The sequence below is a fragment of the Anguilla anguilla genome, chromosome 8, assembly GCF_013347855.1.
Source record: "Anguilla anguilla isolate fAngAng1 chromosome 8, fAngAng1.pri, whole genome shotgun sequence".
NCBI classification, from domain to species: Eukaryota; Metazoa; Chordata; class Actinopteri; order Anguilliformes; family Anguillidae; genus Anguilla; species Anguilla anguilla.
The window spans coordinates 7,256,470-7,327,048 of record NC_049208.1 but is presented as its reverse complement, the minus strand read 5'-3'; the positions used below and the strand labels follow the sequence as shown (position 1 = coordinate 7,327,048).

Here is a 70,579-nt window from a genome sequence, read left to right as displayed (position 1 = left end):
CTGGCAACCCACGCACTGCGCGAGGGAGGAGTTAACTTCAGAACTCTAGTCCAGCTACACCAGTGTTTCAGCGAGCCGAGAAAGCGGCGCTCACATCGCGTGGGTGAGAAACGCGGAGGACGTACCGTATGAAAATGTCGTGCATTTTGGATGTTCAACTTGCCATGTAACCTATAGCTAAAAGGAACGCAGTCACGTTTAGGCGTAACGACGAGCCTCTCAATATGTTATAGTCACTGAGAGGTGAACTAGAAGGTGCGAAAACTAATTTAATCTCCTCTATTCAACATTTGAAGCTGCTGTTTTCTCTACACCAGGAGAGAATGGGAGTGGATATTACAACCAGTTGGATTATCCATATTTGGATTAGACAGTTGATAGTTTGTGTATGCGCACAGGTAGGTTTGGAAGCTCTTTTTATTAAATATATATGAACGATATATGAACTATATTGGGCTATAACAATATAATACATGTGTTTCTGCAGCAGAGGAACATAATCATCCTCCTGAATGAAATATAAATAACAACCCAACTAAAATAACAAATAGCATTTGATCATGAAGAGTGCTGGTCGCGATTGCGATTTCATGGTTTATGTGAGCTCGGTTAAACTTTTTAATTATCTACAGTTTCACTCTTCTCATGGCAAAAGTGAGATAAACATTCGATTTATGATACTGATTAACTGTGATGGAATGTTATGGTTGTTCAAATGTGGTGAATTGTGAATAATGCTTTACTTGCGGCCAAGACTGATTGCTACAGTGACTAGGTGCATATATATATGTTTTTGGCTTCACCTCACTAACTATATGCTATGCAAACTGGCTAAATCTGATTTGTGTTTTTGAAAGTAATTAACACGTAGGCCTAATCATGGCAATCTTTGATAGACCATTTACGACCAGTACAAAATTTCTGTTAAAAAGGCATAAAAACTTACCAGCAAAGGAATTATATAGAAGAAGAAGAAGAAGAAGAAGAAAGAAAAAAACGCACAAGAGACACATTCAAAGCTCAGGAAATGTTGATTTGTGCTCATAGGATAATTGTATATTCTGTAACATCAGATGTTAAAAAAAAAAAAAATTTAAAGAAAAAGGTCCACAGATGACCGTGTTCTGCTGTGGGTGTAAAGTACGTGGGAGTGAAGTAAAGGGATGGAGCGCTGAAATGTTTCTCTAGTTCATTGGAAAACGAATGCAGCTGGTTTTGCAGCTGGCTGTGATTCAAAGACAAAACGCTGTGTCTTTGTGGTTTGTTTATCGTTTGGTATTCCAGTTAACTCAGTTTCATCGTTATGGATAGGAATAAAGTAGGTTACTCGTAGATGAGTAAATGTAGCGTGCATTTCTCCAAGTGATTGTCCAGTAGTAAACCATATTTAATTTTGGCTCTTCATCTGCGCTGCTTTGCGATCGTTCCTGATAGATACTGCAGAATAAATGAAATGGGTGACCGTCATCACTTCCGCATTTTATGTAAGCCAATCAAAAAATACGTAAATAAATAAATAATGGTAAACAAATATTCATACGTCCACCTATTTACCGCCTATGAAACGTCTGTAACTTTCAGAAACTGACCTTCAGGGTCTTTGCTCAACGTGTTTGTGTATGGAAAGACTTGCCTTCCGTACACACGAGTAGTGCATTGCAATCGACACAAACTGTAATAACTATCCATTTCTGTCGATAGCATTAATTTAAATGTTTTTTTCCCCCCAAAAAAATACTGTGTACGCTCAAAGGGTTAAGAGAACGGGCGATTAGGTTAACTGCTATGAAATCATTTTTTTTTCTTTAAACAGTGTGCTTGGCGTTACAAGAAGTATGGTGGCAGTTATGCAAATATTGTGGTGGATTCACCTGCCTGTGGAGTTGACCCTCTATAACACTGCCTCAGCGTTGCCGTTCCTCGGCTTTGAGCTCTGAGCTCTAGGTGATGAATGGCTGGAGCAATGCCAGTCGATTTTCACAGCTGCACCAACACGAAGTAACTGTCATTCCTATATCAGTATCATTCATACAATAGGCAACATTAAAATTGTATCAAGTAACCGATCAAAATGTCACACATTTTAAAGTATGGTTTTTATTTTCTTCAAAGTTATTGTTGAGTTTTTGAACCTCATGTTTTGCAGTTAAAATGGGAGAAAATGTGTGAAGGCCTGAGGCTTTGGATAACCTATGCTGTGTCCTGTAGAGACTCTGTAACATGCAATTATTTTGGGGCGTCGCGAAACCATACCCATATATATATAGCAAATTAAAGCCTTTTCCTTTGTGTAATTACACGTCGATGACCCAGAGCAGTGAAAATTGTAGTGCTTGAAAATCCCTTTTGGTTTTTAACAAAAGATCTCGGTAATTTTCTAGGAACTTGACTGTTAAAGACAAATACTACTAAACAGAGAACTTTGATTTGTACACTTTGCACAATTTGTACTCCTTTACACTTGATGGATTGGCTTGTTCACAGATACAGCAAAGACTGGCTGTTATGGTACATGGAATTAACATTGCACATTGGCTAGGCTCCCCCAAAGTTCTTTGCATGACGATTATTATTTCAAGCCAGTGACACTATTTACTGCATGTTAATTTCAGTTTTTCTTGTGGTTGCTCACACTTCTTGCTCACACTGTGTGGTTGTTTAGCTTTTGACAAAAGACTTCTTTTGAAACAGTTAAATTTGCCTATTGGCTGATGGGGCTATTCCATCCTACTGCTCGACATTAACTGACCTCAAACAAGGCCCATGATTCACCCATCCATTACTAAATGTTTTCATGAATTTGCATGAAGAAAATCCCTGGCAGGGCTGCTAGTCTGCTTGTACGTCACACCCATATGTGGATGCTGGGACTGTATTTAGTATTTTGCTGTTTTTACATAGGAAGTTTGATCCATTTCAGAAAATGTTAATTATTTTGCATTTCATATACAGTATTCGTTATTATACGTGACTATGCGTAGATCTCCTATCCTGTGCTTGGTTTGTCTGCATACCAGACAAATATGCCATCCATGAAATGGAGTATCAGTTTATCTTAACAAATGTAACCGTGTTTTATTTTTAACAGGACAGGCTGCTGCAGGAATGAAGTCATTTAAAACAAATAAGCAACCAGATGAACCCAATTTGGCTGTTGATTATATGACAAATGTAATTCATTGTGCGTAAAAATAGAACACAAATGTAAGGGAAGGAACACTGTTTACATCTACCCATTTTTTTTTAGGCAGTGTCTGTGGAATCGGGGGTATGAGTTTAGAGAATACATAGCAATCTATGCCTTTTGGAGGCCCGTGCTGCTGTAAATTCAATCAAATCTCCAGTGATAGTTCTGCAGCGCTACTGGTTTTTGAATTAAATCAGAAGAAAATTATACACACCTTTTTTTCCCCAGGTAGTCTTCTCCAAACCAAGCTGTGGCCCGCATCAATATGTACGAGACAAAAGATGCTGCAAAAAATGTGAACCAGGTAAAAACATCAAAAACACACATCTCATTTGTCATTACTTTATGCTTCCTGTTCAAGATTTAGGATGACCCAACAAATCCATGCTGAACAAATTAAGACCCGGAAGTGATTCGGACGTTTGCCTTAAAGGCATGCTATGCAGGATTTTTTTTTGCCTCGCTGTGGTCAGCAGCAACACTAGGGCCAATCGCTCTTTGCTTCTTGGCAACAGTTGATAACCTTGGCAACAGTCGGCACAGGAACAGTCAGTGTTCCATCTCAGTCCACAGGGCAAGTAAATCTATCAAGGGCTAGCGCTGTCACTGGACAACAATACAAGAAGTCTCCTCTGCCATTGCAGTAGCTAGCTACAAATGTTCTGCTGAAAGCTGACCCCACCCTTCAGACTCTGTAGCCACACACCAAAAAGAGCGACATGCCCAGAAACGTCCCGAACACATTTTGGACAAAGAAATACAGGCAGAGGAGCACAGATTCGGCAAATGCGTGCAAAGACAAAGACTGCCATTGCATCATAGCTATGACTGAACATTGTTATTTTATAATATTTCCAAGGTAAAATCCTGCATAGTATGCCTTTAACACTTTCACTGGGTCATGGACTGTGTGTCCCAATCAAATGCTTTAGCTGCCTTTTATCTGTCTTTGCAAGTCAGAACATTTTGCTAGCTGTGCTTGATGCCCTAATGCCCTGCTTGTTACTCTTGTCAGGAAAATACATGCTTGACCTCTGTACCAGTAAAGACGATACCATTTGCCGGTCTTGTGGACCCAATGAATATCAGCCGGATTGGAACAACGAGACCAGGTGCCTCACACAGAAGTTCTGCGACAGAGGTTTGCATTTATATTTATTCCTTTCTAATCATATTGCATTAAAACCTTTTTCAGTAGACCAAGGTCCATGCATTTAAAAGTATGCAACCATTTTTTTTTCAAAATCCAGAGTGTGTTCCAGTGTTCTAGACATTTGCTTTCAGTTACTAGTAGTTACATCAACATTACAGTGCTCAATTAAGGACATTCTGATCACGTATTTGTTAAAATAACCTGGCGTGGGTTAAATCATCCATGGCCACGCTGTTTCGGGACATCGCGTGCGTCCTGCGTGACAGGTCCCGTCTGTGCCCCTCTCCACAGGAAGGGGCTTTGAGCCAGACCGGCCGGAGAACCACACGGCGGCGGTGCCGTGCCGGTGTCGACCCGGTCTCCAGTGCTCCCTCGTCAACTGCGAGTACTGCGAGAAAATGCCCGTCTGCCGGCCCGGATACGGCATCACCGTGGCAGGTGAGGACCAATCGCGGCGCTCGTCTGGGGCCGCGCGGAACTCTCGGGTGCAAACGTTCCAATTGTCGGGTGCATTGGGAACTCAGTGTGGCAGTCGCCGACCAATCACAGAGGTCTGTTGTGGTCCTAGCTGAGTGCGGCAGTTGCCGACCAATCACAAAGGTCTGTTCTGGTCCTTGCTCAGTGTGGCAGTCGTCGACCAATCACAAAGGTCTGTTCTGGTCCTAGCTCAGTGTGGCAGTCAACGACCAATCACAAAAGTCTGTTCTGGTCCTAGCTCAGTTTGGCAGTCACTGACTAATTACAGAGGTCTGTTCTGGTCCTAGCTGAGTGTGGCAGTCACCGACCAATCACAGAGGTCTGTTCTGGTCCTAGCTCAGTTTGGCAGTCACTGACTAATTACAGAGGTCTGTTCTGGTCCTAGCTGAGTGTGGCAGTCACCGACCAATCACAGAGGTCTGTTCTGGTCCTAGCTCAGTGTAGCAGTTACAGTGACTCACAGTGGGAGGTACCGTACAGATCTGTACAGTCACAGCTGCAGCCAGTCAAGCACATGTATTTTATATGAGTAATGCTTTTGTGTTACTCTTGACAAAAATAGAGCAGGCATATATTATGGATACATGAGAAAGCACATAAACTGTATTTAGTGAACATAACATGTAGGAAGAATGCATGAGAATTGCTATTTCAGGACTGACAAAATATTTGGTAAAAGCTTGCTAAATATAATTATGTATGTATTGGCTTATGTCACATTTATTGTATTTGATGTCTGTGTATTTATTGTATTTGTGTGTCAGATATGCATTTTCTTAAAAGATAAAGGCAATTTTACATTTACGTACTGGGTGCATCATCGTGTCTGGCATGAGTGTTCAAAAGCCCTCCAGATTACAATTCCAGTCTAAGAAGCAAAAGAGAAAAAAAAACATGCACATAGTTCTTCTTCTGTGGTTGTTGAGCAAGGCCACTTGACAAAGCCATGGGAGTGTTCCCAGCTCTCAAACCGCCGCCCCACCCTGCTGTACCACAGCTGCGAGAGAGAGAGAGAGAGAGAGAGCTGCAGTGGAGAGGAACAGTCTGCGGCCTGTCTAATTTTGGTCTTTTGGTCTTTTGTGTCGGGGTAATGAAGAAACGACGGGCCGGGGGTCCTGTGCGGAGTGCCGACCGGGGCTCTTCTCCAACGTGTCTTCTGCGATCGAGCCCTGCAGGCCGTGGACCGAGTGAGTGCCCCGTTCGAATCTCTCCTGTGCCCCCCCCCCCCCCCCCCCCGTTTGCGACAAAACATCCTCCGCTTGCCCTGTCTTGTTGTCCAGTTAAAGTGCTAGCCCTTCGACAGACTCACTTACTCCGTGGACTGAGATGGAACACTGACTGTTCCCGTGCCAACTGTTGCCAGGGTTATCAACTGTTGCCAGAGTCCCAGGAAGCAAAGAGCAGTTGGCCCTAGTGTTGCCCCTTGGCCATTCCAGTTTGGGGTGAGGATTAGATAGGCACAGCCCCACGTTAGGTGCCAAAATAATTTTTTAATAAAATGAAATATGTGGGGTTGAAAAGTTGCTTTAAAAAAGAAGCTTGGTGCAGTGTATTGCATATGGGCATATAAAAGACTAAAACAAGTCTACATGAAAACTCAAATGACTGTGCTGTAGGCAACAAGATTTAAACCCAGAAAGATCACATGGAAAGAAATTGCAATTTACAGAAACTACATGTACTGTGCCCAGAATAGTCTTTTTTCATCAGATTAACAGTAATTTGATCAAAATTAGATTATGTCATATATAACCCTGTCCCCACCCATAAATGCATGCACATACTCAAGTTCTGCATGTCTGTCTATGTGGCATTTTAAAACCAGTCGCATTTCATATAGGATGCATGGCAGAGATCGCAGGGGTGTTGTGAGTTGTATCCACCGTACTCAAGACCACAGTGAAATGTCAACAAGTTTAAATGTCCCAACAGTCTGACCACAAATTGCGTCTGCGATTCAGTCCGGCACCGCTTCCTTCGGATAGAAGGAAGACGCGTTCTGTTGCCCCTTCCGTTTCGTGGGTAGTCCTAGCCTGGGGCACCAGAAAAAGACCAATCTCTTCACGATGGAGAAATACACGTGCGCGCTGTGTTTTGTCCCAACAGTTGCAAAGCGCTGGGGAGAGTGGAGAAGGAACCAGGGACCTCGGAAACGGACGCAGTCTGTGGGCCTCACGTTCCCGGTACGTTAGCGACGCTGTCCGGGCTGTTTAGGGAGCAGTGGTGACTCTTACTTGAGGGGACTCGTGCACCTTTTTCCACTGTAGAGCTGGGACCAGGTTAGCGTGAGCTTTAGCCAAGGCTAGACGCCGCGATACCGCATTGTTAGGTCTTCACTGCTTCCACCCCCACAAGCATCTGCAATGAAAGCATAAATTAGAAACTGACTGGGCTCAGCCTGAGATTGTCCTAAAAAGAAGGAGGGATTTTACATTACAGGCATTTAGCAGACGCTCTTATCCACAGCGACGTGCACAACTTTTTACGTAGAATTTTTTACATCGCATCCATTCATGCAGCTGGGACGGAGTGTAGCACAGTGGGTAAGGAACTGGGCTTGTAACCGAAAGGTCGCAGGTTCGATTCCCGGGTAAGGACACTGCCGTTGTACCCTTGAGCAAGGTACTTAACCTGCATTGCTTCAGTATATATCCAGCTGTATAAATGGATACAATGTAAAAAGTTGTGTAAGTCGCTCTGGATAAGAGCGTCTGCTAAATGCCTGTAATGTAATGTAATGTATACTGAAGCAATGCAGGTTAAGTGCCCTCCAAGCTGGTCTTGTACAGTACCTTCAGGTTACAAGACCAGCTCCTTACCACAGCACTGTTGTTGCAGACAGCTCGACAGAAAGGTATTGTAGCAGAACACCTGGAATCTGAACCAGGTGAGCAAGCCTGGTCCCAGCTCCGTAGTGTAAAAAGGATTTGTGGTCACGCCCTAAATTTGCATGCGTTAGGCTGCAGGGCTACTTTTCTTCCTTTCTTTTTTTGGCTGGACTGCAACAGCGGGGCCAGCCCTGCAAGCGCGAACGTCTGTGACTGAGTGACTGTGAGTGATGAAGTTACACCACTGGTCGGCCGAGTTATGAAGTTACACCATTGGTCGGCCGGTCCAGCCATATACTAGCTTTTGACCTGGTCTTGTTTTGGGTATAATATAATTTTGCTGTTGTTAAAATGGAAAAAGATTTTGAGGATCTTCATTGATTTTTAACTTACTTATACGTGATTTTATTATTAAGTATGATGTCCATCCCCTCCCCGAAGAGATAAGATCCCGTAAAATGCATTCTCAGTATTTAGGAAAATAATTATTGTGCGTTTAAATAGCAAGTGCAATGTAGGAACCAAGAAATCGTTTCTCTGGACAGTGTGTGGGTTATTTTCTCTCTTTTTTTTTGTCTGCAGGCAGCACCATATCCTGGGCTATAGTGGCAGTCCTGTCAGTAATCACTGCGATCTCTCTGGTCATCCTGTTCCTGTTCTGCTGCAAAGATAAGCTGAAGTCTCTCACTGGTGAGTTTAAGCACAAAGCATCGCAAAGCGTCATTTCAATGGCGGTAATGGCTCGGATAATAAATTATAAAATAATGCGGAATGGTAAGCACGTCCGCGGAAATAAATTTAGACTGAAGCAAGCGGGTCAGTTGGGTCTGCTGTTCTGTCAGAGGATATGTCTCACGTGGTTTGTTTTTCGGTCGATATAAAAAGTGTGCAAAGTTCCGAGATCGCCATTGCTTTTCCCTCCTCAACCCCTTTCCTCCACTCCCCCACTACCACTCGTCTCCTGCCCGAGAAGTATGTGGAGGAAAGGAGGGGAGTGAAGGAAAGGAGAGAATGAGGAGTCATGAACAAAACTGGGACAGCTTATCCTCTTCTCCGTCATCAAAGTCGATGTTGACTATTGATGAAATAGCCCCATCATAACTGTATATTTTGCAGACCACACAAAGAGTCCCGTATTTTTTTTTTTTTTAAGTATTGGGACATCCCCACAGTGTCATTGATGTGGAGTATCATGAGTGCGAATAGCTCCCTCTTGTGGAGAATCTTCAGTCTGCTGAACATGAGTCAGTGAATTACAGTGCAAGCCAGGAACATGAAGTGCTCCGCATCTAAAAATGAACTTGATGCTTACAAGATTACAAGATTGACATCCAAATCCATCTTCAGTGTGACACCAGGTCATGTGGCTTGGAAGCCTGTGGACAGATGTGTTTAGTGGCGATTCGTGTATTTAGTTCAATGCGTAGCCATTGGCGCCTGACTTGTCTGGAAAGCAGTGCTTAATATGTACGAATTCAGATCCACTGTGCGGCATTTGACAGTTAGCCTGCTGGGTCTCGCATATACGCGTTAGACTTCTTAGAGGAGGCAGGCCTGGCTGGGGCCATGGCTGCTGAGCACAGCTGTAGTAGATTGTGAGAGATCTGGCATTCATTCATTCCAGCGTGGAGACGCAGGAAGTGGTCGTCTAGTCTGCTCCGATCGCGGTAGCGCCTCTTACGCGGCGGCGCTAAAATACAGGGGCGGGAGTGTAGTGTAATGGGTAAGGAGGTGGTCTTGTAACCTAAAGGTCGCAGGTTCGATTCCCAGGTACGACACCGACCCTTGAGCAAGGTACTTAACATGCATTGCTTCAGTATATATCCTGCCGTATAAATGGATGTAATGTAAAATGGTTGTGTTGTGTAATGTAAAAATGTTGTGTAAGTCGCTCTGGATAAGAGCGTCTGCTAAATGCCTGAAATATAACGTTTACTACATTAAAGGCTTAGTGCTCGTTTGGGTACATCGTTTCGGACCCAAATATGCGAAATATTAAATATGTGATGATTCTGTTCATTGCAATAAGACAAGTCTTTCATTTCATTGTCACGCATGGTCTGTGCACCTCTGCCATGTTCTCTACATGACACAGGTTTTATAGAGCTGTGAATCCATTATTGGTCAATTAAGAGTATAATCTAATGTTACCTGTTGCTTTATTTATTTATTTTTTTCAGAAAATGTCCGAACATGCGTGCAGGACCTGAAGCGAAATTCTATGCTCCAGGTAAGGAGTAGTACTAATTTATTATATTACATATATTTATTCAGAGGTATTATAATCCTTATCCTCAGCCAGGGTACACACACAGGGCACACACACAGGCAACCCTAAACACAAACTGATCCAACAAACTAATGATTCCTGCTTCAAATAGCTTTCCTTCATCTCTTACTGTGCTGCACAAATTAATGCTATATTCAAAATGACCTTCAAAAAGAGCCTTTAAAAATGTCATCTTTTTTTAGATGCAATTTGTGTTGCGCAATTTCACACTGACATTTTTCCTGGAAAGAGTCTTTCAAAATGTAATCTTTTTTTAGATGCAATTTGTGTTGCACAATGAGACAACAGAGTAGTCGTCTACTGGGGGTTGAGCTGAGTTCCATGTTCTGGGTTATAATGGGTTGCATTTATATAGCGCTTTTATCCAAAGCGCTTTACAGTTGATGCCTCTCATTCGCCAGAGCAGTTAGGGGTTAGGGGTTAGGTGTCTTGCTCAAGGACGCTTCGACACGCTCAGGGCGGGGTTTGAACCGGCAACCCTCCGACTGCCAGACAATCGGTCTTACCTCCTGAGCTATGTCGCCCCATTATGGTTCCTGTTTAGGGCAGTTTAAGCAGTTCCTAAAAAAATCAATTAACCACATGCTTTGCATTATAAGTCTAACTCTTTCCTCCAAAGTGAAGTTGTCTTACACACAGTAAAAGGTTAAGTGTTAAATCAACTCAGAGTACATATGGTCACTATTGAACTTTGTAATATGTACTCTGTTGGAGTTGAATTAACAATGGACATTTTACTGTGTTATTTGAGGAATATTTCCAAATATATATCTGTGGAGTGGAAGGGGACACATATAAAACAGCAGAACGTTGTGATTCAGGAATAACATTTATTTTTTCCCAAAAAGGAAACGGCGCTGACTCCCTACGACGGTGTCCACGGGACACAGAACCGCACCCTGGAGATCACCTGCCTGATCCGCCAAGAGGGGGACCCCAAGGCCTCCCAGTGCGCCTCTGCGGGGGGGATGCCGGAGCACGCCGCGGCTGTGCAGACCACAGGGGGCGCCGGTGAGCCGTCCGCGGGCGCCTGCAGGGAGAGCTGGGAGCCCGCCCCCGCACCCCCTCCCCCCTCCTCGGGGTCCGGCTCCGGCTCGGGGTCCTGCAGCTGCGCGCTCTCCCTGAAGGAGCCCCTGGAGGTGGGGGAGAACGAGGACTGCAGCCAGGCCGTGGCCCCCCCCTGCTCCTGCCCGGACCGCGCGGCGGAGCGCCCCCTGCTGGAGCCGCCCGTCTGCGATGGGAACTGCTCCGGCGAGAGCCCGGCGGCCTGCCCCCGCTGCGCGCGCCCGCACGGGTCGTGTGACCCGTGCCCGGGCTCGGGCGGCCGGGTGGAGCGGCGGGGGGGCGCGTCGGAGGGCGGGGTCGGCGAGCGGGACTGCGGCGCGGGGGCGGGCCGCCGCAGTACGGACTCCGCTACTAAAGCGCCGCTCTCATTGGTCAGCGACTGCGAGCCGGGCCTCCCTCTTCACCTGTCCACAGGTGACCTCACTCAGGGGCCTGAGCTGGAGGGCGCCAGTCACTCTGTGGCAGCTGGTAAGTGGGGGGGTGGGGGGGGTTGCCAACCTGATTGGGGACCAGTGGGTGAGGGGGGGGTTGAGAGTGCGATGACGGACTCTCTTACAGTACCTGTTGCGTGGATCCCCGGTTGAAAACCCCAGGGCATAGGGGACCACAATATTCCAGCTGTATTAAAGGGCGGTATGTCTGCGGTCATAATCCGTGCCAGACAATCAGCTGTGACGGATGTCGGAAAGAATGTAGCCAGAGTTTTTGCTAGAGGAGGAGGAGTCAGAGACAGGAACAAGGAAATGGGAAGGAAAAATTATCTGAGCGTAAAACTCAACCTCAAAACTGATGTTCAATGCTCTTCAAATAGCGGTGAAAAGTGTTTTATGTCCAAACTGTGGTTAAAGAGAGCATTCCATTCATTCCATTATCATGACTTAGCTAATGACCTTATTTAGGTCACTTTACATAGCTCTCACATTTTATTCACATTTTACACACATACACATGCATTATTCAGTATGCAGCTGAATGTTTTTGGAGAAAAACAAATTTTGCTCAGCGATAAAAATGCAGATGGATTTGAATCGTGTACCCTCCGATCACAAGTGCAAGTCCGTCAAATTGACGTTCATTACTGACCAGTCTACTAAGCAGTGTGACAACTCTCCCAACACCCTATTAGGGGCTACAACAAACGTTATGTGTCAAAGTAATCCGAGGACCTTTTACATTCTGCATCAGGAACAGATGAGTCAGTAATGTATAGACGTTTACTCATCTAGTCCGTTGGCGGCAGTGCGCTATATTTTGGAAACAGGAAGTTATCTCAGACACCTGATGGAGTTTCTTTTGAAGGAAATGGTGGTGCGTTTTTTTTTTTTAATTAACGGGTTATAAATAACCAGTGTGGTGTGAAGGATGGAGTGTAGCACAGTGGGTAAGGAACTGGGCTTGTAACCGAAAGGTCGCAGGTTCGATTCCCGGGTAGGACACTTCCGTTGTACCCTTGAGCAAGGTACTTAACCGAAATTGCTTCAGTATATATCCAGCTATAAAGTATAAATGGATACAATGTAAAATGCTATGTAAAAGTTGTGTAAATCGCTCTGGATAAGAGCGTCTGCTAAATGCCTGTAATGTAATGTAATGCTTCTGATCCAAATGCTTAGTTCTTGTCCGGTAATGAGGAACTCTAAGAACGCTGATTTTCTGTGCTGAATATTGTTCAGAAATTCAGGCCAAATTTGTGGTCCCAGAGCTAGATTATCTCCATCTTGTGAAAAAAAGAATAATTAAACAACAGCTTTAACATAACACGGATACCCCCTGCGATCACCACCAGCACACTGTAGAAAACGTATGGTCTTCATGGTGAAATTCAGCTTTCAATGATACAAAAGTTAATGTTTCATTGCTAATGGGTGGTAAAATGAACATGATAAAGCCAGTGGTTGGTTGTGCTTTTTTTAATATATTTGCAGCCTCTGTTCTAATCTACGATCTAACCACTGTGCTGTTCGGCCCACAACTTTGAATATGTTGTAGACATACACTGAATGCATCATTAGCACCAAAAGAATGCTTAATATTGTTGTTGTAGATTTAAATAGGTAAACACAAATTCTAAGTACTCTGAACTTGACATGCTATGTAAATAAAGGGTCTTTAACGAACAGCGTATGCAGTGGTCCCACACTGAAGTTGTTTCAAATACAATAAAGCCCGTATTTGGCACTCTAACATTAGCCAATCCACAAGGATTTATTTCAGCTAATTAGTTGTATCAAAGGTCATATGTAACAAAAGAAACCGGTGAGAGATTTGTTTGTTGACTCCTTTTTCTTTTTTTTCTTTTTTTTGTAGGTCATGTCACGGGAAACAGTAACACCACTTTCATTTCAAACGGACAAGTGATGAACTTTAGTGGAGACGTCATTGTGGTGTACGTCAGCCAGGACTCTCAGGCTGACAGTGGAGACCTGGAGGAGGCTTTTCCCAATCCTGTCCAGGAAGAGACCACCAAGGAAGGCTTTGAGGTGGTCACTAAGCCAAAGACAAGCCAGCCGCCACAGGAGAATGTGTCAGTGTTCTGAAGAAAACCCCCTCACCAGAGGGGGAAATGGATAGGTCCAACCGGCAGGAATATGTGTGGAACCGAGAACTCTAAGGGGTGATCAGGGAAAGAAATGGCCTCTGGGAAATGTAGGCGTGAAGTCGATCTGATTTTATTATATCGTTTTGTAACTTGGATTATTGTCATAGCATCCAGAATACTATGAATTATGTATTGAAAATAAATGCCATGCATTTGTTAACCCGTATTCAAGCTCTCTGATTGGGGGGCCTATGCATTGGAATTGTATGTTTGTTCTGTTCAAAATGTGTTTTTTTGTTTGTTTTTTTGCCACTTTGAAAAAAAAAAACTTGTAAAAGGAGCTGAACCGGTTAGGCCCCACAGGTACCCATGGATGGCATGGTTCAGTAACAGCATTCAAAATTATGGCCAAAACAGAGTCACTATAAACACAAAAGCAACGGGCAGAATCCCAAAACTGCTAACGCTCAGCTACTGGCTAGCATGGTTTACAATTGGGATTCAGTGATTTGGCAGGCACTTTTAGCCAAAGCAACTTACAACAGTGCATTTCAAACCACAGAAAACTAGATAGATGGGCAAAGTAACAGTTATAGTCATTTAAGTGCCACTGCTAATGTGCATTTTTTAAATTGAATGATGCATTGAGGTGTCATCTGAAAAGGTAAGGCTTCGGTATGTTTTGCCTGAGGTAAGCCGTTCGACCATCAGTGGACCAGGGCAGAAAAGAGCCCCATCTGCCAGGTGCTAAAAAAGGGTGGGACAGCCAACTGGCATGACGAAGCTAAACGCAGAGGTCTGGGGTGGGAGAGTATTGTGTAAACACCGTCTAAAAACAGGATGGGACTGTACCATTCACAGCTTTTTACAACCGTGAGAGTTATTCGAACACTTCTAGGTGTCAGGTCACAAATGTGTGATTAGACTCTTCTTAACTGAACATTCTAATGCTGATGTCACAATCACTAGTGGTGATCGGAAGCAATGGGGTTCTGGAACACTGACTTAGAATGTTGAACGAAAACACATTCCAAAAACCCTGTTCTTGAAATGGTGAACTGAATGTAGGCAGCCACTGGAAGCCATTGAAATGGTATTAAAAAGTGGGGTGGCATGTGGGAATGTAGGCAGGTTGAAGAGCAGGAAGGTGGCAGAATTCTGGTCCTGTTACAGTGTCCTGAAGGCACAGGCTCCGCAGCCTACCAGCACAGCATTACAACAGTCCAGATTAGATTAATGGGGGGGGGGGGGGGGGGGGGGGGCATCAGTACTTGCGGAACTCTTTGCTGTGTCATGACAAGTGCTCTAGCCCCACAAAAGAAAAAAGGTAATGTAAGGTAAACACACGTATCATGACATCAGGTAAACACACGTATCACTTCCGTGTGTTTACCTGATGCCATGGGAAATATAAGGCCGCAGCCATTGTTTTATCATTCCCCGAGAAGGAATCATTCAGATAAATCATTTCCCGAGAAGTAGCGTTCGTGGGAATTTAGAGCATTTTCCCCATTAAAAACAAAGGCGGGGGGGGGGGGATAATAAAAATTTCTAGTGAATTATGAATCATCGTTAAATATCTGAGGAAGAACTTGCTTTTAAATGTATTCGCCCATGAAGCCAGTATGCTTATTCAAGTTTAGGGTAATCGTTATACTGCTTTAACATGTGAAAGTCTGATACGCCTAACCCGATGGTCACACGGGGCGGCACAGGAGAGAGACAAGCGACCAGCGACCGTTCATTTTCAAGAGTTGGCGATTTACAGCGACAAGAGACAAGCGGTCGTTGCAAAGCGAAGTAAGCGGGGCGAAAATAGACTAGAGCTGCGTCCGAATAGTCAAAAAAATTACGTCCTGTGTCTTTTCCTAACCACTTTTCCTTGACTTCGATGGAAAACGTCATGAGGTTAAGGAAAGATGTGAAGGAGAATTCATAAGGACTTAGGAAAAGACAACCGCGGTGCTAAGAGAATCCGACTGCACTTACACTAGGCTACGTAATTATGCGACGGCGGATGTTATTGACGTGCGTCTGCCGTGGTGAAACTACAATGTTACGGAGGTGGACTACTAAAAGCGCATCTTAGATACTTCGCCCCGTGCGTTATTACCGTGTTGTTTCATGCAGGCTATATAAACGTGGACAGCCCGGTGAAAAATATTATTTCACTACCAAGGTTGGAATTAAAATAAAAAAAGGAATATTGGCTACCAGTCACAAAAGTGAAACGAAATGGTTGTCACGTTGGGATTGGTTGCTCACGATCACCCTCCTGCCCACTCATATTTATCGACATTAATCCCAATTAGTAAGATTATATGAAAATAATTGTTAAATTTATGAAAGATAGGCATAACATGTTAGGGTTACAAATCTACTACTGTACATAGGAAAGGGCTGGGTTTCCCCCCAATTTTAACGCCTGTAGCTTAACCGCCCGCGCGCATTTTGGAAATAATGTTTCGCTTTGTTATCTCTCTTTCGTTTTCAGTGAAGTCAGGCACTTGGTAGGAAGCTGGACGTTAAACTTTTATTCCCAGAACCAACCAGTCAAGATGAGAATTACTCTTTGTAAGTATCGCATTTGTATTGTAATATTCAGGACATCAGGTGGATTGTTTGAGGGGAGCTTGGTGACTGTGTTTGCTTATGTTTAGATTGCACTCTAATAGACTTCCTCTGCTAAAAAAATTAACAATTATCGCAACAATTCGTATTTTGCAGTAATTTCTACTTGGTGTTTAGCAAGTGAGTCTATCATTGTCTGACTAAAACTATGTTAAGTAACCTACATCCAGTTTGGTTTTTCTGAGGAAACTCGCACATGAACTGTGTCAGTCTTGAAATGTGACTAGTTTTAGCCTACTCGTGATAGTAGGGTAATGTTTTAACTATGTGATTAAAACGGATAATTGTTGCAATGTCTATAATCACGGGTTTCAGTGATCAATCACAATAACTGCGGTTAATTTTTGTTCCATTATTTTTCTAGTATTTTTGTACCTGTTTTGTGAAAACACAAACGGAGATATTCTTTTTACTGTCGCGTGTGGGGATGACACTATTTTGAGGTGTCCTGCAGAAGCTGAGCTGCAACGTGTCCAGTACAGAGCGGTTAGTTGGTACCAGGTGAGTAAAGTAATATATTTCTGTGGGGAACCCTGAAAAGTGCCGAACTCTTGGTGGTGTAGCCATGGCGTAACTTGTACCCCGCGATCCAAATGGACCCTTTCACTTTCACAATGAACCAACTAGCTAAAACTGAAAGACAGTTTTGACACAAACTCTCAAGTTTGCAGTTCTGGTTCCCATAAAATTTAAAAAGCAAAGATTCTAAGAGGTATTTTCAAAATGTGTCAAATGAGTCAAATGATTCTGACCTTGATCTACACTTGACTTGTATAGGTCCCGCTTGGTCAAATTTACCCATGAAATGTATTAGAAGACCAACATTGTCTAGGGTATTTAATTTAGCTTTTACTTTTTATTTACTCTCTTTAAAACTCTTAACACACTATTTTCTTGCTGTATTCATGGAAGGGGGGGAGCAAACCTTGGGTCTCATTAACTGCGTGCATGTGTCCAGGTGTCTGAAGGCCATTCCACTGGGATAATCCGGTGGGACAGGCAAACCAACTCGGTCAGGAAGTTTGTGAACCTGTCCCGGGACATGGAGTGCCCCTCGGGAGACGGTCTCACCTTGAGGATCCGTAACCTTACGACGAAGGACAACGGGGTGTATCGCTGCGCCCTCTGGGCCCCCGTGGGGGAATTCAACAGGGAATGGGATATCCAGCTGAGTGTCACAGGTACGGCCATTACAGGTGCTCGTCCATTTTGTGAGGGGGATTCTGAGGACCTCTGCATGCAACTGATAGTGTTACATTGCGTTTAGGCACTCAGCAGATACGCTTATCCAGCAGTGTGCACAGCTTACAGTACATTTTACGTGCAATCCATTTACACAGCTGGGTACTCAGTGAAGCAATTCGGGCTCTGTGCCTTGTTCTGTGGCACAACAGCAGTGCCGCACCGGGAAATCCTGACTGCGACGATTGGATTACAAGTCCGGCTGCCTTATTAGTGCAATATCCTGCAGTCTCCCTAAAAGTCCGTTTACGATGATGTCAGTGCCCTCAAGGGAACGGACTGGAAACCACCTGAATTACTCAGAACAGATTTAAATTACAAACATCCTGAACTGTCGCCGGTCGGTTAAAAGGAATGGGTTCTGTTAGCTTTAAAACTTCCCATTATATACCAAAGAGGGGCCACACTGAAAAATTATTGGGGCCACTGGCCTGTGTGTAGGGCTGGGTATCAGCACGACTCGGGGACAGTGTCCTCTCAGAATGACAGGAGAGAATCAAGAGTGTATTCACACATCCTTCCTCTATACACTTATCTTTACTGGAATTTTTTTTTTTTTTTTTGAAAACATGTGAGCACCACTGATAACAAATAACATTGTGGTGATGATACAGACCGATACAGTACAAATGCAGAATGCATGCACAACCGGGCATTCCAAAAATGGTAGAAATTAGTCTGATTAAAAAGGGGTTTTTTTTTTTTTTTGTTTTTTTTCTAAACCCTTTCTCTTCACGCCAGGGTGTTCCGAAGCAGAGGAGTCATACGACGTGAAAGACATTCTGCTGTATGGAGCGGGGGCATTCCTGTTCTTACTTACACTTGCACTGCTACTCGTGAGTAATTCATTTCTCCTCAGTAATAACAACCCGCTAAAACTCAGCCAGCTGATATGTGGATATGTGATGGTAGATGCTGAATTATTTTGCGAACTGTAAACTGTCGGATAATGATATCAGAAAAAACTTGTCATGCTCACACAGAGCAATACCTGTTTAATCATAGTTAGTCCTCAGTCTCCGTCAAGCTTTCTTAGTGTGCAGAAATATTACACAATACAGCCAGCCATACATTCATATCAAATCTAGTGCAAGTAAATTTTGAGGTAGCAAAACAACAGGACAGGTGTTCACAATAAGCGAAGGAAGCATTTCCTCAATGTATAATTTGTATTATACTAATTTTAATATTTTTCACCTTAACTAATTGCATATTTCCTTTTACTTTAGATTTGCCGTTTGGAAAAACAGTTTTCCACCAGCGGAAAAGGTATCAAACCAACACTAGGAGCATACATTGACATTGTTTCATTGCTGAAGAAATCTCATGGCCTCATGATGCAACATGTCTGAACAGCTAAATCTGTAGAAACTTTGATGTGTAAGTGGAAGTGTAACCAATAAAAATACTGTTAAAATTTTTTTAACAGTGTCTGCATGCAATGTTATTAAGAACATTTGGACAAACTAATTAAGATGAATAATTGCATGCAACTTGTCTAAATGTCTTATATTAGGCAAATCCAACAATTTGATTTTAGTAAATCCAACTATTTATTTTTTCAGTCTACTAAATAATACTGCATACAAACACTAGCCAACATTTTTTTTGAGTGTGTGTGTGTGTAGTACAGTTCTATATCTAGTGTTGGACAGAGCTACTAGCTTAACTAGCCTATGTTTTCTAGTACCATGTGTGTAGTTCCTATTTTTAACATCAAGTAGCTACAACTGTAGGCTAGCTGTATTGGCATAAAAGTAAAATTGTTAGACCAGCAGCAGACAAAGAAAATCCCAGTTTAGATTTAAAACACCATTGTCTATCGGATATTGAAAGCAAAACCTAAAACGAACCAGACCAGAGTTTGTTACTATCACAAAAATATAAGCCAAATTGCATAGAAACCTGTATTTGGATACAAGTAAAATCATTACACAAATATCATAACTGGAAATTCCCTGCCTAAAATGGACCTGATTTATCATGTCACCACAACTGCTCTGCCCCGTGATGTTGGACATATAAGCTGGCAGTGTACTCAGTAAGAAGAAAGAAATTCAGGATTGAGAACCACCGGCGAACTTGTCCACGAACACTGTTGTCGGTATACTCAGTGAGAACGCCGCACCGTTTAAGTCGCTCCACGCCGCTGGGGCGTGAATACCCTAACCCTAACCTAACCAGACCTCCGTCTTGCGGCTACGCCATGGATGTACAAAGAGAAGGGCTACGCGAGATCACAACACAAAAAATGTTTAAGTATTTAAAGTGTTTAAAGTGGCTTTAGTTTATCTAGCTATGAAAAAGAAGAAAAAGGCGAAGAAGATGGTACGTTCGCCCTCTAAATCAGAGTAGAACGGAGAATGGAGAGTTTTGTCTGTACATTCGGCAAATGCAAGTTTAGACGAGGGGGTCCACTTTCTCTTATTTCCGAATGTGTGCTAGGCGTTTTGATGACTTGCTGAAACGAGTAGCACCATTCATCAAACATGCCTGAACTGGCAGAATTCTCATCTCTACAGAAGAGCGATTGGCGTTACTCACTGTACATTGGCACATGAATTCAGCCCTCTGGACGCTCAACCGTGACGTAACCAACTACGTGATATTTGGACCAATAGCTGAAAAGGGGGGGGTCTGAGAGCAAGAAAGAACTTTTCAAAAAGTTCTCCCTGGAGGCCGTCGCACACTGTACCGTACGAATACACAACACCGCGTCTTTTTGTTCGCCAGTTGTTCTGATTGCTTCGTTTTGCTTAAAAAGGTCTACTTCGTACGAAGTATACTGCCTACTTATGTGCCCATACCACAAATCACAAATGAATGGACACGCTTAATGTAACGAAGTTCTCAGCAGCAGCAGATTGGCCGAATTTCACGTCAATAATGGGTACCTGTCCGTCAGGCAGAAGTCGCAGGGAAATGGGATGAAAATGGGAAGAATTAGACGCAAAATTACACGGCGATATACCAGCATGGCCTCTGCGATCGATATATTGGGCACCCGTGTGGTAACTGGAATAGAAGCATGGGTTGAATTACAGTAGATGTTGACAGTAGGTACTATGGTGATTAGGATGAAAGAATCACTGGTTACCTTCTGATGCGGTCTACAGAACCACCTGTTCAGACTGCAAACTTGGCTCCCCTCTTATCCCAACCCAATACCACTCCTACTTTGCTTTTTACCATTATTATTTCTTGAGAAATGTGCTTCTTGTAAGACTTCCAGAGGAAAAAACAGACTGTTTACTGTGCCTACAGGGAGTCAGCAGGGCGTGATAAAGAGACTGCTCTCAGTTGCAAAAAGTCCTACTGGATCAGCATTATGTAAACCATAATCCATAATACAGTGTGATGTTTGGTATTGTTGGTTAAGTTGATGTCATGGGGAACAAGTTGGTGCCTGGGCAAGGTTAACCCAGTGTGGTATGCTTACAGAGATAATGCAAGCAGGATCACAGATGTACCATTTTATGTTTTGTCTTTATTTGATGATGACTTGGGATTTTCCTTTGATCTTTGGGTATATAAGGGGTGCAGGGGTTCAGGGAGTCCCCTCAATGCTCCTGGGCATCACGCGTGTGTAGCCATCGAACTACGCACACATTTAGCACTGTTGTATATTGCCCTTGTTGAACACTGCATTGTTGTACAATAAACTGCATTCACTTCAACCTGGCATTCCTTTTTGACTGTTACCACTGCACACCTGGAAGTTTTTGGGTCCTAACATAAACATAGAATTCAAGATGTCTGCACCCCGTAGTCACTTGCCTATACACTAGTGCCGCAGCAAGACACACAATTGTATCTGCACAGGCTACGTGCGCCAGAGGCACGTCTGTGTCTAGCAAGATAGAGAGCGATCTGTACAGAGCCACGCTACTGCCAGGTTATTTGCAGTCTCCTTCTATGCAAAACCGTTTGCCCAGAGGAAAGGTTAGAACATTGTTTTGGAATCAGATAACTGAGATATTATTAAATTAATCTCGGTCCAGTAGCACCAGGTAAGACTATACACATTCCTTCGCCACTCAGATAACTCCGCTGTTTGGTGTGTCTGAGGTTTTTTTTTTTTTACAATAATAATATAATAATAATAATACCCTATACTTAAAACTACTTTGAATTCAGAACTCAACCTTCAGATTACTTCACGTGGATGATAAAAGAATGTGTGTTTAAAATAAGAAGAATTTTGAGACCAATTCTGTTTCGGCTTTTTCTGGATTTTAATTGTGCAAGTTTAAGTAGCCTACATGCTGCAAACTAACATGCTGTTGCATGGCTCCATGTGCTAACGTACTGCAGGGGTAATGTTTTTATTAATAATAATAATAATAATAATAATAATAATAATAATAATAATAATAATAATATCTATCTTATGACAGGAATGTGTAAAAGTGAACCAGAAGAGAAAAATGATAGTTGGCTCTCCAGTTATACTGCCTTGCAGCAAAAGGTTTGTACACGAAAGTAATTTATTTCCTGAAATTATAGCTACCAAAACTCAGATGTCTTCCCTATTGAGGCACAGAACTTGACTTAAATAGTGTTCTGTATGTTTAATAGATTGTTAAATTATTAATCGGTCTGAATCCAAAATGAGCCAGCACCTCAGTCTGGTTATCCCCCTCTAAAATCATTTAAATCGTATGACTTTCACAGGTATGCAAATTCAACGTTCTTGTTGTCAAAGAATCTAGTACAATGAACAAAATCTGTTTTTCACACTCTCACTAACCACTTTCGAAGACACAAGAAGCAGTCTTGATGCTACAGCTTGCTGTAGTCCACTGTGTACCTCCAATGAGTAAACATTGTATAACTTTATAATTATTGTACAAAATAACTTTGAGTTGTTACTATTTTTTTTCTATGAACTATTGGGAAGTGATTTTATTTTCATTTCAGTTATTGTGTGTACGAAGGGATTCTGTAAGTTTAGTTATTTATTTATTTTTTTTTGGGATGCATTGTGTGTCTCCCCCAAAGCTGAAATGACTACTGTATGCCTATGCCCAAGATCTTCATCAGGTCCGATTTCAAAGTGCTCACAAAACCACACAGCCTTTCAAGCGCAACACCACACTGTGACGTGGTACTACATGTCATGCTTTGGTACGATGATGCGGTTTCCTCGCAAGGAGGAGGTTGCAGGTTTGAGACCCAGCCGGATCTTCTATGTGTGGAGCTTGTGTGTGTTTCCTCCAAAGACACGTAGGCTGCAGGGCTTGCTTGCACAGGAGATGTCAATCGCAGTGTAACTACCCTGGTTCAATAATTACCTAAGCAGTAAAACTGCTTTATTTAATTCATATTAAATAAATACCTAAGCACTCAGAAAACCAGGGTCCAAAACATAACCGGCAAACTCCTGTATCACATGCATTGGAACACAGTATATAACATTATCTAAGTCCAAAATATGCTATACATATGTCATTAAACAGGCTGAAGTTGTCTGTGTTCTATTTTCTAACATTTTGGATTGGAATAGTATGTTTTTTTTTTCTGATTAAATATAAAATGGAATACTCTAGGGTCAGATCTAACCACTTTTATCAATTATTTTTTATCTGTAACGTTTGATTTCACATTTACTAAGCAGATATCCATACCTTGTAGTGAGTGAATTTAGCACTGACAATTTAGTCACTAGGTGGCAATTTAGTGACAATTTAGTCACTAGGTGGCATCCTTCCCAAATATGTTGCTAGTTTTCTGAGTGCCCTGAAGTGCAAGAACGTTTCCAATTTAACAGTATGGCATTAATCATTTTTTTATTATCTGTATCTGTTCGTGGCGGTTTCCTTATGCAAATCACATGAACATGACTGCCCATAAAATTTACAAACAGCCAGCATTCATCATCTCATACAACTGTGATATGCACAAAAACAAAGGTCTGCAGGTTTTGTGAATGAGGGCCAATATTACCAGTGTGTACATCTAGTGGAGAAAGTAATGAAGTGCACTATGAAACTCATATTGGCGAAAGCAGCAAAGCAAGAATTAAAATAGGTTTTTTGTCTGAGCTGTCATGGTGTCATACCTTAAAATTTAATGGCTTGCATTTAATAAGTTCAAGAGGGCGGAGCAGGCAAGTAGCCGGGCCACGTTTTTCAAATTCCTGAAATTGCTGATATGAGAGGTGGTCTGAAGAAAACGATGCACTTTCCATCATAGTAACTTTGCTAGTTCATACGAATATTGCCTAAACCTACCTGAATAGCGCCCGAATGGATTCGATCTGTTTACGTCATTATCTAGTAACAGGAAAAGACTCCCTGGTGAACCCCCATGTCGAGCCGGCTAACCAGATAATCTTATCCAGCTTGTTAGTGTGTACAACGCCACGCCCAAATCCATTTACTGCGACGTTGCCGCAAAAGCCCTAGTTCTCGTATCACGACAATGAACTGCATGGATCACGCCTACATGTTATTGGCTCTGCCATGACATCAGCAGTTGTTAACTGTCAAAAGCTAGGCACGAAAGCGTAATCGTAGCAGTCTAGAATACAGTCTACATTTAAGTGACTTCGACAACATCGCTTCGTTTGAAAAAATGAGCTCAATAAGGTATGTTGTACATGACAGTCGTGCGATCTCTCTCTTTAATTTTTAAAAAAAATTTTACGCAGGCTATGGTTTATAATTCTTAAAGTTTTAGATCGCCTCTTCTGTTACTTAATTAAATTTCACTGTTGTTAGTAACAGCACGAACCCTAGCGACGCCTGTTACGGAGACACAATGATCCAACACTGCAATTTATCAGAGTAACAATGTTCAGATCATGAGTTCTCTTAACAGTTCCACAGAACTCTGCATCTTTGAACTTAATCAGAATGATTTTATGGCCAGTGACTATCTTGTGAAACACGCAACGGTCGAGCTCGAGGGCACAACTCGATCTTTGTAAAAATGAAATTGTTCTTTTGGTAATCTTGAATATCAGTGGACAATATAATTAGTCAAGTTTCATTTTAATTGCGACAGCATTTTGTCAGCACTTGCTTGAAACGTGACCGTAAGGTAGCCTAAATGCATACTGTCATTTTAATCATAATTAGGTTGAATTAAGTTATATAACTGCAACTAAGTAAAATATTGTTTTTGTTCCACTGATTTTTTCCTAGAAATATTTTCCGTAGACAGTGGTCATCCAATGCGAGACTCGATGGTAAAACGGTAATTATAACTGGGGCCAACACTGGCATTGGTAAAGAAACTGCCAAGGATCTGGCGAAGAGAGGTAGGACATTCAGCAAATTTATTTCAGGCTGTTTTGGTGATCCCATGTGACTGTTTTTCAGCGCCATGATATACTTTAAATAACGATAAAAATGCTGCTCTCAGAAGGTAAATATATGAACTCTTTAATTCCACGTGAATAAACAAACCATGGCCTGGTCTACACAAGATAACCTGCACAACCTCCTAGGGAAGTATCCCTGCATGTTTTGCACACACCTAATTTGGTTCAGAGTGAAAACGCTACAGCTGGCTATAGTGCATCAGTACAGGCGGAAGTTCTATTTATCCTAGATAGCCAACTTGAAAAGAGAGTTCATATAACAGTATGCACTGTATTATGGTCACAAGATGATTTGATCTGTCCCTAATCTGCCTGGGGTTTTATGTATGTATGTATTTATTCATTTATTTATTTATCAGTGCATAGAGGATTTAATTGCCAATCAAAGTAGCTTTGTGAGTTCACCAGTTTCAATCACTTTGATGGAGACAACTGCCTAAATTCTAAAAATATGGCTACTGTAACACAAATCAAACACAGTCTAGGACATAGGCCTACATAGTACTAAGCAATGCATATATATATATATATATATATATATGTGTGTGTGTGTGTGTGTACTTAATGAAATAGGTAGGTAGAGTTAGATTAATCCAAATAGATTAATCACAGCTATTATTTAGCTGATAGAAATTCCTGAAGGCGATATTGAAGCTTGTTTACCTTTGTGCCAAACAGAACAGAACAGTTGAGTTGATCGTGTGTAATCGGTTTCTCCCATTGTCTAAAGTGATAACTCTTTCTGCCTGGCATGACAGGTTGCGTCTGCGTCTGATTGCCCACAGCCTGTCCTAGAAGAGTTCTGGTTAATGACGTCCTGTTTTCGGCGTCCCACAGGAGCCAGGATCATCATGGCTTGCCGGGACATGGAAAGGGCGGAGTCTGCTCAGAAAGAGGTCGTAGAAGACTCCAAAAACCAGAACATCGTTGTCAGGAAACTGGATTTAGCCGACACAAAGTCAATCAGAGACTTTGCAGAGGTAATAAACAAAGGTAAGCCCCGCGAAAAAGGAGTGACAGACAGTCTAGTGCTTAATCTGTAGTGACCACAACTTCCTGTGACTAAGTTTTTGTGGTTTTTTTTTTTTCTTTCTTTGTGGGCAGCATTTTTTATTTTTGTATAGTGGAGAATACGGACTTGAATTTGGCACACAGTGTTGATTCTTCTAATACTTTCTTATTTTTGAATGCCTTGCTCACAGTTTTATAAAACGTATTATATAATGTAATCAACATGAACATAGGTTCAATATTTATATGAATGAATGAATGAATGAATGAATTTTTTTTCTCCACTCCCCCTCCCCCCCCCCCCCCCCCCACACACACACACACACACAGAGGAGGAGCAGGTTAATATTCTCATCAACAATGCCGGCATCATGATGTGTCCCTTCTCCAAGACAGTTGACGGCTTTGAGATGCAGTTTGGTGTCAACCACTTGGGTAAGAGAAGCATTTAGTACACAGAGAGAGAGAGTAACAGCTAAGTACAGACAGAGGGAATAACAGCTAAGTTGCCTATTGACTACATGTTGTCCAGTACAAAGGTTAAAGGATTTCTCTACTGAGTAGGTATTGGCCTATATGGGAGGATTAAAATGAATATTAACCATATTCTTTTCTAAAGTAGCCCTTTGTAGAAAGCCATGCCAACTCGATCATTTAAAGCGATTTTGTGTATTAGGGCTCTTTGCATTTAAATGTATCTGGAAAATTGTATTATGGCTTATGTATTCAGAGATGTTGAGAAGGAACTGGTCTGGACACAGTTCTGGTAATATGGACTGGAGCAGGAAGTACTGTATGGCTTATCTTGGCTTGCAATTGTTCTTGCGTCCCACAAGGCATTGTGTTCCTATCTCTTTAGCTTTTATTCCAGACCCAGAGTACATTTTACACACACAGATTTTTTTTGAAACGCAGTTATTTGTTTTAGTCTCAGTTGGTTCCTATTTTTCCCTATGCTCATTTTCCCTTGATTTAATGAATATCTCCCAAGAGGAGTGCTGTTCTTAAGTCCTCACAGTTTTTGTTCATCTCCTTGGACCAGACACCTTTGTATATTATTATTATTATGGAAGAAGTGCCAACACTACCCCTTTTTGGTAGTATATATCTTTTTTTACCATTTTCTTGTGATTCCTCTGTTCATTATACACTGGATTCTAGGGAGTGTTCTCTGAGACAGTATGCATACCAGTTTTTCACTTGTATTTGACCCGCATATCAGATAGGAGAAGTATTTAGGAGGATGTGTACAAGTAAATAAGACTGTGATCTTTCAGGGCTCCTTCATAAATGCTTGGAATGTCCAAACGACCTTGGGTGTCTGTTTTTCTCAGAACAACCTCTGCTGCCTTATCAGCTCAGCATTTGAAAAAATACAATCGGTGCATAAATATGAGTTTAGACTACAGAAGTTACGTTACAGGCATTTAGCAGACGCTCTTGTCCAGACTTGCTCAACTTTTAGTTGTGGTGAAAGCACTGCATCAATGACTATGCATTTTTGATACTGGAAAGAAGAAGTGGCTGGCTACATGTTTTGGATGTTCTTTTATTCTTCAGAATTAATGGGGAATGTTGCAGTAAAAAATAAACTGGATCCAAGTAAATGTTATATAATATATATTAAAAGGAGAAAAAGGAACGCAAAGAGCTCTTGAGTCTCATAGCAATTTCTCGTAAATACACAATAAAAATGTCCCCCGTGTTAATTCAACTCTACCAGGGTACGTACGAGTCCAGTAGGGACCATATGTACTCTGCACGAGTTTGTTCAGCACTGAACTTTTTACCGTGCGTCGTCCTGTCTGTCCTTGCAGGCCACTTCCTGCTTACTCACCTGCTGTTCGATCTGATTAAAAAATCAGCGCCCGCCAGGATCATTAACCTTTCCTCCATGGCCCACGCCTGGGGCACTATCAAGCTGGATGACATCAACAGCGAGAAGGGGTACAGCGACAAGAAGGCGTACGGCCAGAGCAAGCTGGCCAACATCCTGTGCACACGCTCACTGGCTCAGAGGCTGCAAGGTGAGTGGCTGGCTGGCCCAAGGGCTGCCGCATGAAGACATAAAGACCTCCATTAAGTGACTGGTTGGAAGATACATAAATTGAAGAACAGAACCATGTTGGGTTTTTTTTTCTCCTAGTACCGTGGTAAACAACCCTGTTCCTGGAGATCTACCGTCCAGTAGGTTTTCATTCCAACCCTAACAAAGCCACACCTCATTCAACAGCTAGAGATCTCGTTGAGCTGCTAATTAGTCAAGAGTCAGGTATGCCGAATTGTGGTCGAAATGAAAATATACAGATTGGTAGTTCTCCAGGGAACAGGGCTGATCGGCGGTCCACGGTAGTAGGAGTGGGGTGGGTTCGATAATTCAGCCAGTGTTCCTGGGGTTACGGGTGCTGCCAGTTGTCAGCGAGTGAATCATTACGAGGGACAGACGAGGAGGAAACTCAAGCGCGCACATAGCTTTGGTTTAAAAATAAGGGAAAGTGGGGAGAGATGTCAATAGTCTAAAAAGGGGCAGACGGATCAATGAAAGAGCATAAAGGAAAGTGAAAAATAAAGAGAACACAGATTTGGAAAGGGACGTAATCTAACCGAGGATGTGGTTTTAAAAGGCCTGGGAATTAGAGAGGGGACCCAGAAAGTGGGTTTAGGGCAATAATGAAAGCAGGGTGAATACACGGCCTCGGTGAACTGAGAGAGAGAGAGAGAGAGAGGAGGAGAGGGAGAGTGGGTGAAGGGGGGGGGAAGGTTAAGTAAAGGCTACAAAATGATCATCTCTGGGAGCCAATGCGGGGGTGGCCAGCTCTGCAGTATGACTGGTCCGAAGCAGCAGCATCATTGGGAAACTTGTCTGTAATCTTCCGGAGCGTGTTCACATCACAACACCCCTCGTCTCACTTCACTGGCCACCCGTTCATTGCAGCTCTCTGCAAGTTTAAAAACCTTTAAATCGACAAACCTACAGCGCAGCGAATGGAACAGCTCCACCACACTGCCACCAATCAAATTATTTATTTTAAAAAAAAAACTCTGGCATAGCCAGATGTCTCCCTTCCGCAAATCCTGAGGTGACTGGCTCTCTGCTCCCTGCCTGGTTGTTTCTCCCAGTCGTTATTCTCATCTGAGCTTGGTGCCCAATCGGTGGAACAAAGGCGGTCACGTGACTGCCATCTTCTGATGCGGACTGAAGGCCCACCTCAGACCAAATCTCGGTTTCCCCTTCCGATCTCTATCCCCATAGCACTCCCACCTTAATGATACGGGTTATAGTATTTTTATGGCTATGACTGTGCATTCCTGTGAGGGCTCGTTGTGGACGTGTTCAGCTCTGTGTATTTATCATTTGCGTTTTGGCTCAAAGGTTTCAGAGAAAAGGAAGCAAACACATGCCAGCCACAGTGTGTGAAAATATTGCAACATCTGTGGTTCTGCAACGGGACACTGATCTTTCTCAATTGCGGACTTGTTTCGACTGCCAAAATATTTGCCATTTGCTGATTTGATTGGCTGACTGTTGTTTCCGCGTGTTCAGACGTTGAGTAGTTCCTTGCACTTCCTGCTCTGTATTTCTGATCCCATATAAAAGGGCACTTTTCCGTAATCGTAGCAGACTGTTACAGGGCTGATTTTATAAATGGTTTGCCATATCCACTCCCTGGGGTTACATTTCACAGTTCTTCCCATTTTTAAAATCGATTTACAGTTATGCTTTTCAGTTTTTTTTTTTTGTTAGTTTTTTTCCTTTAGTAAGACTAAAGTAGATCTGTAGTGCCTTGGCTGATCCACGCACCATAGCACAGTGATGACGATACATGCTCTTTTGCCTTATCCATTACATTACATTACATTACAGGCATTTACCAGACGCTCTCATCCAGAGCGACGACTTACACAAAGTTCTCCATCGCATTTTCACTGCATCCGTTTATACGCTGAAGCAATGCAGGTTAATAAGTACCTTGCCCAAGGCTACAACGGCAGTAGTGTCCTACCCGGGAATCGAACACGTGACCTTCCGGTTACAAGACCGGCTCCTTAACCGTTGTGCCCATTGTGCTTCCCCCTCCGCCAGGCACCGGCGTGACGGTGTACGCCGTCCACCCCGGGGTGGTGCAGACCGAGCTGTGGCGGCACCTGAGCGCCCCGCTGAAGGCGACCTTCGCGGTGATGAAGCCCTTCACCAAGACCTCCGTGCAGGGTGCCCAAACCTCCATCTACTGCGCCGTCGCCCCCGAGCTGGAGAACGAGACCGGCCAGTACTACAGGTAGACTGCTTGGAGGGGCGCTCACATGGCAACGGTGGTTTTTTTATGGGATGGATTTAAAACCCAGGGAAGGTGTTTTTGTTGGATGTGTTGGGCCACTAAACAGTTTCCCTGTGTCACCCAACTCATTGGCACGTGCTTGCCATGTAAATTGGAACATATTTTCTTCTTTATATTACTTAGTAAATTGTTCCACACTGCCTGATGTATGATAAAAATAGAAGAAATAGCAATCAGTCAATGTGCATAATACACATTTACAAAAGAACATGACTGGTGAATAGCATTTGAGCGGTATAACCTAAGACCTGGCAATTGATGTTGGTTCCTGTAGAGGATGTTAGTCTCTGGTCTTAATCTCAAGAACCATAATATTCTACTATGCCATACATACACATTCAATAAAAGATATATACAATTTTTGAAGATATTTTCACTGCAACATGTTTTTGTCATCCAAATAAAAAAAATTTTAATACTTGAACTTTTTTTTCCTGCTGGGTCTTAGGAGGTCAAAGACATTTTTTTGTTGACACAGCCTGTGGCTTCAGTTAATTTTTTTTTTTTTTAATGAAGTGTAAAAAATCGATACCCCTGTCTTCCTTTTTCTTTCTGTGATTTTTAAAAATTTATTTTTGTGGAAGGTGAGCTGCTGTTCGCCCTCACAGTAACGGCTCCGCGTCTCTCCCGTCTCCGCAGCGACTGCGCGCAGGCGAACCCCAGCACGGCCGCGAAGGACGACGTCATGGCCCAGAAACTGTGGGAGCTCAGCTGTCAGATGCTGGGAATAACGTGGGACTGAACAAGGGCGCGCTGCTCTCGAAGAAAACGTCACAGAGGCGACCCCCCCCCCCCCCCCCCCCCCCCCTTTTCAGCGTTCACAACTCGGGTTACGCTCCAACATCAGCCGTGCTTCAGCGACACTGAATTCCAAACATTTCATTTTGGATGCGTTGTGTCCCTGTTACATTACTGGTGTTCCACGGTATACCCATGTAAAAAAATAGCATGCTGAAGTGTACTTGAAGTATACACTTTTATACTTAAGGATACCTGAAGTATAATTGTAGTTTATATGAAGTATGCCGCTGAAAAGCCGTTGAATAGCGGCAAAGCTGGTCAGCTGAAAAGTTGGATAGGCTAGGTGTGGTGAGTTGAAAAGCTGTCACTCCATTTTACTTCCTTTTGTCTTATTTATTTATTTTAGTTTGTTGTTTTTTGCCTGGAACCCGTGAGTGGGAAAAGTGAAGGTGTTTATTTGATTCCGTGTTGGTGTGGATGCGCTCTCTCTCTCTCTCTCTCTCTCTGAATTGAGCTTTGTTTAGCAGATTCTTATGCGAACATGCAGGAATTCATGATTATTTGCTGAAAAAAAACCAACCTCTTGCAATATATTATCCCTCTTCTTTTAATACTAGTGAATATTTTGTTTCAATTGTTTGTTTTTTTTATCACAAATTTTATAATAATATTTGCCTAGATGTGTTCTTGTTTATGGTTAATAATAGTGATGGCGTAATACAGACCCAAGCAATTCACTCTGAACCAATCATGTCATTGTGCAACGATCAAAGTCCAGACAACTGAAGTAGGCTGCTGCAAGTTTAGTTCATTCTTATTTTTAGTATTTTGTTGATTCAATGTATTTATTAATCATAGTTTTTATAGATCTTTTTTTCTACCATAAATATGGATATCCTTCATGTGTTTATGTACTTCACAACAAAATATATCAATCAGTTTAAGATTGTGAAGTTGGATGTTATTGTAATACGGTCTCATTTAGTACAATTGAAGGGCAAGTTCTATATATAAATATTTTAGGACATATCACAGCATTACCTTTCTTGCAGGGGGAATATTTACCATGAATTGCCCTTTTGTTTGTAAAATGTAAATATTTTATGGAAATCTGCAAATAAATAACATCAGTAGTAATACACCCTGAATTGAATTTTATTTATTCGCTATTCTTCAGAAAATAATATTTGCACCGTACCCACATACCTGTAATTGTAGGGTCGTAATTTAAAATGAACGACATAGTTCCAGGAATTGAGCACTGTTCTTTAACCATTCAGTTACGGGTTGCGTTTCTGCAGTATCGAATGTTATGTAGGCGCTACATCGATATAAGGTTCCCGGACAGACTACAATCCGAGTATAATTTGGGGGGTTCTCCTTTGACTTGAATTATAGGAGATAGTCTTTCCTATATTCTCCACCATCTTTCTCATCTGAACGACTGACGTGTACGTAAAGGGAAAACAACTTCCGGGTCAGCTTTCAAACTCATACGTCAGCTGTAACATTCTTAAGTAGAGATATACGTGTACGTGGCTTTTCTTCTGAATAGACTGGCTGAGTGGAGGTAGCTGAGACGCTTTCATTGAATAACTCAGGTAAATAATATTTCCAATAACTAATAAAATACCTATTCGCGATACACTAGATAGCTTGCTTGTTAACGTGATGTAGCTTTAAAGTTGTTTGCTTGATATAGTGATTTTTCTTCTGTCGAAAAACTGGTAACGTTATACGAAGTGATGAAAACGGCACTGCTTGGTTGGGACTCGCAAGGCCTGGTTGTTCGTTTTCAAGTGAACTGAATTAGCTCTGTGTCAAAACACGTTAATTTCCTTATAACGTTTGTAAACTGCCACAAAGTCTTGGTTTAGATGAAGAGACTGGACAGGGCTGCGGACGACTCTGATTCAGGACACTGTTGATCTTTGGTTTACAGATAAACACAGAAAACCACCATGGACCAGATAATGCAGTTTGTAGAGCCTAGCCGGCAGTTCGTGAAGGACTCCATAAGGCTTGTGAAGAGGTGTACCAAGCCAGATAGAAAAGGTAAGCTGCGTCAACCGAACTCTTTAATGGTTGGTATGGATTCATTTAATTAATCAAGACTTAAATTAGGCCCTCAATATTCAATCTTCGCAGCGACTACTGATTCAATGGTGGCACGCTGGTTATATAATACAGTGAGCAGATATGATACATGTAACATGTGTCGATATTGGGTGTTTTATCTTGCCGAACGTAGCCTACTTGCTGCTACGGTAAATGCAACATCAGTGTTTTTAGTATTTTACGCCACGTCAGTAGTTTATTTTGTAACTGCCTGTATTCCAATTCACAATATAAATCGTTAATGTAGTATATATTGTAACTACACGTTAAGCATTTGAATGGCAGTTGTCGATACCTTATACAAATACGCTTCTTTTTTCAGAATTCCAGAAGATAGCCATGGCTACGGCAATTGGTTTCGCAATTATGGGATTCATCGGATTTTTCGTCAAACTCATTCACATCCCCATCAACAACATCATTGTGTGAGTATTGTAATTAAACATACAACTAAATAAGGGTTACCGTTTAATCTTAAGCAGTTTTAAAAAAATAAGATGGCTACTCAAATAACAAAATTAGTAACGTTTATTCAAATGCCCATTTTCTTTCCACTCGATCGATTACAGTATTTATCCAGAAGATGCACACTGTAGTGGCTATATCGGTATTTGGGAGCCGTGAATACACAATCAATCAGATCCAGGTTTACATTTACGGTTGGGTCCAGAGGGTAAGCTTGTAATAGGAAAAACTTATCAGGTCAATTTCAAAGTTTACACTGAAGCCTTGCATCCAATGATGGAGGGTCACTAAGCAATCAATTGAGGGAACAAGGCAACTACTGTAAGTGGATGTTTATCCTTCACTTAAATTCTCCATTATACCTCTAGAGCTGGCATCTCTTGGACCTCAGAGTAGCCTTGTCATTCAGCTACAACTAAAGCAAAACTAATTATATGCTTTCTCGTGGCCTGTCAAAGATTAGGAACCAAAACCCATTTCAGTGCATTTTTGTTAAGATGCACAATGTAATGAAGCGGGTGCTGATTGTCATTCTGAGCCGGCAGTTGACGCTGGCAAAACCCTGCAATTTATTTTTCTTGTGATACACGTAACTGGTAGTCAAGGAAATTAAAATGGTCACGCTGTAATTTCAAATGGAGATCATTGTATCGTCTTGTCACCAAGTCAGTGACACGTCCCTCTTGCGCTGTTTTTTTCTGTGGCATGTAGGCCATCAGAATGGTAATACGATGCAAGATTGCCGCCGGTCAGATTTAGCTGTAGCGTAGCCTCACTTTACCAGGTGAATAAATTAGATCTTAATAGATCACGTTTGCAAGGGGCAGATGGGAGATGTAGTTCTGAGCCTATGAAACATACTCTGGACCTGCAGCACACACTTCCACTTCCTTCCCGATATAACCACAGTTTATGCCTTTCTTCTGGACATTACAATTGGCCTTGTTCATGGTTATATTCATAGAATGCCTTCTGTAATCAAACATCACCCATTTTTAAATATGCAAAGATCACATTAAATCAGTAAATCTAGATAAACCTTTGGAAGTTAAATCTAGCAAAAACTATGATCAAATCTAATATACTGTATAGTCAATAGTTCCCTGATGTAAGTCTTTTGACTTAAGTGCTTTTTTTTTTTATTTATTCCAGTGGCGGCTGAATCTCAATCCCGATGCCCGACGGACACTACGCAAACCCGATCCGAATGGACTGATGTGCTTTGTGATTTTTAACATGCATTGTACATTTTGTATTTGACTGTGTTTATAAATAAATGGCTGAATGAATGGAGCAAACGAGCATGGATCCGTCAGTAGCGGCGACCGTTAAGGCGACTGAAGGCACGAGTGATCTGAAGGGGGCGGGTCCCTTTGAGAGCCCGGAGAGGTCCTTGCGCTACAGGGTGTTACAGTTTGCAGTCCTAAAACACGAAAGTGAGTTCGCATTTTTCAACCATGGGTTCCCTCGGCAGATTTCCAATTCTTTTTTCCTCAATAGGGATTTTGATTTCTGCAGAAAATAAGGTCTGTGGCTAACGTAAGCCTGAGAGAGTTTCATGTTTATACGAGAAATTACACCCATTAATAGCTCAACGGTAAATTTCGAAACCGTTACCTGTTTTCATAAAGTAAGTTAACAAGATGCTATAATGAAACTACCACAATGGTCGTATTCAGGCAACCGCCAACTCCAGTTTCCTTACCAGCCCACCGGTTGTCACGTGCAAGTTGCCTTGAGTGGCGGTTGCCTGAATACGACAGTTGTTGCAGTTTCAATATAGCAAATTGTTAGCAAGCCCGCTTCTTTAACCGCTTCGGAATTCATAGTTGAGTAATTAATGGGTGTAATTTGTCTCATAGAACAAAACGTGAAACTCTCTTAGGATTGCGTTAACCACAGACCAGGCCCAGATCTCTAGACTGCTCAGATTTGGGGGGGCAATTAGAAATTCGGGCTGGGCACCTTTTCACAGTGGGCTACACTACAGTGCTGAGCTGTTTTCCTAATGTTTTCGGTACCAGCTTGGATTAAACGAACAAGATGTCTGACTAAACATTAGTTTAGGAAATACTTTTAGTATTGGTTGGGATGGTGCACTATCATTCAGATCACTTGGATGATTTTTAGCACCAGGAACTACACGGCTGACTGCAATGTGTTGGTGTGAAGTGGGCAGGGGATGTCTACAGGGATGCAAACTGATCAAGGGTGAGAAAGGTGACAAAGATGCATGGCACGCAAATGGCGGAAGGCACTTCCAAGTCGGCCTACAGAAAGGCGCCGTCGCTGTAACGCTCATTTCCGGCGTATCCCCATGCTCCAGACCAGCGGCTGGTCGGTCCACACGGTCACAGGCTTCCTCCCCTCTGCCGGGTCGTGCTCTTCGTAAGCGTTGCTCGTGCTCACCAGCGTGCCAAACTGCAGCAGCTGCTTCTCTGCAAAGAAGGAGAACGGGGTTTTTTATTATTATTATTTATTTTTTAAACGCGATACTGATCCCGGAGACCCACTGTGGGCATGCAGCCGTTTCTTCCTACCTGAACAGCCGTCTCTGAATTGTAAGGAGCCTTTAATTGTCCTTAAGCCACGTGCTGCCTGCTGAATTATAAATTTACGGAAAGGCCACCCTCTTAAGGTCACTGTGTGTGAGAGATGGCTATGCGTGCCATGATAAAGCTCCCGTTTGCATCCCAAGACTACTCGGATCAACGAATGCTTTCTTTTTCTGCATCATGTCGTATGGCAAATGATTCTTTCAAACAAGGGTACATTTTCAAATCGATTCTGTTATAGATGGGTGAAAACAGGGGGGGTCCTAACTGCTGAAAATAAATCAAACCTGCATTGTGTTAGAATAGCTGAAAGCGCAAAATTATCTCGGAACTTAAACATGTTTTTGACAACCTTACATGGTCAAGTTACTGGATGTAACAAAAGCCATGAAAAGTACTGCATTACAATTTTTTTACACACAGGCTTTTTTTTCTTGGGGGTGGGGTGGGGTGGGGTGGTGTTTATACCCTAAGGCACAGGTGTCTGACTCCATTCCTGGAGGGTCGCAGTGTCTGCTGGTTTTTGGGGTGTTCTCGGCACCAGCGGTTCATTCAAGCCAGTGATTGGCTAAATAATCCACACGCCTTGTTCACAAAGTATCAATTAATATGCATAGTTATTTTGGGCAGGGCATTGATTAAAATTATATCGACAATTGGCAATCTTTTGTGACTAAAAACCAAGGTTGGACACGATATTGTGTACCTAGGCTACATGGTAGTGATGACCTCTGGTGGCCATGACGGGTATTTCATCTGATTCCTCAGAATTTAAAAAGTTAACAGGACATTATTACATTTATTTGGCAGGCGCTCTTATCCAAAGCGACGCAGGCTAAGTGCATACCGAAGGTCACTGGCCAACATTATCACCACTGGCTCATGTTTAACGCCTTCAATCCACGCGACTCTTACACCGCCTTCAGTGTACAGAGAATAAAACAGCGCTGTGGTCTAGCTGCCCGGGATGAATGAAAACACCACATATCCTGGATCGTCCATCAAGGACAGCACCAGTATGTATGTCACAAGGCGACATCGCTGTGCAAAGGGTTTCATTTGAAAAGGCTGAGCGAGCACAATAAGCCACATTTAAACATAAATAAATAATTAAATAAATAAATAAAACGCTGCTGTGCAATGACTGGTCCTTGAAGGAGAACCCTTTCAACTGAGCTTTTCATATCCGAGCAGTCAACATGAAATGTCTGTGAATCTTACACACTATGGATTTGAATAAAAAAAGAGGAAAGAGCCTTTTAAACAATGGCAGCCACCGCAATGCACGAGCTGCACACCAACACTCGCTCGACGGTTTCTACACAAGTCTCTCTTTTTTCCTGAATTGAGAGGAGAGCTTGTACACTGGAAAGCCACTTAAGACTTTCAAAGGGTTCACATTTATCCACTGGCACAAATGAAAAGGCTCCTTCGCCAGCACTTGCTGTAAGGCCAACTAGTGGAGATAAGTAATAGAACGCGGTCCGGTCACGCCCGTAAGTGTTTTGATACATGACGATACGTGGGAAAAATGACAGAAAAATTGGCCGGTGACACACATGCAAAAAAAAAAAAAAAAAATGAAAGAGAAGCTCAGCTGTCAAATATTGCGACCTCGAAGCTAAGCCGTTCCCCTCCAAAAACTCGGGGCGCTCCGCGGCATTCCCGAGTCCCGCTACGCTTCATCACCTGGACTCCGCTGGGCGTCGATGGCGCCTGTGAAAGGTTTAAGGCTTCACAGCTGGGCGGTAATAAGCTGCAGAAGACAAAAAAAAAAAAAACGAACTAATTTGACCTTCACGAGGAGCGTCGTCTCCGCGGGGTTTCGCTTTCTGTCACAGGAGGAACGCTGATTGCTTTAAAGAAAACACTGAACGGAGGCTATCAGCATGCTGCGTGTGCGTGTGCGTGTGCGTGTGTGTGTGTGTGTGGGAAGAATTGAGTGATATGTGTGTATCAGCTTTACTAATAATGAGTCACAGATACAACTACAGTGTGCTTTATGTATAAGCACTTTTGTTAAATTTCAATGATATTTGGTGTCACCTACATACGGAGTATAGTAAGCCAAATTCTTACAGTACATAAACATTACTGCAGGAGTCTACCCTGAAATACACATAACCTTCAAAGGACAAGTAACTACCAACGACAACTTGAAAATCTCAAACATGTTTCAGATGAAAAACATGTTCCTCATCCTCTAGTGGGCGAACAAAATATATCCCGCGTTTACTAGTCAAATCTAACAAATCATAACAGCAAACACACAGAAATGCAAGGAAAGGCATTTCAGTTAAGTACATTATTGGGAACAGGCTCCCAGTGTATCACATCAGACGCCTTCACACAAGTTTAAGGGCTACCACCTCCAATTACTTGACAAAGAGGCTATGCTGAAGTCTGACAGAAGTCTGCAAAACTGACTTTAAGGCAATTTATTTTGGGGTACTAAGCCAATGGGAGTATGTCATAACTCCCATGGAATCACTGATTGGATGTATGAAATACGAATTAATCTGCCTGATAAAGGTAATCTCTGTGGTCTTCACTTGGTAGAGAAAAAAAATATTTTTGATAAGAGTAATACGAGCTGTACATGAGTGATGTGCTGGTTAGTGGAGAGAACTGTACCACATGTATAAGCCAAGTAGAACATATATTCGAATGATTTATTATAACAGTTCTGCTGCACTCTTGAGCAAGGTGCTGAAAAAAAGTAGCCGAAGCACCTTGCTCAAGAGTAGGACAGCACTGCCAAAATAAACGACTGAAATATATGAATATAAAATGCAGCCTTTAAAATGCACGTTATAGGTGATAAAGGCATCTGATAATAAAGTAAATAATCACGAAAAATGTGAAGGAGTGAGCACAGAGCAAAGGTATACTTTTAAATAAAATAGCCGGGTAATAACTTGCGGTCTTGTGTGCCAAAATGTAGAGCCGCAGCAGGAAACCCGCGCGCTATATTTTCCCTTCTGATCCGCAGCAGAGTGCGGAGACAGAGGCAAGATCGATAAGCCAATCAGAAATCACCGCCGCAGCAGCCGTAAGAGTAAAGCGGAACCCTAAATATCCTCGAGATAGCGTACAAACCTGCCTTTACGCTGGCTGGTGCAGCCACAGACAGCATCCGCATGATTCGCTAAGTGCTACCCGTACATAAAACTGACGGATGGACGCAATTATGACTTGTACTTATTTTCCTGGCCGATGGCCTCCTATTGAGCGAAATTGGCATTCCTCTAGATTAAATCAAATTAGCGCTTCATAAGAACATGCAACCTAAAGCCTTCGCAATCCATCTCTTTTTCAGACTTGATCCTCCCCTCCCCTCCCCTCCGTTAGCCGAATGTGACAAAACAATATCTGCGTTCTAACCCAAGTGAGAAAATCGGTTACGGTTCAAACAGAATCCGCGTAGTCACGCTCTATCTTCCAGGATCATGCCGAAAGGGATGTGAAATTTCATCTAGCCCCAGTTAAATTACTGCCATTTCAAAGCAGAACAATACCTGTAAGGGGGTTTTCTGTATGAACTGAAAGCCCATTCTTCTTCCTACTTCCAATCACTCTAGTGCGCTAATCAAAGTACGGAGCGCAGAACCTTTGCTGTATTCATTATACCTTTTTCATTAAAATGACGCACAAACTGCACACTCTTCGGGGATACACATCCTCGCAAATTACCTGTAGGTGACATATGACATTACAGTGCGACCCTAAAATGAGTTACTTTAGGTGCAAATTATTTCAGGAGATTCCATTCAATGTTACATCAGCCCTATGTCCGGCAAGCAGGAAAATTAGTGCTCACTACATTCATTTTGCGATGGACCAGAATGTTTAAAAAAAAAAAAAAAAAAAAAAAAAAAAACCTTAACAGGATAACTGAACATTTTTCTCTACCAGAATGCCCAAAAAAAGTACTTTCTGGATTTAATGACAATCCCAGCCCGGGCCTCGCTCTGTGGAGTTTGCATGTTCTCCCCGTGCCCGTGTGGGTTTCCTCTGGGTACTCCGGTTTCCTCCCCCAGTCAAAAGACATGCAGGTTAGGCTAATCAGAAAGCCAAAACTGCCCGCAGGCAGTGACTGTGTGAGAGTGGTGTGCGTGCCCTGCAATAGACAAGCGACCAGTCCAGAGTGTATTCCTGCATCTCATGCAATGCATGCTGGGAAAGGCTCCAGCCCCCCTGTACAACCCTGACCAGGAAAGACCCGGTTAGATGACGGATGGATGGGTGGATGGATGGATGGATGGATGGATGGATGGATGGGCTTAATGACCGGAAAGGAATGAGTGTCAAGAAGGAACTTCTGAAAATCAACTGATACCACATCCCTCTTACAAGAAAGGGAGAGGGGACCATTTCCCTGCCATCGTCTGTGAAATCCGCCTAAAAAGCCTGCAACCGCTATGATCTCTGCTGAATAGGAATATGCATAAATAGTACCGCTTTCAAATGAAACATGTTTCGGATATCTGACATTTGAACCTACAGGACCGTAGATCTCTAGAAACAGAGTCGGACACCACCGGTTTAGACCGATGATATATCCAATATGTATATGCAGGCGTAAGTGTATGCCTGTACGGCTTGCCTTTGGCCCCTTGAAGGTCTCTCTGGATTGAAACAAAACTGTTCTGGGAATTTCTGGCATAAATAAAGTGCGGACAGTCTACTTTCTCGTGTTGTAATGCGCTCTGCTCAGCAAAAGTTTTCTCCCTGTCCCTGCACACGTAACATATGCAAAACAACATGGCGTCCATCCATCCTGATATGCACAATCAGATCTGCAAAAGTAGGCTGGCCATAAGTCCTCTTTTTCCTGGACGTTTCTTGGGACCGAAAATATCTGTCAAGACTCCAGGCGGGATTTCTAAGTCCTTAAAAAGAGCCGGTTAGGTTGCGCTCATTCCGTAGACCGCAAATAAACAAAAAATATCCTATCATTATGTGCGTAATTCCCGCCCCTTTCCTCTTAAAAAAAAAAAAAAATCCAATACACGGTAATCTTAAATTTGACTATATTTAAATAAGCGCATTCTACGCTCTACGGGAAGCACGTAAGCGACCCGAGGGAGCCCATCCCGGCTTTCGCGGTCATTCCGGTTCCGGAACCGTTCGCCAGTGACCAAAGCCCCTCGCGCCTAAAAGCGGGAAATAATAAAAGCGAATCACAACAATGCACAGTAAATGCATCTAATAGCAGCCTTTTATGAACCACCAGCTGTTCCAAACCATGCCACGAAAATTGTTCATAATGACCGGCTCCAATCAATAGCAGTAATTACTGCCACTAACAGAGGTATAAATTATGTGCCAGTTTTATAATCAGAATGACCATTACAGTTATGCTTTTACCTAAATCAGGGGCGCACAACTCCTGGTCCTGGAGGGCCCGGTCTGAGTGCCGGTTTTTGTTCCAAGTAATTACCTTAGTTTCGGTGGTCTGACAGATCTATAAACTACTCTGGTTCACTCCTGTAGCTGAGCACAGTAAAATCTTTAGGATACACTTACAGTCTTCGGCTGTAGCTGGTGCTTACGCAAATATCAGGACAAAATATGATTAAGCTGATTAAATAATTAAAGAGCAGACGCTGGCACGAAATCCTGAAACGGTAAATCCATTTACTATCAGCACTGTCAACATTTCGCTCATTAGAGGATAATCTAATCCAATTTAGGAAAATGGCGAGCATTGTTAGGCTGAATTGCCTGTTCTAGTCATTATGCTACGCTACGTTATGTTACACTACGTTACGCTACGAACCCACTCTTCAAAGGGTTAAGGCTGCTGTTTAAGGGAGCGAACACTCTTCACGTGTATAATCAACAACAGAAAACGTGCGCACCCACTGCAAATACCACGGTAGTTTCATTAGAAATTTTCTGAAGCGTCGTCATGGCCTTAAATTGGATTCTGCCTCATCTGTGTTTTGAGTGAAGGGAAAGAACACAGAGGAAAGGGACTGACAAAGCTACGCTGCAAGAAAACAAAACAACGCTGGCAGAGGGAGTTCCCTGCGATTCAAAGGCATTACCACCACAACGAGGATATTCCAAGCTGCGCGCTGAAAATTTCCCCCATGGCAAGCCAAGACTGAACCTTTACAGTTTCTTCCTAAGAGAGCCATTTTTAATCTCCTCCCGTCTCAGCGCTTATATGGCTCACAAAAATATTTTATTAATTAATTCTTTTCAAATTTATGTGGACACTATGCTTGATAACTTACTTTAGGTGAAAGTTATCTGCCACAAAATAAGGTACATTTTATATGACTGCTGAGGTCTACATAGAATATAAAAACCCTTTAAGGTGTGAGATCACAAAAATGTGATTAGAATGTTCTTAACTGAACAGTCTAATGCTGATGTAACAATCACTACTGGCAACAGAAAATAATGAAGTTCTAGAACACTGACGTTCGGGAAAAGAAAAGAAAAAACCTACTCTTCAAAGAGTTAAAATTGAGAGTGATGCATTATGGGACAGAGAAACACAGCATGGGCTCAGGCCACCTACTGGACTACTGTCACAATAATGGGTCAGGCTCCAAACGAGGGGGAAAAAAAACCCACAAAGGCGATTGAACTTCCTACTGCGTCAAACTGCTCGAGAAGGCACACAGATGCACCACAGAGCGCGGAAAGAGGTCAAAATATCCGCCCGAATCAAAGGGGCTGCAGCAAGCAGAGTAACGACCCTGTGATGAGTCCAATACAGGCAGCAAACCGCTCAATAAACCCGCTACGCATTCCCTTTAGAAGGAGCCTTTACCGCAACATAACAGTGCGTCCTCATTTCTCAGCACTGGCAGCGTTGCGCCAGCACCTACTGCTACGGTAGCACAACAATACCTATGAACGCATTGAAAATCCTCATCCCCGCCATGTTGCCTGGTATGACTGGCACGTTCGAACCTCTGCTCAAGCGGCCATTTTGTGGTGGCAGTACGTGCACACCGGTCCACACCCGAACGTGCTGTGCAGCCGGGACATTGTGCACGTGCCCCGTTAACCTGGAGAGACGAACCGGCCCACCGGGGAGGGGGGTAACCCTTCCGACTCGCCGATTATGAGTCGCCCCCGCGGGACCTCCGGGGCACAGCCGACGGAGGCGTGATCAGGGTTCGACTCCGGCCCCGGCACGAGGGGACCAGCAATTCGCCTCCTTTTCCCACTTTCGCCTCCACGAAATACCCACGCTGCGCCAACCCCAGGAGTTCCTAAAGCCCCATGGGGTCATCAGCAGAACGGACAAAGCTAAGAATCATTTTGATCATATTTCTGTATTTCATTAAATCACATATTTATTAAACTTAGAACTCTAACTATATTGTAAGTCTCTCAGATGTAGATTTTCTAATAAATCCAGTGTCTTAAAAGATTCTCACCCTATCGTTTATGTAGACACTACATGACGCCCCGTTTGAGATACGCTTTCATGCGCCAGTGTGTTAAACAGCTACTGCACTGCAAGCCCGCGGTTGGTGTCGGATATAATGTGTCAAACATTAGCAATCTGAGCTGAGTGGAAGAGGGTCATCGCCCAGAGAGAGAGATGATTTTAGAGGGCATGGAGAATACAGGCTCCATGTCAGACGGAAAAAAAATTGGGAACTGCTGTGCTAACCGGCCCAATTTGCCAGGGAATTCAAAGAGCTAGATACCTCTCACTCAATTCCACTCACTCTCGTAAAGCACCATCCACAGTGGCAACAAAAACCGATGCGCTACCTGGAGTTTTGGCTAATTTAACCACAGCGGATTTTGAATTTTTACTGCGCAACATTAACTTTTTTTTCGGCATCACACAATGTGTGGGCCACACGAAACTAGATCTGAAGCTAGACCTTTAATTAAAAGGTCACAGACATAGCCAATGTCTATACTTTTCAGTTTGAGCCATCTATCAAGATCAAGGGGGGGGGGGGGGGGGGGGGGGGGGGACTATTTATTTAAAGGCAAGTCAGTGGTAACAATACAGTCAAAATACAAAGTCGATCAGTTTGTTTCCTCACACAAAAAAGTACTCACAATAGGTGTTTTTTCTCCATCTAATGTCTCCCCATGTGCCAATTTGTTCAATTATTGTGCTATTTGGACAAGACGGTAATATTTTGAGGACGGATCAGGGACAGTTTGCGTCACTGCCGAGTCACTGCATCTCACACGCTTAGTGGACGACCGGACCTCATGCCCATATAAGGGCCCCCCCTTTTCCCTACTGTGCAGTCTCTGGCTCCGGTTTGTTCAACATGGCGGCACCCACAGACCGCATATTCAAAACTCTTTTCACCAAGCCCAAGGAGAGTCAAGGGGTGACGTCGCAGAGACTTTTGTCCATAGTGTTCTCTATAGCCTATGGGTTAAAAGGCAGCTGCGCGGGCCTATTTGACAGCATGCCAGAAGGTGCCTGGAAGCAGCAGTGGGACACGCTAGCAGAGCGAAGGGTCCAGGTTTTCCAGGGGGGGGAAGTGGAGAACAGAAGAGCCCACTCACTCACCCAGGTTCCACTTGAGCCCGGTGGTGCTGGTGAGGCAGGGACACCCCGCGGGGACGAGGCTGCACCAGGGCCCCTCCAGGCCGGTGTCCACGTTCAGCGTGTGCCGCCTCCCCTGGGGGGGGGGGAACACAACAGGCGGGTCAGCGCACCGCGTGTAAGGAGAGCGCCCCGCACACGGACGTCGCCACGGCAGCAGGACCCCCCCCCCCCCCCCCCCGCCCCCACCCCGCTGAGGGAACACAACAGGCAGGTCAATGCACGAGTGCACCCATACATCACCACAGCAGCAGCACGACCACCCCCCCCCCACCCCCCACGCCCCCCATCCACCCCAGACACCAATAATAGCTTGCTGTATATGACTGAAATTTCATGGGACTCATCTAAAGCTATGGATATTTTTTTTTTTTTTTTTTTTTTAAAGGAACATTCCGTGGCATTGTTCTTTCTGTTCTGAGAAAACACGACTCGGGAACAGAGTTTGGATTAACATAACAGGCGTTCATAAATCTGTTCTGTGAGGCCAAATAGCCCCGATGTGCGGTATTATCAAAGCAAACCAGTTCTCCAGCAGTTCATTTTCTGGCGACTACTTTCAGAGAGATTACCTTTGTGAAGAAAATTACTTATTGTTTGGCGACTTAAAAAGAAGGAAAGCCACAGATGGCAGTTTGAAAAATATTCAGTAAAAAACTGGGCTCTCTTGAAACGTTAATGCACCTTTTGTAGAAGGCCAACTCCAGGTTTGTTTTCTGTAAATATACTCACCTTGTTCAAAGGGCATCTTTTTTTGCAAAGTTAACCAAAGCTTTGAAACTATCCAACTCTACAGGCATGCAGTGACTGTTTTTGTTGAGCTTTTGGATACTTTCAGGCTCTAGGCAAATGGCGTTTTTATAAAATACGGTTCACTATTAAACAAATTTAAGTGGCATCATGGGATATGGGATTGAAAAAGTAGGTTGTTAGCTTCATGAATTTATAATAACAGTCACATTAAAATGCAGAAATAGCCCCAAGATTCACAAAAATACATTGATTTTTTTGTAATTTTGTACTACAGACCACAGTTTACTTATGGTAAAAATCCACGATTTATGATTGTGATTTGCGATTTTTGAAAGATATTAAGACTTTGAAGAACAGGGGAAAAAAATAACCTTAATTCTTTTGCGTGTCAGTCGATAAAATCTCAGGCCTGGGAAAAACAAACAAACAAAACAAGTTTGATCACATTTCTCCTCAGCTGTCTCAAAACGAAAGGGGGTGGAGTTTTCAGGGCAGCCGAGGGGACTGAGAGTCGATGCGCTCACCGCTCGGAGCAGAAAGACCAGCGAAGAACCCTGGATCACCACGACCGGCAACTCGGTCATCTTCTGGGCATGGAAGAGTGTCTCCACGGAGGCCATTATCTGGTCAAACCGGCCCCCCAGCCCCCCCAGGGTCACTATGGTGTCCACCTAAAGAGGAATAAGTCAAACAAAAATATCTGCACACATGTTAAGGGCAAATGAATGGCAAATGCACCGTGTGCTAACCACAGAGCAATATGTTCAAAAAAATTATCTTAAATAAAGAATAAAAACTGTGTTTATCTCTGAAAAATTATGCAAGGCGTCCAAAAACTGGAAGTCAGCTTGATCTGGCCATACTAATGCGGATTTATGATTTTAAATGTTTAATTCTAAATGTCACAACTAGTTTTTAATCTTGTTTACCCAATCGATATTGTTAAAAACCTGTCTTATAGCCTATTTACGAGCCTTGTCACTGTGATGATGTCATCATAACTATGTACACGCCAGGTCTCCTTGGAAAGAGAGCTGTCAAAATGAATGCGGTTTATTTATGGAAAAATAAATAAATAAATAAGCCCTCCGTCAGGAGCATAACATATCCATTTTTATTTTATATATAAACTTTTGTGTTGTGTCCTTACTCTAATAAGCAGTCTCTACTGGGTAAAAAACAGCACTTAGCGCTAAATGTACGGGTAGTTTCTTCCAAAAATGATGATTATAAATCGTTCATGTTAAGTCATTAGCTGGCGCGGCGAAGCATCCCGGAGGTGGGCGAGCCCGAGGACGGAGCCAGCGCCGTTATGCAAAGTGCCGTCTCGCTCCCGGCCCATCGGGCCCGAAAAAACGAGTCGATTCGCACAAACAAACCGGGCCCGACCGCGAGGCTTCCGATAAACGCACGCCGGGTAAACCGCGCGCCATCGTAACCCGTTTTACATTACATTACATTACAGGCATTTGGCAGACGCTCTTATCCAGAGCGACGTACAACAAAGTGTATAACCATAACCAGGAACAAGTATGACGAAACCCCTAGAGAGAAGTACCGGTCCAAGTACAGGGAACAACCGCGTAGTTCAACTTGGACCCTGATGGTTAACTGATTAACACTAACAACGAGAACGGCAACAACGCAATCTATGGAAAAATAAAAATAAATAAAAATAAATAAAAATACAAGTAGTCTTCTCTCTGCGGCCGACGTTCCGACCCGAATCGGCTCTCCTCTCGCTCAGCCGCGTAGCGTGGCACAGTGGGTAAGGAACTGGGCTTGTTACCGAAAGGTCGCAGGTTCGATTCCCGGGTAAGGACACTGCCGTTGTACCCTTGAGCAAGGTACTTAACCTGCAGTGCTTCAGTATATATCCAGCTGTATAAATGGATACAATGTAAAATGCTATGTAAAAAAGTTGTGTAAGTCGCTCTGGATAAGAGCGTCTGCTAAATGCCTGTAATGTAATGTAATGTAATGTAGCATAGCGACGCCGCGATTCTACCGACGACGACGTCTCTCTCTCTCTCTCTCTCTGAGCGACCGCGCTAGGCCTTCTTTATGACCCGCGGACTGCATCGGCCGCCCGAGACGCCTCCTTAGACCTCGGGGGCCCCCCCACAGGCCCCCCGTCTCCGGGCCGAGAACGCCGCCCTTAATCAGCAGAAAGAAATACCTCTGGGCCGCAGAGACGTCCAGAAAACCCACGACTGCCCTCAAGAGCACCGGCCCCCAGACGGACCCCTGCAAACCCCATACCCTTCTCTTTAATGACCCTTTTTTTTCCTTTAATGGGGTATATATCCTAATACCTTCGTGGCTTTCCGCATTAAAATTATTTTCATTAAAAAGAGATTTGCGCAAAAGGGGAGCGGAGAGGAGATCATTCTTCATCTTTTTTTAATTCCAATTAATATTTTTTCGTGTCAAACGCACAGAGATTACAATGGCAACGCCACGACCGTGAGATGTAATTATGCGGAAAACAGGCACCTGTAGACGGGCGGCGATCCCGATTTTAAATATGCACTCTGGTTAATAAGGAAAGATAAATATCAAAAACAGGCCGGAACAACGGGTAATTCCTCGATGTTCTTTTTCATTTCTCCCCTGCTCCAAGCTTATAAAACCTCCGCAGAGCAACCTCGGGAAAATTAAAAACAAACACAATTACCTAAATCACCAAACCGAAAATGTCAACTGTGAAATGAGTCACATCTATTTCGGTTGTCTCCCACCCTTCCATTCGGCACTGGGAGTCCATTTATGATCTATAATTCCAGGATATTGAGCTAACCGCAGGTGCGACAGGCCGTTAGCAACTGACAGCGAAGTTAAACAGAGGCCCGCACGTTACTGTGAATAACTCAGCACAAGACGGAGTCAAGCCTGGGCCACTTTGACTCCGACAAACTGCCATCTTTTTTTGGGTTACTGGCCCACTTCTGTGTATTTTACCCTACGAAACCGTTCGAAACTGATTAGGCCCGGGCCTACCAGTCGCCATAAAATGGGGAAGCGCGGAACGGGGCCGGACCGTAAAGGGGGGGGGGGGGGTCGGTCGTGGAAACGCACCCGCAGGCCTCGCTTCTTAATCTCCTCCACCATGATCTCCAGGCACTTGGTGAAGTCGGTCAGGTCCTGGTCGGGCGTCTCTATCAGCTCGCATTTCTGCTCCAGCGGAAGCGTCATCAGCCACGGCACGGGGAGGAGGAGGAGGGGGAGAGGCGTTACCGGAAATCAGACAAAAGAAAGGATTCGCCGAAAGATCCAACCGACAGGACACAGCCCAAGAGAAACGTTTATATAAATGATAAACATTTTTTTTTTTTAAATGCACATAAATTATAAACATTTATTTTAAAAATTGCATTTGGGGGAAAAAAATGCACTTCATTTGCTGTCGCTGCTGAAAATGACTAAATACTAAACATTATTCAGTAGAAGTGCCCTGGTCAGCTTTTTACTTCCGAATACAGGTATCCGTGTAATCAAGTACAAATGATTTATTTATTTATTTTTTGTACCATTTATGGCAGTTTCTGACAAGCACTTTTTTGTTTTTCCTGTTTCACATATTTCGCATTTTCAAATCGGGTACCATCGAACAACACCACCAAAACAATTACTGGGAAACGGTTCTGGAATACCTTCTCCGTGTAAAACTCTTTGACTTCGGGGGCAATGGAATCAAAATCCCCGCTGATGTAGTCTGGCAGAAAACTGAACAGAACGAAATGGGAAAGAGGAATGAGTCCGCTGGAACCCCCCCTGTGCCCCCCCCCCCCCCGTCCCCTTCCACCCCCCCGTCCCCCTCCCCCCCCCTCTCTGTTGGCTGGTAACTAGGCCCCGAAATGTGAGTGGAGCTGCTCGAATCTGCAGTGATAGGTCTTTAAAAGGAAGAGACTTAGCCGCTATCTTCGCACCACAGAAGAAGAAGGAAAAAAAAAAAAAGAAAGAAAAAAAAAAAGAACAGCACCAGTGAACACAGACACAGGAAGTGCTGGGCCTGGCCCCTAAAACATTCACAATGCCCTTAAATACTGCAGACGGGGCCAGCTTTTGACAGATGAAGCGAATCCTTTTGCGAGATTACATTCAGCGTTTGTCGGAGGTTGAACATTACACACAATGCTCGAAACGGATTTAAAAAAAAAAAATTAAAAAAAAACGGTTGCCACTGTCGTGCTCTCCCATCCGGAACAATGTCGAGTCCGCGGGCGCGGCGAACACATACAAATGGCGTACCTCCCGAGCCGACGAGAGCCCTGCCGTGGTCCGGGGGCGATAACGACGTGGCTTCCTCCACAATGCTTCAAGGCCAGGCAGCTTTTAGCATACCTGCGCTAGCCACCTGAAATGGCCTTTCCTCTTGTGACAATAATTAGCTTTTTTTTTTGCCTCGGTTTTTTTCCTACTGCCCGCTTGCCTTTTTGATATCGTCCATTTACTGTTTTCGCACGCCACTGCACCCTTTTCATCCGAGCGTGCGCTTAGTACTCCTGCTTTTAAACCACGTCGGTTTTTGAAATCAGCTGCGTAAAAAACAATCGCCGGGGTCACTGCAAGCTCTCCATTGTTTGGGGTGAAACTAAACAGGAAAAAAACTATTTGAATACGATTTCTAGCTCTGCGCTCCTTATACAGAAGGTCACCTGTGTGGAATGCAGTCCCTTCATTAACAATGATTTACAGCTGATCAGGGGGCCTTTCCTAACCTCTGCAAAGCCAACTAGGCAGAAGAACAAGCTACAGTATTAGGACAAATACAAGTTACCAAAAAGTGCTGGGATGGGGGAACATGTAACGAGTGTCATGAAAATGGGTAAGTGAGGGAGAAGTTCGAAGAGGAACCTCAATCGACTCAGGTCCCGTACGAACGCAGCAGTGCACAGTTGGTGAACGGGGCTAATCTGCGTCTCTAACGGGTCTCGGAGGCCGTGAACCTCTCAGAACGCGCCGAGCGCTCCTGCCCCAACTCATGGTGCATTAAAACCTTATCGGCGCAGGCGTGTACCCCTGCCGCCACGTTGCGGCGAGCGGGGGTCCCAAACTAAAACTCGTCTTCCCGGCGATTACAAAACCGACGCGTCGCCCTGGCGACTGGCGACTGGCGGAAACGGAAGGCACGACTCGAACATTCTATCGCTTCGGAATGCTAATTTTTAGGCGAGATGCGCGCAGCTCGTTGGGTACGAGCGGCTAAAGCCCCCCGCGTCCCCCTACAGGCCGGGCGCATTCACTGCAGTTCAGGCCCGCGAGAGGAGAGTCCCAAAAGAGACGGCAAGTGCAGCAATTCTGACTGGGACTGACAACTTGTCAATTACCCTGCTGAACATTAGACTACGTAAATTATGTAAACAAAACTATTAAGCTACACTAAATCAACAATAGCAAAGAACCACAGTCTCTGATACCAAACTTTATGTCCCCCAAAAATATTTCTCAGTAAATTGTTCTTATATTCTTCAGCTCTGTGTGATAAATATTCAGCTGGACGGAATGGGCTCACACACGCCCATTCAACAGTCTGAATTGAGCTAATGAGGAAAGGCAAAATAAATCCAAGCAACGACCCAACTGGCATTAAAAACAGAAAGAAACGACAAATCCAATACCCCTGGTGCTTACTTTGCATTTTAAAGGGTAGAGGTGCAAGCCCAAAATACAAAGTACCAAATTGTCACTTCATCATTTAATTCCTGAATTAATACAGCAAGTAAGAGAGCCGATTAGCCAGAAACATAAGAAACGTATTCGATGGTGAAACTACACTGTACATCACAGCTGGAGAATAAACACACAACTCCCCAGCCGTCTGAACTGCCAAGTGAAACACGCGCGTGCGTAAGTCACGTCTCACAATTCCTCACGTAATGCTTCAAAGATAAACGTTGTTGAGTTACACTCAAGCATTACATTCATAAAATGTATCAGTCTCTCAGGCAGTTTGGCCAGCTCTCAACGCGAGCGCAACAATGAGCCTGTGACGAAGAGAGAACCTTCCGGGCTTTTTATTAATCCGGTTTAATAAGCTGAGGAACCGGCGGGCAGCGGATTTCACCGCTGAGCACTGGACGCCCGCCTGGGGGAATCATGACTAACTACCAAATGACCCTGAGGAAGGGGCAGCGGGGAAAAAGGGAGGAAAAAAGAAAAGAAAATAAAACGGCCCTCCCCATTAACAGGCATGCATCTTGAGACATACGCTGAAGGGGCTCTTGGACCCTGTGGGATTTTGGTGCGATAGGCACTGCACTTTGGCCTCCGGTAAATGTGCACCGAGTGTTGCCCAGGTAGACACTCATTAACCTGCACACAAGCGAACATTCCACAGAGGCGCACGACCACCTCTTCGTCTCCATGGTGCGTGTCGTGTCCCCCCCCCCCCACCGCCGCCCCCCAGGACCACTCCGATACGGTTCGGACAATGAGGCCAGAACCATTTTGTTTTTCCATCACTTAGGAAAAAAAAAAAAAGGGTTTGGTATTTGCACTGTTATTTTTTTTTGGGGGGACTGCCCGTATTATCTCCATTCTGCAGACCACAGGGAAAAAGCTACGGACTCAAACAAAACCGCTTGGAAAATTGGCCATGGGTCCGAATATTAATTCCAAAAACATTATTATCGGAAGAGAGCGACGTTGAAACAACCCCCCCGCCTAATCCTCCAGAAATGAGTACAGCTCTGGAGTGGAACTGCAGTAACATAATAAAACACAACAGATAAATAAATGCAACAAATTGGGGATGGGGGGGGGGGGGGGGGGGGGGGGGGGGGGGGGGGAATAAAAATGCACACTTACTGAATTTCAGCACACAGGAGTAATGACTGTGTATCTTTACTGAACAATTACTTATTTTTATTTTTAAAGAAAATGGTGCACTTGGTGAAACTCCTCAAAAATTCTACAGTCTATTTTACACGCAGATAAATAAAGAGGCACCCATACCAAGGCTAACCACAAGTTGCAGAGGGGAAACTGTTCCTTTGTTTGTTTGTTTTTCCCCACAAAGGCTTTATCTTTATTCTTGGTTATTTTCAATTATCTAAAGGGTGCCAATGATGAGTACTGCACATTCTCCTCTCGTTAGATACTCAATAACTATTCTTTTAGTTTAAAAAAAAGTGCATCACCGACACTTTGGATGATTAACAAGCAGAGTGGTTGGAATGCACAAGCCTGCTGTCGTTCGGCTGAGGCCTAAATGCCGGCCGTCATTCTGTACACTGATCGTTAAGCCCGTGACAAATGAAGCCTGTTCCAAAACCGGTAGCATTTTCAGTTAGCGAGCGCCACATGAAGACTGACGAAGTCACTTGTCATATCAGTAAGTGAAAAGTGAGTCAAATGAGTAAGTCAAAAGTTTCCTCGTTAAAAGTTATTGGTGAAGCTAAAATTGATCATATGCTACATATTAAAAAATTTAGAATGAATACAGGTTGATGATTTCTTGTTGTCTTGGACCGTTAATTCTATGAATGTTTAAAAATCATTTAACCGCTGAAAATGGAGCTAAAATAAGACAGCGTCTTGTTTCATTGAATGCTATTGCGCAACCTGCTCAGACACATAATTATGCCCTTTTGATGGCAAAGTGTTTAAATGTTAATGTGCAAGTCTTCAATTTGTTTAATTTAAAACTGATTAAATATTCAGCATAGCTCCACAACTTCTGCCAAAATGACATTCGTGACACATATGTGATTATCCATGCCAAGTAGAAAGAATAATGCGCAGTTTATATGAGAATGCTCATTGAATATGCACATCCAGTTGGAACTTGAAATTAATTAAATTTTTTCTCAACATAAAATACTGAACATTTAAAAAATGAAAACCAAGGAAAGCACAAGAACCAATCACACATCAAGTTAAGGGTCCTAAAAAAGTTATGTACACATGAATGAATGTGTCCAATCAAACACCTCCCATTCCTCTAGTACTATTATACTTATTATTCTAACAATCTCATCCCTTAAATCTGGAGTCTGAACCACGATGTGATGCCCACACATACAGAAGTAACAGGGCACCCAAAGGACATACTACGCACACTCCTCAGATCTTAGATGCCTAAGATGCAAATCACTTAAGACTGACATCCACTGCGGCTGTTTTTTAAATTGCTCCAGACTCACGGTTTAAGGTATTAGAAATGGCGGTTGAGATCGTTGAGGCTCGTGCATTCTCACCTGTCTCGTTTTCCCGCGGTGAGGCGGTACAGGTGGTTGGCCCCTCCGTCCGCACAAGCCCGCAGCGTAGCTGAGCGGAAAACGAGACGGTAACGGACAGCGTTAGAAACCGCCCACAGCTTTCTGCACTTCCGTACGTCATACGCTTCATTACATTGCCGCTGTTAATTAATTAGCTTAGCATACGGCTTTATCCAGAGACTTTCAGCGAGCAAGAAACATTTTATCAGTTTATACACAGGGACATCCATCAATAACGGTCTGATAAAAACACATTTTGTTTAACACACTACTATTCAGACGGAAATCATCACATGGTGTCACAAAGTTAGCTACAGAGAAAGCACGTCGTAACATGAAAATAATTAAAGGAAGTACAATTATACTTTTCCAACAGTGAAGAAATCAGTTAGATTGGCAAGAGCAATGAGACAGTGTCCAAACTACGGCAGCCTGTGGACAAAGATGTCCTCATAGAATGCCTAGAAGTAACAAACAGCAATTCAGGTTAGCTCCAAGTAGGCTATGTCATTTACGCGCGTAATACAAGCGCTTCAACAGCTATCTGAGCCTGCAGCCCGCTGGTATTGAGCCCGGCTCGGCACCATCAGAGCCCGATGATGAAAAGAGAGAACACACGGAAACACGCAGCTCAGAACTCAGAGACCAAATTATGTGACCGGCGGCCAGAGACCGTTTCAGCGAAACCCCGCTGATAAAGCAAATGGCCCATTGCGTAATTGTACAGGACATTTCACATCTTAGTGTGAGATGTTCGCGGATGAAAGAGGTAATAGAGGTGGTAATTGATTAAATATTTCACAGCTATGGCCACCGGCTGACTTACTCAAGAGTAAATGTCCTAATTGCTTAATGGAAAACACAGTGCACTTTCATTCCAGGAATAAATCGACACAATTCACAAATGCACAAGTGCCTTTTCCTGTCCTCTTCCAATTTCTGTACACTTTTGCAAAAGAAATATTACACATGCAAAACTCGATCACAGATGTCATGGTTACATACAGTACATTTAATTCAAAATACATGAAACTCCAGATCCCCCCCCCCCCCCCCCCCCCAGATACATGCACACACGCACACACACATACACACACACAAATACAATGCTAAGTGTTCTGCATTCATGTTCACTGAAAGCTATAACCACTTGTCTCCATCCTTGGCAAAAGCATGGACGTGAAAAGCAATAAACACTGCAGCTACAATCGATACAAGGTGCTTAAAAAGAAACATTGCTCTGGGCATGGACAATGGGCATCTTATAGGTTTTCATCTGAATTTAAAACACAATCGCATAAATTTGTACTTCTGATTAATCTTATTCTTTCCTATCATTTCAAAAGATTAAAGAATGTCTCACATTTGTCAAGCATCACATGAAAAAGTTTGACGACTAAAAAAAGTTGTCAGAGAAATTTAAGGCGTAGATGTTTCGACCGGAAACCCCATAATTTCAGGTTGAAGTATTGTCCATCTACACATAAAATTTACACCATTTGGAATTTAAGTGTGTGGGACTTTATTATTGCTTAAACTGTAAAGTTTAGCTGTCTCCTCAGGCGCTGAAAAAGCCTTCTTTGACATATGCAACTGATGATTAACACATCGTAAAAAATGTCACAGGGGAATTGAATTTCCAAATAAAACTATAAAGTAAACCAGCTGCTACCTATTGTAGCTGGCTGTATACTGTGGGGTGGGGGGGGGGGGGGTTCAGAAACCTTTTATTCTCTGTTATTACTCTGCCGTAATGAACAATATATCACAGATAACCTATGGTTTCTTTTTTAATGTAAGCAGAAATGAATCAAGTGTTCAGCAACACCAGACTGAACTTTAATTTGAGTGTCTCCGTGACGACAGAAGCCGCTGCAATAAAGGAGACGGCAATAATCAGGTTACAGTTTTGCTAAGATAAATACATATTTATTTATTTATGTGGGACGCATTCCAACTAGAAAACAGGTGCAGAACTTCAAATACAGTTTAAACACCTCACTGGAGGTATCAGCAGCAGTGCGTTTCCATTTTCTCAACTCACGCCATGGAGTGTTTTTGTGGTTTTCTTTTCCTTTTTTTTTTTCTTTTTAAAGAAACCACTGTTTTGAGTTGTTTTGAAATGTGTTTTTTTCTTTTTTTCTTTGCTTTCATCTTAAAAAAAATCCGCGAGCAATTAGAGATCCATGGAACTGCGAGGTGAGCTATCCGTGTAATTAACTGCATTAATCAAACAATTAAATGCTTGGGAACAATGGTACCCAGCAGAGCCAGGAGAGTGGGAGACCTCTAAAATGGCCGCTCATGACTCTGCTGTGCACACGACAGCTCTCTGGTCCCCCAGCTAATGCCCAGTTAACTCATACCCACCATATTACATCATCCCTTCTGCCCACAGATCAGAAAAGGGCGGGAAAAATCTTTAAGACACTGACCATTTGAGCCATTTAAAAAAAAAAAATTACTATCCACATATTTGCTGTTTCTCTGTCTTAAGCTGAGTGCTTCATGCTTGTATTGATAAATATTCTCATGAATATTTATAAATACACACGTGGCATCACTTATAAGTCACACACCATGTGTAAAACAGCATTTTTAAGACATAATCTGTGTGTCCCATACAGTTTATAGATTTTCCCCCAATAACACCAAAAATAAGTAGGACAAGTCGCTCCTCATCCTCTCTCATTTCTAAAAGATTGATTGGCACAGACCGTCATGGCAGTTTGATTTTAAATCATTTCCCGCTTGAAGGAAATGTTTCACACGTGCAGAACTGTATTTACATTCATAGACTTTATTCCACCTCATTCAGTTTTAATGCAAGGGCTGGCTGATTGATTGACTGAGCTTATTTGATTAATTAAAACACAATGCACAGATATGTATATGGTACTTAATCTACCAGGATATGGCAATAAAGACGCATGATTTATTTCCACTGTGGTCCCAAAGACTTTGCTAGGAGGCACGCAGGCATTACACATCATTCAATGATGCAACATGTGCAACACTGAAAGCTGTCCTAAAATAGTAAATTCACTGACATTTTACTCAATTCACTCAATTCGTCAGCTGTTTCTCAAACCCATTCAAAGTACGGGTGTATTTAATTTAATTTAGGATTTTATTACTTTCTTCCCCACCAAGAAATGTGTTTCTCCCCAACTGCTGCTTAGATGAATGCCTGCGTATTCAAGACACGAGAGTCCCTAACACAATGAAAATACTTTGAAGAATAATCTGCATAAAATTTTATAAAGTGCATAAGTTAAGTAATACATTTTAAGTGCAGAATTCTACAATCAGCAACACCAGAGTTGAGCTGCATCTGTATAGTCACATTACAGCAATTAGTCACCTGTAGAGTGTGCTACGGATTGTATTTTGCTCAGCAGGTTTAATCCATCAGACTGTATCTCAAGCTACATTAATTAGGATCAAGTTTCTTTATAGTTCCTGAAAAACATTTATCAGCGTACAGTGAATTAAAGGGCACAAAGGCCGCATAAAAATCCAAGGTGACTCGCATTTCTACAAACCCGTGACATGAGACAACACAACAAAACTTTCAATCGCCGAAAAAACTGCTTACCTTTATTATCTAACACCGACCAATACAATTAAAACTGCGAAACTAGACAGTAATCAGTTTACCGGCCAAAGAAGCAGCAATGCCAAGCAGTTGCGGCTAGCAGCGACTGCAGTTCCTCCGCATCTTCTCCACATCAGCGGCACCACCTTGGCAGTGCAACAAGAAACTCAACAGAATTTAATCTCGCTCGATGCACACTCGCCGTTTTAGAAGTGAGAACAAACAACCCGCAAGACCGAGATCCCAGATACTGTATCCGACACTCCGACACGCCCCCCCCCCAGATGCCAGATATCAAAGCCGTCTTGTTAAACACCGTCTTTTAAACGGCAAGCGTTGGGCCGATAACTTGCTCGCGGGCAGGATTAAAACTGATGAATGTGCCGGGGAGCCGAGCGCGGGAGATCCATTCTCCCGCAAATCGGCAGTCGGATAACGCCATGCTTTTACCCGAGAGTGCAGTCCAGGACGGTGTTCTCCGTTAGCTTCTTTAAAGGCACCCAGTGACAGGCTGAATGCACGGAGCTCATCGCAAAAAAAATCAGTACCTTTACGCCACAGGAGGTGCAGGACGTCTTCATCCAAAGGCTGATTGAGGATCACCAGACAGATGTTCTGCTTTCCTGTGGGAATCGGAACAGAAGCAGATTTTAGGCCCCAGAGGGCTTTCAATGTAAACGGTGGCCCTGCGGTTCACATGTAATACATGCATTAAAATTAACAATAAGTTAAAACAATGGTTTAGTGACTGTTGATACACATCTAAGGCTTTGAAATATGCTTGTCATACCACAACGAAATCTGCTGGCAGCTGCAGGGTTCCCATATGTAACAACGGCTGGTGAAAAGCAGGCATATATCATTGCATATTTGTCACACACAGACATATTTGTTGTGCAGTAATAGAAGAAATCAGGAAGAGGGCAAATACTTTTGCATGGCACTGTATGTGGACAGATTACATTGCTGTTGGCTGTCAGCCATTCACTGAACATCTGCAGGTTTCCCATTGGCTTGTTAGTCACCTGTCGTGAGGAGTTATCGTAATACATTCTGTAAGCTCCATAATTCATTGGTTAGCTAGCTAAAGAGTTCCATGAAATATCACATTTCCAGCTCTGCACACTGGCCAATCGAGAATTTTTAATTACGGAAATGGCAGGAACCCGCAAATTTTTTAAATAACTGATTTTATCATGAATATCTCTACTACGCCCATAGCTGTCCCATAATCATTCAGTTCAGACATTCTGTGCCAAACTGTAAGTTGGATACTAATAGAGCAGTAGGGCTGACCCGTCCTTGTGATGTGATGTGTCCTGACACCTCAACACCCTGCTTATTCTCTAACAGACAATCCTGACATACAGAGCCGTGTGAAAAAGAGACAGAAACCTGGACTCGCTGGCCAGTTTAAGTTCCGGTTGGGTAGGAAATCACTTCATAAAAGTCCCCAGCTGTGGACAAGGGTAATAAACTAAATCTATGCCCTGTAAACTCGCCACAGTGGGTCTTGAAATGCACACACACAAAAAAAAAAACCTGTAGCCAGCGAAGGCTGTTACACAGAGGGAAAACCAGACAAGATGCCACCACCGAAGACATTCTCCACTAGGACCCCCTCACTCAGCCAGCACCAAATCAGTTCTGCCGCGACGGTTTTGAAACAATAATGATTCCCGTGTCACACCATTTCAAAGGCCGACAGGAACCCACACCGGCTCCCGTGAGCCAAGAAATTGAATTCTCCCACCGCAAGTCGCACATTCCCGTTACTGACAGAGAGAGAGAGAGAGGGAGAGAGAGAGAAATACAGATGGCAAATGGAAAAAAAGTTGTGCTATCTTCCATGCGAACATCTTCTGAGAGACAACAAAAAAAAAAAAAAGAGACCAGGTTAATTTATGTTCGGGTAAAATAACGGCCTGCTGGACCTCCTCTGCATTTGACCTCTATTGAATTTAGTGTCGAGCCACACCGGTAAGTGAAATTGATCACAGCCCCCAGGTTTCTCTGAGGTGGCAGAGCGTGGGCAGGCTTCCCGGAGGTGGGCCAACACCGAATCTTTTCAGCAGGAACTAAAACGCGGCCTGGGGTTACAGCTCGACACCGACACGCCCACTCAGCACCCTAATTACCATGACAATGAGCAGCTATGCAAACTCCGAAGGCCAAGGCTGTCAGTTGTTATTTAAAGGGGATCGAAGGGTTGTCTGAAGATTGATCAAATTACCATACAATTTTCATTTTTAATACTCTGTTTTATCTGATGTTTGTATTTCATTTGAGAGAGTTTTATGAATATTTGACAATGATCCCCAGACAATGCATTTAGCTTGGCAGGTGCAGCGGTACACAGCCGGTGGGGAGCTGGACTTCTAGCAAGAAGGTTTTGTGCTTGAATCCGTAATCGGGCATTGCAGTTATACCCTTGACAAATATACCTGGTCTACAAACACACGGCTGTATAAATGGACACCATTTGTAAAACTACACCCGCATTAATCAACTTGGACAGAAAGTGCCTCTTAACTACAAAGAAACAGACCCAATAAATGGGACAAAGGGTTCATACAAAGCGCGGTGCCTTATAACCGTGGGCGCGGATTGGCTCTGTCCAGCAAAGGCTTTAATCCGGAGGGGGGAGGTGGGGGGGGGGCGGGGGTTGGGGACCCGTTGCCGGCGGCGACTGTCACTCAGGCCCAGCGACCTTGTCCCTTTCCGCGGAGCGAACATTTCCAAAGGCGCTGCAAAACGAACCTCGCGAGGGCAGAGCTGATCCGAAACACGCGCTCAGATCGCAGGTGTCGGGCGGGACAGCGGGCTGATGAATGGCGCACGGCGAGCGGCTCCCCGTTCGCGCGGCGAGGAGGCGGAACGGCGCGTTACGGCAGCCGGCCGGAACCCCAGGAGTCCCGGGCGCGAGCGACCGAGCGTCACAGCAAAATAATGCGCTGGTGTGCTCCTCATGCACACACACAGCACTTTTTGTACGTCGCTTTGGATAATAGCGTCTGCCAAGTAAATGTAATGTAACACAGTCACACTCAGGCACGCATGCATACAAACGCACATGCACGCACGCACATACACACTCATGCACGCACGCACGCACGCACACACATACACTCTCATGCAGGCATGCACGCACGCACGCACACACATACACACTCATGCAGGCAGGCATGCACGCACGCACACACACACGCACATACACACTCATGCAGGCATGCACACACGCATTCACGCTCGCATGCACACACTCATGCATTCACGCACGCACGCACACACACACTCGCACACACACGCGCGCTCACGCACGCACGCACGCACACACACAATAAGGAAAAATGTCCATGACTTCTCTGCGTGCCTCTGGCACAGAAACTGCTCTTGCGTGACACTCTGAGTCCAGCTGGATAATGCAACGTTACACCATAACGTAAGGGGAAAAAAAGACAGCGCGTGGCTATTAATTAGCCACAGAGGAGGGCAGAAACCGCCGACACATATTATCAACTGCAGTGCATTTCAACGGTTTCCATGACGAGCAGTGACCTGCATCATCTTCTGGGAAATGAAAAGCACCTCAACACTAACAAGATAAGCACAACAAAAGATCTGTACACGGCATCAGACCTTAAGGCTAATATGGAGGCTGGCACAGGGAGTAGCAGAGCAAGGCTGCTCTCTTAGCACTAGCGCCCCCGATAGCATGAATCAGCATTTAAGGAACAAAGACTCAGGCCCAAGGTCTTTAGTGCGCCAGACGCCTGACTGTGGAGCTTCCGCTAGCTCCGGCCACCCACACTTTCTGGCCCAACAGATTTCCAGTACTCAACATGATTGACAGCTGACTGCTCCTGTAATCTCCTGTTGCCACCCGGCTACCAGGGGGTGCACCCACCAATCAGGTCCTGGCACCCGCCCACTCGGTAATAATCAGGTTTCAGTTAATCTGTCCTCACTCTGAAATGCACTTTTAAGTGCACACCAACACATTATTACCCAGTTCATTGAGCTTTATGTTCTTCTGCTTATTTGCATTACACTGTTGTGCAGGTTTGTGTTTTTTTTTTATTTTTTATTTTATGTCGACTGAATTCACTGGAGGATCCAGGTCCATTTCCCGCAATTCAAACAAAGCCCAAATCAACCAGTCACCGATCAGACGTAATGAAAGTACGCCATTTCAAGACCTGACACAGTATAGGCTTTTCTGCTTTGATTTATCTTTATGGTAAAAAGGAACATTGTGTGAAAGTGTTCGTACGTGAGTGTGTGTAAATGCCACATATTCAGGGTGTGATACTTATATAAACAAGATTTTAAAAAAATAAAAAAAAAAAACATTAAGAGTTTTCACTACATCACTGAACAGTGGCACTTCAATTCCAGAAAGCCCCCAAAACAATCTAATACTTACATAGGAATAGCTGTAGCCAAGCTGCAAGTTTCCCCATCCATGTTTTTTTTTTCCCCAAAGGCCAACACTTTCCTTACCTTTTTTCCATCTCATTTGTTAGTTATTTAGAGTGAGAGAGTTTAAGGGCAATGGGGGTGTCTAGACAGGCTGTAATAGAGCCAATCTTTTTTTGTAGTTTTTTTTTTTGTTTGTTTTCCCCTGAGTTGCAGTGCCGTCTAGACTGACAGGAACCTCAGGCAATCAACAGCGAAATGAGAATTCTTTGGAGAAATAAAAGCGCAAATTTCTCAATTCGGCTGGTGGGAGTGGAACGCCACACCACGGTCTGGGTTGCTGTGGATCACACAAACGATCTCAATATTTAGCGCTGCATTATGCTTTAAGTGAATTATGTTTAAAATAGGGAACACGACCACTAAACCGTCACGAAAGATTAATCGGTAAATCCGTTAAACGACTTCAAACAGGTGTACCCGGTACATTTTAAACTGCTACTTCAATCTGCACAACATTAAGGGTGGACGATTAAAGTTGTAGATTTGGCAGTGAGGTCAAGCAAAGCCTCAAATTCCACATTTTTAAAAGCTGAGAATGTGTACACGGGAAAAGTGTGATAATACCTGGATCAAGCAGACAGTCTAGAGGGGTGAACACAACATCCATGGTGTTCAGGGCAGGCTGGAGCTTCACCAGGAAACCTAAGAGGAGAAAAAAAAACAAATCCATTCAACATGTATACCACATATTAAATTACCTTCGACTAAACGAGAACCGTTGCTCAGTGACATCATCCAATTAAAAAGGGACTGGAAGTAAACGTCATTGACAGGACTACGCAGCAGTGGGTTGTGATTGCACTGTTGTGATTTAAAACCATGACCATGGCATGGCCAGCTACAGCACTTGTTCTCAGAGCAGTTATGTGCTCCATTAAATTCATGCCTGGCTGAACAAGGCCTTATTTACTGGTCTCTGTCTCTTCTGGCAATTAGCCTACTTGTATGTCTGGACGACATGCAGTTGTTTCCAAACAAATAATGTATCATGTACAAGTGCCATAGTTTGTCAGATGATAGAACTCTACCCAGGAGTTTCTTTTGGCTTATCTGTTCCATTGACATTTTCTAAAACACTCTTAAAATAATTTTCCTGACCCTACCAACTCTAGCGAAACCTGATAACAGATGCCGAGAGTTGCCATTCTTCAGCTCATAGCTAACAAAGCAAGCACTTCTCGGTATACCCCTACATAGTAATGATGTTACGTTCTAAGGCACTTCTGAAATGCACTGACAGTGGTTATATAATACTACTTATACTTTTTTTTTTTACCAATTATTCCCAACATTATTCTGAACTCCAGCAATTAATTTATCTAGCCAGGCACCACGCATGTCAGAATAAAAAACTACAAAACAGCTGTGTGGCTCCTCAACAAACAGCTTCACCTGACAGAAAATTCTCTTGAGGGTTTTTCTCAAGTCACACACACTAAACTAGATTCCCAGCTATGACAGAGGTGAGTTATGCAGCTTGTTAGCTATTGCAGGCTACGGAAAACATACTTTTACTGACAGAGGGCACCATAATGTGTGCTACAGACTGTTCCTAATTGTGTTGAGGGGGGGTGGGGGGGGGGGGGGGGGTAGGGAGTGGGACAAATGCACTGCTGAGAAGAACAGAACATCATTATTATGACACAGGCCTACTGCTATGACCAGAAAACACAGAAATATTTAAAATGCATATGGTGTCTCTCCTATACCATTTTAATGAACCCAGCATGCAGCACACTTCAGCTAAATACGGTCTTCCTGAGGTAGAGCAGTGTGTGCTCTACAGTGGAAATATTTATGAGGCAACAGGAAATGGACTCTCTGTCAGATGTTTTAATACACAACTCGAAATATCTGACACCATCTGAAATCCAACCCCCCCCCCCCCCCCCCAAAAAAAGAAGAAATGAAAGAAGGAATGCAGTAGTGACACACAGCACATCAGCATAAGAAATAACACAAGCTGCACCTTTAGATGAAAAAGAAAATCTGGATTTGACTGCATGACGTTCGTATTGCAAGGGGGGAAAAAAAACCCAATTGTGTTGTTTTATTACTGAACATTTCTCAGCCTACTTTTCTTTTTTATTATAAAATGGTGCCTTGTGGCAGGCGGGATTTGAGATGAATAGCAGTAAACTGAGAAAAACCCTGGGGTGGGTGGGGGGGGCTAGGGAGATGGGGGCTGGAGGGGGTCCAATTTGTTGACTAGGTTATGGTTCATCAGGCTCTTCCAGCGGGCACGGTCTGGGGGAACACTTGGGGGAATAGGTGGGGTGGGGTGGGGTGGGGGGGGGTAGGGCTGAATGGAAAGAGGAGCCACGTAGGAGAACAGCCGAAATAAAAAAAAAGATGCATTGCAAATCGATGCGAAGACGCCGCGTGCTGCTGTTTAATACTCAACGTCACACCTCAGAGGCCCGCCTCTCTCCAGCCTTCATGAGCGGCCTGTATTGAGTGGCAAAAGCATTGGATATGCAGCTTTTAAAAACACGTTTGCGACAAAGGACGACGCATGGGCAGCGCCCTACTTCTGAAGCCATCGAAAGCCAGGTCCGGGGGGCCCTGCAATAACACACACATCCAGCTTCGTGAACCTAAATCCACATTTTTCTCTTTCTGTGACACTCAGAGGCTGGAGCACAGCTCTAGGTTGGTGGATCTGTAAAGACTCGAGCGTTCTTAAAGACAAACACCTTTCCAACTCTCAGCATGGAACTACACCACCTGCTATATAAATTAGAAATGGATTAGGCTACACACTATTTCAAAAGGATGAGGAAATGTTACCTTGATTTAGTTTCAGTGGTTAAGAAACCGAAAACATTACAAGAGAAAGTGATCATAGATTTAATCACGGTAAAAAAAATGCTTCTTTTTAAAACGTAAAAATAAAGTTAAAACTTTTCCCCCCCGTAACTTTTGTCCTGGTTTAACAGGGAAACCGAGCCATCTCTGATTTGAGATTGTGCCAAGCTGCGCATAGAAAAGGCTGAATGGAATTCATAACAGGGCCCCTGAAAGGTGTAACTCCACCAAAAAAGGTTTGTCTTCAAAGAATGGGGTCAAGTCCAACACCCAGCGAACACAAACGTGTCTTGCAGAAAGCAAGGGATCAAAGCAGACTTACAGGAGCCTCCCTGCCAATCATGTCCATCGACCCGTTTGGCCGTTGTTCTTACAGAATGGACAGGTGGTGTGCTCAATAATCATAGCTAAGCACTTTATAGTTATCACTTTCACTAAGAGGATAGAAAACTATCATGACTCTATTTTTGTAAAAAAAATAAATAAATAAATAAATAAATGTTTTTGTAAATTTAAAAGTCCAGTGATGAATCACTGCCGTTTCATTGTCTCATTCATTGATCTCAAGGATCCTCCAATATCAGTAGACATCAAAGATGTCACTGTGGGATTTACCTTTAACATATTTCTACCCAAATCCTTGTCCAGGTGAACTCGACCTGAAAAAAAAAATCTTTTGCATTCCCCCTTGGTTAATGCCTTTCATGAATTTAAAAGCACCAGTCAAGTCTTTGCTGAGCTTGAATAGTTGCTGAGGCAGAATAAATTAAGTGTCTTAAACCTTAACCTTTACAATTTAGCTGCTCTTCTTTGAGCTCTTCCAAGAGCGTATGCATCTCTTTTATAGTGTGCTGCCTGTACAGCACAAAATACAACTAAACGCTCTAAATAGTCTGACAAACACATTGTAAAACTTCAACATAATGTTTTTTTACTAAATATGTCAGCATCCTGTTTTCCTTTTTGTACTGCTATAGCATAAACTTTTAAATTAATACCTCTCAATTTTGCTGCTCCGATAACATAATCTTTTCTTTTTTCCCAGCATGCTGAACTTTGCATCAATAAATAATCAAGGCATTTTAGAACAAATTTTGTTGTGAAATTTTATGTGGAAATTTGGTATGTCATTTTTTTTTTAATGTAGGGAAATATAATTTTACAAATTACAAATAACCAAGTACAGTATATTGAATGAGAAACCAACTAACTGCAGCCACCTACCTAATAGAGCCATCACATGGATAGAGGACATAAAATGAATTGTCAAGAGGTCATCTGAAGCTGCAGTGGACTACATTTCAATTTGAGCTTCTATTTTAAACCCAGGAGAAAAACAACACCTTTGAGCAACTGACAATTAACTGTTTTTTTTGTCCTGAATTAACCCAGGGAGGTTTGCTTTGGTTTGACTGAATTGCACATCCCCAAAAGTGACTGTGCGCATTTGGCTGAATCCCAATCAATGTCTTCTTCTGCAAGTCTCTTATAAACCACTGGGCCTCTTCTGGAGAGACACGGAAAAGGTTTGGGATTCAAGCACAATTGTTTTTAAAGCACATTTTGTTTTATTTCCTTTCAGTTACACAGACTCTAGAAGTCATACACCTGTGTGACTCGTAGTGCTTGTGACAAGTTCTGAAAGATTCTTAAGTCTGTGTCCACAACTGATGGGCGAGAGCGGGTTCGAGACCAGGGGATGCATTTTTGTTCCTGAAGACCAGGGGGTTGTCCAATCTTATCTGAAAAGGGCCAAAGTGGAGCAGGAGTCTGTCTTAGCACAGCACTTGGACTCTTGTTTCTACTTATCAAGGTCTTCATTGAAGACCATGAATATTTAATTAGTTGAATTAGGTCATAGTGTTGGGCCAAAAAAAAAAAAAAAAAAAAAACTAGCACCCACACCAGCCCTTTTCTGGATAGTATAGGACACCCCCGGTCTTGAGGAACAGAAACCCAAAATGGTCTTTTCTATCAAGATCCATTCACCACCTTTGTTTTCTTCTTATCAACAGTCATGAACACATATAGCCTATCGGATACACTGAAATACGTTTTTCAACAGAGTCGGATAAAGGTTGAAAGACCACCACAAACGCCATTATTGGTGCTTTTTAAAGTTAGGCCATCAATTTAAAATATCACCGTTTCTCCTTGTAAGAGGAACAAGAGACTTCAGGTTAAGAAATGCATTAAACGAAAGGTATACATTTTAGCCAACTCACACAGAAGAGTAAATTATAAACTTATGTTAGTCACACTGTTACTAGATACACTGCCTTTACTATTTAAAGTTGGCTACTTGTGGATCCTTTGGATCCGTGCAGCAGGATTATGCTTGTACTTGTATGAGATATTCAACCTTGGCTCCATGACTATGCATTAAAAACTGAAGGTGACTTGTGCTAGCTATACAACGCAAGACAGGCGCGCTACGAAAATCAGTAGCGACCAAACCAACTGGAAAATGCCCACGTGCACGTTATATTTTAATCAGTTGCAGTGCATGGGCGACATAGCTCAGGAGGTAAGACCGATTGTCTGGCAGTCGGAGGGTTGCCGGTTAAAACCCCGCCCTGGGTGTGTCGAAGTGTCCTTGCGCAAGACACCTAACCCCTAACTGCTCTGGCGAATGAGGCATCAATTGTAAAGCGCTTTGGATAAAAGCGCTATATAAATGCAGTCCATTTACCATTTATATTTTAATCAGTTGCAGTGTTGCCACACCGATTTCATGACTGGAATACGAAGTGACAAAGTAACAGGGAGTGAAGGCAGTACTAGCCTGTTGCACTTTGTGTGACACTTTGACTAAACGGTTATAGCTTTTTTTTTTTGCAATATTACTTAATTTATTTTACCATCACCAGCAAATAATGGCGCCACTTTTCAAATAGCCTAACCTAAGTTAGACAGCTCGTTTTGTAGACGAACAGGTGATTTCCTATGATTTCAGCCTTTTCTTGACAGTAGTTCACGTGTCAGTATCCAAGCTAGATAACTGAAAAGATCAGTAACCAATGACTTCTGGTAACTGAAATCAACGGAGAACACTGACTTAGAATTTAAAAAATTAATTTAAAAAAAACATCGCAAAAAACCTACTCTTCAAAGCGTTAAAAACCTATCGAAGTCGCTTTTCATTGATTTGCTGAATAGTTATGACAGGTAATTTGGCTATCGTCGTGAACTAGAACACAATCTATCTTTCCAGAAAATCGACTTTAGAGAAACGAAAATAAATTATCATCAGAGTACGTACTTCAAATACCTAATGCAAAAGGCTTTAGTAGCGTTATTTTACAACTGTTAGTGCCGGAAGTTAACAGCGACTAAAAAGCGTTTCAGCATGAGCTATACAGCTACAGCAACTACTTACAAGCCGCTGCCTGGACGCACGCTTCCGGAGTCTGGTAAACAGTCAACGAAGGTATTCAAGAGAAACACATCCTGTATCAGGTTGTAACAGATATTTTATAACAGCGACATCTATAGGTAAGTAAATAATTTCCAGCCTTTTAATGAATAGCCAAACCCTTTACAATGGGCTGCAAAAAAAAAACGTGAATATGAAACTACATGATTTGGACGTGATCGTGCGTGTCCTGTACGTAATGACCTATTACTGTGCCAATGCAAACACTGCGATAAATCATTCTGATTTGACTGTGATCGTTCAAGCGTATCTTTGAAATAGTCATTTAGTCTAAACTCTTCATTAATCTCTCTCTCTCTCTCTCTCTCTTACCCTAGACAATGTTATCGCCTTCTTCCTTCCTATAATATATTCTCTTTCTCACATCTCTTTGCTTAAGAGCTTGCAACGTGCACTTTAAATGTTATTTGGGGAAAATAGATGGTGTTTATGGCACTGTTTCCAGTAGTCGCCACCACTGTTGCCAGTGTCTGGGTCGTCTGTTGCCGCACACTTCGGTATTGATTTAGACGCGCTGTCAGTTCACGTCTCTGAATCTGAGGTGGCTGCTTTCGCACCAATCCAGCACTTCCTCTGCTCGGAATCGAGCAGATTTGTCAGAGCTGCCAAAGAATCACCTTCCTCTCTTCCCTCACTCTCAAAGATCTAGTGCTGAACCAATTTCACTTTTTATTGTTATTGTTTGGAATGGGAACTGTGATTATTCAAGTGGTGCCTTTTGTGTAGAAAACAGCACTTAAAAAAGGACAACTGCACTCTTTTTTTTGCATTCCCCAAGAAACAACAACACATTTTGTGCATGTCTCAACTCTCAAAGCCAATGCAATGACAGACTGTAACACAAGCCAGTTACAAAGCACATATGTAATATGAACCAATCACATATACAACAGTGTCTTTGAAACCGATAGCTAGCCTACACTCTTACTTGATATCTCTCTCTCTCTCTCTCTCTCTCAATTGCGCTTCTCACTCTCTCTCTCTGTCTCAATTTCACTTCTCACTCCCTCTCTCTCTCTCTCTCTCTCTCTCTCTTAATTTCACTTCTCACTCACACTCTGCTCATTCTCAGACATCTCATGCCTCAGTCACCCAGCCCTACGTGTTTTCACATCCCAGTTCACTCACGTCTCAGTTCAATCCACCGGTCTTTCCCATCCCACTTAAAACCATTTTCTTATCCTGCTGCTTTCCCCTTTTACATGCACCCCCGCTTCTTATGCACAGCCTGATTGGCTGTCCCCCCTTCCCCCCCCCCCCCCCCACATCAGACTCCTACATTCTCTTCCTTCATTCTTTACCTCAAGTACCTGTCAACGGCAGAACGGAGCTGCCTTTCCCAAGGCCAGCAGTATGGCTTTGTGATCTTTAAAATGAAAAGGGATATGGTATTGACACCATAAGACATGACCCTTGTGGGTTTCTTTTTTCACTCTATGGTGTGACACGATTATGTGGATAAAGTATCATTCTTAATTAGTAATTTTGCAATTATTGACAATGAGTGTTTATTTTGTTCACACGGTCTCAGAATCTGGACATTTTGCATTCACCAGTTCCATACTTGTTAAAATCACACACAGAATTAAATGCTTTCCGCATAAATACTTACCTGGAGTATCACTGTTGCTGTAAATGTTGTAGTCTGTATCTCCCGGTCACTTGTCTCCCCAGTACTGTCTCTGTGTCTGTGTTCCCTGAGCTGCTTCACTCCCCTGTATTTGTGTGATTTCACTATTCGGGTGGTTCCGGGTTTTCGTGGTTTCCCCCCCTTCTTTCCAGTCTCGTTTTACTTACTTCCTACTTATATCTAGTTTTACTAATTTCTACTAATCCTTACTAACTTATAGATTGTAAAGTACTAACCTCATTAATATACTAACATGTGAATATTACTAATGGACTAACACACACTAGTTTTGGGTTTTGATAGTTTAGATCACTATACTAATACATTAACCATTCTCCCCTTTTCCATGCTGGGCTGTAGCTCCGCCCCTTTTCTTTCTAGCCTGCTCTAACGCTGAGTTCTGCAATTGCCTGCACCTCTCTCTCTCTGCACGCGTTTTTACCTGCTAAACCCAGGCCGGCTATTATCATTGTTGTCTATGTGATTCCAGTCCGCGTTTTGTCAGCCCCCTGTCATTTAATTAGTTATCCTAATGTTCTTCACCTGGATGTTGTTTGTTACTCCGCCCTCACTCACGTAACCCCTCCTTGATTGTTACCTTCCCCAGTGTATAAATGTCAGTCTTTTCCACCAGCTCCTGGTCAGAATGTTGATCGAATTCACTGTGCCGATATTTAGTAAGCCTTTGATTATCGAGATTCCTGAGACACCCTTTCTGAACGACTTTGAGTTTGCCTGCCCCTTTTGGTTTGTTTGCTTTCTGGTTTGACCTTCGCTTTGCTTTGACTTCTCTTTTGCCTGTCCCTTTGTACCCTCGCCGATCTGATCTCCTGGTTTTTGATTTTTTGCCCGTTTACCACAATTCTTTTGGGAACTCGATTTTGCACCTTCCTTTCTCTGATTACCTGGCTTCGAACCTCGGACTGAATAAAGACAACGTTTTTCGGATTTCCCTGGTCTGCGTTTGGGTCCTTGCACAGAACATCACAGTAAATATCTCACCTTACTGCAATTACATCCCTCTTTGTGTTTAACTGATAAAAATGACACTTGATTTATAATGCATCATTCAAAATGTCACATCTCCTTCCAGGTTGTCCTTTGGATTTCTGATAACTTAAAGGCCATGG

General features: G+C 43.1%; 5 protein-coding genes across 8 annotated transcripts; 4 read left to right on the top strand and 1 right to left on the bottom strand.

Annotated features, from left to right (window-relative positions):
• The first annotated feature begins 83 nt into the window (after nt 1-83).
• Nucleotides 84-13,759, top strand: LOC118232880 (tumor necrosis factor receptor superfamily member 11A-like). Of its 2 annotated transcripts, none has more exons than XM_035428098.1 (10): nt 84-398; nt 3,420-3,491; nt 4,203-4,328; nt 4,632-4,778; nt 5,914-6,004; nt 6,924-7,000; nt 8,228-8,335; nt 9,826-9,875; nt 10,784-11,468; nt 13,308-13,759. In XM_035428098.1, exons 1-10 carry the CDS (start codon nt 389-391, stop codon nt 13,535-13,537), a joined length of 1,596 nt encoding a protein of 531 aa, XP_035283989.1. In that variant the 5' UTR covers nt 84-388; the 3' UTR covers nt 13,538-13,759. The 2 variants fall into 2 exon arrangements, with proteins under 2 accessions (XP_035283989.1, XP_035283988.1); XM_035428097.1 differs by having other exon boundaries at nt 3,416-3,491.
• A 1,339-nt stretch (nt 13,760-15,098) lies between these two features.
• LOC118232882 (CD83 antigen-like) lies at nt 15,099-18,833 on the top strand. The gene is made up of 6 exons (XM_035428100.1): nt 15,099-15,339; nt 16,034-16,113; nt 16,535-16,671; nt 17,129-17,351; nt 18,154-18,248; nt 18,642-18,833. The coding sequence occupies exons 1-6, from the start codon at nt 15,233-15,235 to the stop codon at nt 18,762-18,764; spliced, it is 765 nt and encodes a 254-aa protein (XP_035283991.1). The 5' UTR covers nt 15,099-15,232; the 3' UTR covers nt 18,765-18,833.
• Nucleotides 18,834-23,815: 4,982 nt separating this feature from the next.
• On the top strand, nt 23,816-31,969 carry LOC118232881 (retinol dehydrogenase 12-like). The gene is made up of 7 exons (XM_035428099.1): nt 23,816-24,002; nt 24,561-24,676; nt 25,577-25,732; nt 26,081-26,185; nt 27,568-27,777; nt 29,835-30,027; nt 30,727-31,969. The coding sequence occupies exons 1-7, from the start codon at nt 23,989-23,991 to the stop codon at nt 30,827-30,829; spliced, it is 897 nt and encodes a 298-aa protein (XP_035283990.1). The 5' UTR covers nt 23,816-23,988; the 3' UTR covers nt 30,830-31,969.
• Nucleotides 31,970-32,219: 250 nt separating this feature from the next.
• LOC118232885 (protein transport protein Sec61 subunit gamma) lies at nt 32,220-34,704 on the top strand. The gene is made up of 4 exons (XM_035428105.1): nt 32,220-32,429; nt 32,771-32,883; nt 33,269-33,371; nt 34,564-34,704. The coding sequence occupies exons 2-4, from the start codon at nt 32,790-32,792 to the stop codon at nt 34,571-34,573; spliced, it is 207 nt and encodes a 68-aa protein (XP_035283996.1). The 5' UTR covers nt 32,220-32,429; nt 32,771-32,789; the 3' UTR covers nt 34,574-34,704.
• tpk1 (thiamin pyrophosphokinase 1) lies at nt 33,452-69,549 on the bottom strand. Of its 3 annotated transcripts, none has more exons than XM_035428103.1 (9): nt 69,432-69,549; nt 62,140-62,217; nt 57,642-57,716; nt 53,475-53,544; nt 48,927-48,999; nt 48,352-48,447; nt 45,798-45,944; nt 44,485-44,596; nt 33,452-35,849 (listed from the first exon to the last, which is right to left on the bottom strand). In XM_035428103.1, the coding sequence occupies exons 2-9, from the start codon at nt 62,180-62,182 to the stop codon at nt 35,710-35,712; spliced, it is 756 nt and encodes a 251-aa protein (XP_035283994.1). In that variant the 5' UTR covers nt 62,183-62,217; nt 69,432-69,549; the 3' UTR covers nt 33,452-35,709. The 3 variants fall into 3 exon arrangements, with proteins under 3 accessions (XP_035283994.1, XP_035283993.1, XP_035283995.1); XM_035428102.1 differs by lacking the exon at nt 69,432-69,549 and adding an exon at nt 67,763-67,836; XM_035428104.1 differs by lacking the exon at nt 69,432-69,549 and adding an exon at nt 67,646-67,755.
• Between the last annotated feature and the right edge of the window lie 1,030 nt (nt 69,550-70,579).

What these genes read in the sequence shown, in the direction of transcription:
- LOC118232885 (XM_035428105.1), top strand. Translation starts at nt 32,790, where the DNA reads ATGGACCAGATAATGCAGTTTGTAGAGCCTAGCCGGCAGTTCGTGAAG. An exon ending in TACCAAGCCAGATAGAAAAG is followed by an intron (nt 32,884 to 33,268) that starts GTAAGCTGCGTC and finishes TTCTTTTTTCAG; the next exon opens with AATTCCAGAAGATAGCCATG.
- tpk1 (XM_035428103.1), bottom strand. Translation starts at nt 62,182, where the DNA reads ATGGATGTTGTGTTCACCCCTCTAGACTGTCTGCTTGATCCAG. An exon ending in AAGAGTTTTACACGGAGAAG is followed by an intron (nt 48,448 to 48,926) that starts GTATTCCAGAAC and finishes CCGCTGGAGCAG; the next exon opens with AAATGCGAGCTGATAGAGAC. An exon ending in TTAAGAAGCGAGGCCTGCGG is followed by an intron (nt 45,945 to 48,351) that starts GTGCGTTTCCAC and finishes ATTCCTCTTTAG; the next exon opens with GTGGACACCATAGTGACCCT.
- LOC118232882 (XM_035428100.1), top strand. Translation starts at nt 15,233, where the DNA reads ATGGTCACACGGGGCGGCACAGGAGAGAGACAAGCGACCAGCGACCGT. An exon ending in AGCGGTCGTTGCAAAGCGAA is followed by an intron (nt 15,340 to 16,033) that starts GTAAGCGGGGCG and finishes TTTCGTTTTCAG; the next exon opens with TGAAGTCAGGCACTTGGTAG. An exon ending in TTACACTTGCACTGCTACTC is followed by an intron (nt 18,249 to 18,641) that starts GTGAGTAATTCA and finishes CTTTTACTTTAG; the next exon opens with ATTTGCCGTTTGGAAAAACA.
- LOC118232881 (XM_035428099.1), top strand. An exon ending in GTTTGGTGTCAACCACTTGG is followed by an intron (nt 26,186 to 27,567) that starts GTAAGAGAAGCA and finishes CTGTCCTTGCAG; the next exon opens with GCCACTTCCTGCTTACTCAC. An exon ending in ACTGGCTCAGAGGCTGCAAG is followed by an intron (nt 27,778 to 29,834) that starts GTGAGTGGCTGG and finishes CCCCTCCGCCAG; the next exon opens with GCACCGGCGTGACGGTGTAC.
- LOC118232880 (XM_035428097.1), top strand. Translation starts at nt 324, where the DNA reads ATGGGAGTGGATATTACAACCAGTTGGATTATCCATATTTGGATTAGA. An exon ending in TAGTTTGTGTATGCGCACAG is followed by an intron (nt 399 to 3,415) that starts GTAGGTTTGGAA and finishes TTTTTTCCCCAG; the next exon opens with GTAGTCTTCTCCAAACCAAG. An exon ending in CTGCAAAAAATGTGAACCAG is followed by an intron (nt 3,492 to 4,202) that starts GTAAAAACATCA and finishes TACTCTTGTCAG; the next exon opens with GAAAATACATGCTTGACCTC.